General features: G+C 42.0%; 4 protein-coding genes and 1 non-coding gene across 7 annotated transcripts in view; 1 reads left to right on the top strand and 4 right to left on the bottom strand.

Moving 5' to 3' along the window:
- Positions 1-10,971, bottom strand: part of LOC133561609 (forkhead box protein O6-like) — a 129,961-nt gene extending 118,990 nt beyond the window's left edge. Inside the window, exons 1-2 of one of the 2 annotated variants that reach the window (XM_061915009.1) lie at positions 10,414-10,971; positions 9,811-10,313 (exon numbers count right to left, since the gene is read on the bottom strand). In XM_061915009.1, coding sequence (XP_061770993.1) covers positions 9,811-10,290 — 480 coding nt within the window. In that variant the 5' untranslated portion in view covers positions 10,291-10,313; positions 10,414-10,971. Of the gene's footprint in view, positions 1-9,810 lie in introns of both variants that reach the window. The other variant, XM_061915008.1, reaches the window with a different exon arrangement.
- Positions 10,972-34,423: 23,452 nt separating this feature from the next.
- med18 (mediator of RNA polymerase II transcription, subunit 18 homolog (yeast)) lies at positions 34,424-38,439 on the bottom strand. 2 transcript variants are annotated; one of them, XM_061915006.1, is made up of 3 exons: positions 38,053-38,439; positions 37,801-37,908; positions 34,424-35,040 (listed from the first exon to the last, which is right to left on the bottom strand). In XM_061915006.1, the coding sequence occupies exons 2-3, from the start codon at positions 37,871-37,873 to the stop codon at positions 34,484-34,486; spliced, it is 630 nt and encodes a 209-aa protein (XP_061770990.1). In that variant the 5' UTR covers positions 37,874-37,908; positions 38,053-38,439; the 3' UTR covers positions 34,424-34,483. The 2 variants fall into 2 exon arrangements, with proteins under 2 accessions (XP_061770990.1, XP_061770991.1); XM_061915007.1 differs by having other exon boundaries at positions 37,801-37,905.
- A 1,653-nt stretch (positions 38,440-40,092) lies between these two features.
- On the top strand, positions 40,093-51,516 carry LOC133561607 (cytochrome P450 4B1). The gene is made up of 12 exons (XM_061915005.1): positions 40,093-40,350; positions 40,431-40,575; positions 42,549-42,593; positions 42,669-42,796; positions 45,097-45,221; positions 45,297-45,451; positions 45,520-45,626; positions 48,256-48,446; positions 48,518-48,651; positions 48,742-48,806; positions 50,910-50,992; positions 51,075-51,516. Exons 1-12 carry the CDS (start codon positions 40,162-40,164, stop codon positions 51,244-51,246), a joined length of 1,539 nt encoding a protein of 512 aa, XP_061770989.1. The 5' UTR covers positions 40,093-40,161; the 3' UTR covers positions 51,247-51,516.
- Positions 51,517-58,874: 7,358 nt separating this feature from the next.
- ppp1r8b (protein phosphatase 1, regulatory subunit 8b) lies at positions 58,875-71,788 on the bottom strand. Its single transcript, XM_061915004.1, has 7 exons — positions 71,669-71,788; positions 69,348-69,408; positions 68,898-69,051; positions 64,352-64,569; positions 64,130-64,274; positions 63,904-63,968; positions 58,875-59,678 (listed from the first exon to the last, which is right to left on the bottom strand). The coding sequence occupies exons 1-7, from the start codon at positions 71,719-71,721 to the stop codon at positions 59,325-59,327; spliced, it is 1,050 nt and encodes a 349-aa protein (XP_061770988.1). The 5' UTR covers positions 71,722-71,788; the 3' UTR covers positions 58,875-59,324.
- LOC133562444 (small Cajal body-specific RNA 1) lies at positions 69,126-69,303 on the bottom strand. Its single transcript, XR_009808906.1, has one exon. It is a non-coding gene; the product is annotated as a small Cajal body-specific RNA 1 (non-coding RNA).
- Positions 71,789-72,089: the final 301 nt, after the last annotated feature.

Genomic DNA, 72,089 nt, shown 5'->3' with positions numbered 1-72,089 from the left:
TTTCTTTTACATTACCGTATTTTTCGGACAATAAGGTGCACTTAAAATCCTTTAATTTTCTCTACTATCAAAACTGCACCTAAAAAGTACAGGGTTTTTTTAATAACCCAATTTATGAGTTGCTAGTGTTGGGTTACATTTTGGAGTTATTTTTATGAATAGCAATCCATTTTGGGGGTTATAAGGATATTTATTATTTTGAACTCAATTTCTGGGTTTTCAAAATGATGAACCATTTTTGTGTTGTAACGCATTTTGAGTCAAAAGGCATTTTTTAATGAAAAAATTACTATTTTCCACAAGGGAATTTATTATGGATTAATCCCATTAACATTATTTACAATCACCCAACTTTGAGTGAAATAATTCCATTCTATTCTGTAATAATTCTGGGTGTGCTTACCGACCTCGAAGCAATTTTATTTGGTTGAGCACTACTTGATTGTATGTCAATTTATTTTTCATCCGTTTATATGAGTCCTTTGTTTTGCATTACCGTAAATTTCGGACTATAAGGCGCACTTAAAATCCTTTCATTTTCTCAAAAATCGGCAGTGAACACACAAAAAAATACTGGGTTGTTTGATAACCCAATTTATGAGTTGCTAGTGTTGGGTCAAATTCTGGAGTTATTTTTATGACGAGCAATCCTTTTTTTGGGTTATAAGGGTATGATTTTAACTCAATTTCTGTGTTTTCCAAAATATGAAGGATTTTTGGGTTGTTTTTCAACAAATAACGCATTTTTAGGTGAAAGTCTTTTTTGTTCTTTAAAAAGTTACTTTTTTATTTGAAGGGAATTTTATTATGGCTTAAGCTCATTAACATTATTTACAATCACCTGACATTGAGTTAAATAATTCAACATTTGGGTTAAACGACTCAACCCAATAGTTTGGTTGGGAATAACCCAACATTAAGTTATCATAACTCAACTTTTTTGGTTAAATAATTCAACGCAAAAGTTGGATTAAAAATATTTACCTAAATTGTTGAGTTAAAATAACACAAATAAAGAGTTTGTCCTTTTCTGAACCAGCAGTTGGGTTCAAATTGGGTTATTTTTTAACCCAACATTTTTTAGTGTGTACGGAATAATTCCGGTCGTGCTTACTGACCTCGAAGCAATTTTATTTGGTTCATGGTGTAATGAAGAGTGTGACCAGTAGATGGCAGTAACACATAAGAGATACGTATAGGCTGCAATATAACGCTATGACGGATTTAAGTTAAAGTACCACTGATAGTCACACACACACTAGGTGTGGCGAAATGTGTCCTCTGCATTTGACTCATTCCCTTGTTCCACCCCCCTGGAAGGTGAGGGGAGCAGTGAGCAGCAGCGGTGGCCGCGCCCGGGAATCTTTTTGGTGATTTAACCCCCAATTTCAACCCTTGATGCTGACGTGGTAGGTTTCATTTTTATAGTCTTTGGTAGGACTCGGCCGGGGTTTGAACTCACGACCTACCGATCTCAGGGCGGACACTCTAACCACAAAGCCACTGAGCATGTAATCATTTGAAAAAAATACAAAGTAAAAAAATAAGGGGTTTGTCCTTTTTAGTTGGGTTAAAATTGGGTTACTTTTTAACCCAACATTTTTTAGTGTGTATGGAATAATTCTGGTTGTGCTTACCGGCCTCGAAGCAACTTTTTTTGGTACATGGTGTAATGAAAAGTGTGACCAGTAGATGGCAGTCACACATAAGAGATACGTACAGGCTGCAATATGACGCCAGTAAACAACACCAAAATTTTAAATGTTCCATTGAGAGTATAGAACATTACACACGGCCTAAAAAATCCGTCAAAATGTTTTAGTACGACTCTGGTAAGCCGCACCGCTTGATGGATTGTCGGAGCAATACGACTACCACAGTCAGACGTACTGCGCTTCAAAATATGAGTATTGAAATGGTGTGTGTATCAGGACCGCAAAATGACACAAATTAGCAGACGTATTATCTGGTGTTTTGTTTTGCAATATTATGCAAAACCAACTTTTCTTACCTTCTGGTACCTGCTGATCTGTATTTGGGATCTGCATAAGTCCTTAAAAACTAGTGCGCCCGCCATTGTAGACTCCCGTCCTTGCATGGATTTTACCTTGCATGTTTTTATTTGATATTCAAAGTCATTATAAAATGGGTTCGGTTCTTAGTTGCATCACAAGCTGGATGCCCGCAGAGCACCAAAGTGAAAATATGCCTGCTTCCTGTGGTCAGCGTCCCCGTGTGACCGCGAGCTCGCATATTACGGCTAAACCTTCCCTGCTAATCTGCCGTCATCACCTGCTCGCTAATGCCGCGTGGCCTGAAATAGCCGGCGACTGCCACCTTCCAAGCCCGGTCATTGACGCTGGCCAAAATAGATGCAGACATACTGTAGATGTTCTTTAAGCTAAAGTGGCAATCCGGCTACCTGCTCGCCGGGTCAGTTGGGAGTGCAGGACTAATCAGGTCTACCTGGAGACATGCCTCAGCCCCGTTCACTTTAATGGGACGGGATTAAGGTGTCAGTCGAGTTCTTTGGCGTTTAAATTGTCTCGACTAAGTGAATGTTATGCAAGGGCGTGACGCTACATCCATCCATCTTCTACCGCTTATCCGAGGTCAGGGAACCCAGACTTCCCTCTCCCCAGCCACTTGGTCCAGCTCCTCCCGGGGGATCCCGAGGCGTTCCCAGGCCAGCCGGGAGACATAGTCTTCCCAACGTGTCCTGGGTCTTCCCCGTGGCCTCCTACCGGTTGGATGTGCCCTAAAACACCTCCCTAGGGAGGCGTTCGGGTGGCATCCTGACCAGATGCCCGAACCACCTCATCTGGCTCCTCTCCATGTGGAGGAGCAGCGGCTTTACTTTGAGTTCCTCCCGGATGGCAGAGCTTCTCACCCTATCTCTAAGGGAGAGACCCAAACTCATTTGGGCCGCTCGTACCCGTGATCTTGTCCTTTCGGTCATGACCCAAAGCTCATGACCATAGGTGAGGATGGGAACGTAGATCGACCGGTAAATTGAGAGCTTTGCCTTCCGGCTCAGCTCCTTCTTCACCAAAACGGATCGATACAGCGTCCGCATTACTGAAGACGCCGAACCGATCCACTCTGAGATCATTATCCATGCATTCATTACGTCTCGTCTCCATTACTGTAACGTATTATTTTCGGGTCTCCCCATGTCTAGCATTAAAAGATTACAGTTGGTACAAAATGTGGCTGCTAGACTTTTGACAAGAACAAGAAAGTTTGATCATATTACGCCTGTACTGTATATACCTTTATATACATATATACATACATATATACCTATACTGTATATACCTTTATATACATATATACCTACATATATACCTGTACTGTATATACCTTAATATACATATATACATACATATATACCTATACTGTATATACCTTATATACATATATACATACATATATACCTATACTGTATATACCTTAATATACATACATATATACCTATACTGTATATACCTTTATATACATATATACATACCTATACTGTATATACCTTAATATACATATATACATACATATATACCTATACTGTATATACCTTTATATACATATATACATACCTATACTGTATATACCTTTATATACATATATACATACATATATACCTATACTGTATATACCTTAATATACATATATACATACCTATACTGTATATACCTTTATATACATATATACATACCTATACTGTATATACCTTTATATACATATATACATACATATATACCTATACTGTATATACCTTTATATACATATATACATACATATATACCTATACTGTTGTATATACCTTAATATACATATATACATACATATATACCTATACTGTATATACCTTTATATACATATATACATACCTATACTGTATATACCTTAATATACATATATACATACATATATACCTATACTGTATATACCTTTATATACATATATACATACCTATACTGTATATACCTTTATATACATATATACATACATATATACCTATACTGTATATACCTTTATATACATATATACATACCTATACTGTATATACCTTTATATACATATATACATACCTATACTGTATATACCTTTATATACATATATACATACATATATACCTATACTGTATATACCTTTATATACATATATACATACCTATACTGTATATACCTTTATATACATATATACATACATATATACCTGTACTGGCTCACCTGCACTGGCTTCCTGTGCACTTAAGATGTGACTTTAAGGTTTTACTACTTACATATAAAATACTACACGGTCTAGCTCCAGCCTATCTTGCCGATTGTATTGTACCATATGTCCCGGCAAGAAATCTGCGTTCATAGAACTCCGGCTTATTAGTGATTCCCAGAGCCCAAAAAAAGTCTGCGGGCTATAGAGCGTTTTCCGTTCGGGCTCCAGTACTCTGGAATGCCCTCCCGGTAACAGTTGGAGATGCCACCTGAGTAGAAGCATTTGAGTCCCATCTTAAAACTAATTTGTATACTCTAGCCTTTAAATAGACCCCCTTTTTAGACCAGTTGATCTGCCGTTTTTTTTTTTTCCTCCCCTGCCCCCCTCTCCCTTGTGGAGGGCAGGGACACAGGTCCGGTGGCCATGGATGAAGTGCTGGCTGTCCAGAGTCACCTGGGGGTGGACCACTCGCCTGTGTATCGGTTGAGGACATCTCTGCGCTGCTGACCTGTCTCTGCTCGGGATGGTCTCCTGCTGGCCCCACTATGGACTGGACTTTGGCAATATTTTCTCAGACCCACTCCACGTCCATTGCATCCGGTCTCCCCTAGACGACCCACATTTGCAATCCTCTCCAAGGTTTCTCATAGTCATTCTTATCGACGTCCCACTAGGTTGTGAGTTTTTCCTTGCCCTTATGTGGGCGCTGAACCGTGGATGTTGGTGTGTCTTGTGCAGCCCTTTGAGACACTTGTGATGTTGGGCTATATAAATAAACATTGATTGATGGATTGACTCCGCCAAGGCTGTCCTTTGTCACCGATTCTGTTCAGAACTTTTATGGACAGAATTTCTAGGCGCAGTCAAGGCATTGAGGGGTTCCGGTTTGGTGGCCGCGGGATTAGGTCTCCGCTTTTTGCAGATGATGTGGTCCTGATGGCTTCATCTGACCGGGATCTTCAGCTCTCACTGGATCGGTTCGCAGCCGAGTGTGAAGCGACCGGAATGAGAATCAGCACCTCCAAGTCCGAGTCCATGGTTCTCTCCCGGAAAAGGGTGGAGTGCCATCTCCAGGTTGGGGAGGAGACCCTGCCCCAAGTGGAGGAGTTCAAGTACCTAGGAGTCTTGTTCACGAGTGAGGGAAGAGTGGATCGTGAGATCGACAGGCGGATCGGTGCGGCGTCTTCAGTAATGCGGACGCTGTATCGATCCGTTGTGGTGAAGAAGGAGCTGAGCCGGAAGGCAAAGCTCTCAATTTACCGGTCGATCTACGTTCCCATCCTCACCTATGGTCATGAGCTTTGGGTCATGACCGAAAGGATAAGATCACGGGTACAAGCGGCCCAAATGAGTTTGGGTCTCTCCCTTAGAGATAGGGTGAGAAGCTCTGCCATCCGGGAGGAACTCAAAGTAAAGCCGCTGCTCCTCCACATGGAGAGGAGCCAGATGAGGTGGTTCGGGCATCTGGTCAGGATGCCACCCGAACGCCTCCCTAGGGAGGTGTTTAGGGCACGTCCAACCGGTAGGAGGCCACGGGGAAGACCCAGGACACGTTGGGAAGACTATGTCTCCCGGCTGGCCTGGGAACGCCTCGGGATCCCCCGGGAAGAGCTGGACCAAGTGGCTGGGGAGAGGGAAGTCTGGGCTCCCCTGCTTAGGCTGCTGCCCCCGCGACCCGACCTCGGATAAGTGGAAGATGATGGATGGATGGATGGATGGATTGACTCTTCCATCACTTGTGAACAAGACTCTGAGGTACTTGAACTCCTCAACCATGGGGCAGGGTCTCCTCCCCAACCCGGAGATGGCCCTCCACCCTTTTCCAGGCGAGAGCCATGGACTCGGACGCAACAAGTTTAGAGACAAAAGAACGTCACGTTCCTGAGAGAGAAAGATGAATGGACACGCGACACGCCGACACGGTGGAGCAATGGAAGAATTTGACAGTTCCACGGGATAAATTTAGCGATGTGAATACATGTTCAATAATGAGATTAGCGGGGGGGGGGGCTACTGCTAAATCCCGCTTTTGTGGCGAAGGATATCCTCCAAACCCAGATCTCATGTCATGTACTTGACAGGAATCCCGGCAGCTCCACAATGCGCCCGTTCTGGATGTACGTTCTCGCCACAGAAATACGCTCCATTCAAATGCAAATGTGACACGGAGGCTTGAGATGTGCACTGGAGAAGGTGAGCCATCCTCCTTCCGCCTCCAAATGTCCACGGCCAGGAGAGGCTGATAACGCGGGGAGATGTCCACGGCAGAGGGTGCAGGGCTTTCTACTTCAGGCTCTCAGCCGGCGGTTGTGGTGCGCTGGATTCTCATCATCGTCCTTCAGAATATCAACGCGTCGCCGGCAGCTGACCTGTGATCTGCCACAGGTGTGGACTCCTATTTGCAACAGAATGAGAGGTGTACTCCAATGGAAGACTGCCTTTACCCTGATGTGTGCATGACTGTCAGAAACAGAAGGTACAGTAGCAGGGCCTCAGGGGCCGGCTGCACGGATGCACCCATGGGGCTAATTACTGGACGCCAAGGTAACTGTCGATCAAGGCCAAAGAGGTACTGACATTTCTCCCGAGTACGGAAAGCAGTATTTGAGGCCCCGAAGCAAAGTACTGCTTTCGTAGCTTTAACAATTTTTAGTAAATCCTTCCACGAATGTGAATAACGTCTTAGATGTTGTTCCCATGGAGTAGAATGCACATGTGATGATAGTAAGGACTATTTTACTTGCTGGTTGGGGATCCTCAAGACTTCAGTTTTTAAGATTCGAAAACCCCCGGCGAAGCAGAACAGAACAAGCGGTAGAAAATGGATGGATGGAAGATTTGAGGTATATATATATATATATACATACATATATATATATATACACATACATATATATATATATATATATATATACATACATATATATATGTATATAAACATACATATATATATATACACATACATATATATATATACATACACATATATGTACATATATACATATATACACATGTATATACATACATACATGCATACATACATACATACTTACATGCATACATGTCTACATACATACATACAGGTTACTGTGGTTTATCCATTATACAGTGTTCAATACCGGGGTAGAGTGGAATATACGTTAGGTCAGGAAAAAACACAGAGGCTATTTTATCCCTACAAGCCTGTTTTGCATGTTTCCCTGCTCTTCAGGGGATTATTTTTGAAATATAAAATTTTACATAAAATCCCCTGAAGAGCAGGGGAACCTGCGAACAGGCTTGTCGGGATGAATAGCCTCTGTTTTTTTCATATATATATATATATATATACATATATATTCATTCTTGAAATATGTGTCCATTACTGTCAATCCCAGCACAGTCTGCTACATTGTTGTTTTGTGTTGTTGATACAGCAGAAGATTACGTAGGCCATAATCATATTTATATTTGAGTCCCTAATATCAAATGTTTCGGGGTGTTGTCACCGAAGTAAAGTTTTTCTTTTGTACCCTCAAACTTTTGCTTATTTACGGTCCTGGAAGAGGTAAAGGACGTAGCTTCTAGGTACAATATTTTTGAGATAAAGATTATTTTTGTATTTAATATTTGTTTACTTACTATGGTCTATTATTTATTTATTCACTGTAATATTACAGAAAACAAGGTATGGTCTGAAAAGAGGTCAGAATAAATAAGATCAGCCTCTTCCTACTCCTTTACAGATGTGCTGTCATGAAATACCTGGAAATATGCTTTACATCATATTGTATGGTATGCATGTTTGAAATAAACTGGACTGGACTGTAGGGACCGTAGTGGAGCCCCTAATGACACCTGAACATCTATTTTGGGACAACATTAAGAGTTGTAGAAAAGTAGTCCCATTAAAGTCTATTGTAGCACAAAAAGAACAATACCACCAACATCCTATTGTTTTGGGAGCAGGAAGAAGTGCAGACAGCATGTTTGAAGTGACATAGAATGTACCTGCACGGACAATCAGGGACACTGAATGCAGCTTTTTTTCGGACTTTTCAATCAAAGGAGTCGGTGGCATCGCTGCCAACACAACAATTGTTTGTTCCAAAAGCCATGCATTTGCGGCAGGTAATTAATTAGTATGAACAGACTCCTCCAATGAGGATTGAAGGTCCAATAGTCTGAAAAGTGTCATTGATGCCCCGCTGGCACATCCCTGAACACCCCCCAAGGTGCACTAATGGACTTTCTCCCTTTAAGAATGATAGTAGGCATTAAAAGTGTGTGCACGACTACGGGCTGCCAGACATGTCACACACTTTGCATGAGGCGCCACTCCGGCTCATCGAATATTGATGAGCTATTATTAGCACACGGGTGACAAACGCATGCTTTAATGCGGCCCCTAGGAGGAGTTTGCTAAGTTTGAAAATGAGCCGAAATTTTTGAATGAAAGAAACTGCTGTTCTAAATGTGTCCACTAGATGTCACAATAGCAATTCTTTGTATCTTTGTAGACCAGGGGTGTCCAAACTTTTTCCACTGAGGGCAGCATACTGAAAAATCAAAGCAAGCGGGGGCTATTTTCCTCATTTTTATTTTAAAAACCAATACAATATATGTATAAAAAGTGTACATTTAGGCCTCCACTCAGTTATAATCCCGGGGACCCCAAAGGGTTTTGGTCAAAAAAATATTTAAAAAATTTTTGGGACCATTTATTTATTATTTATTTATCTTAAATGGGTTGTACTTGCATAGCGCTTTTCTACCTTCAAGGTACTCAAAGCGCTTTGACACTACTTCCACATTCACACACACATTCACACACTGATGGAGGGAGCTGCCATGCAAGGCGCCAACCTTGCAAGGGTGAAGTGTCTTGCTCAAGGACACAACGGACGTGACGAGGTTGGTACTAGGTGGGATTTGAACCAGGGACCCTCGGGTTGCGCACGGCCACTCTCCCACTGCACCACACCATCCCTACTCTTGATAGATCGAAAAATTAAAACCTGATGAACATTTTTACATAATTTATTCTGAAAATATAAATAGCGACAAATAAGGATAGAATACTATTAACCGCAAGATGTAAGTGTAAAAAAAACCCAACAACATTCTGATTTGTACATTTTCATAGTTCTATTGATGAGGGGGCGACTTGTCCAGGGTGTACCTCGCCTTCTGCCCGAATGCAGCTGAGATAGGCTCCAGCGACCCCCGTTGACCAAGCAGTAGGAAATGGATGAATATTTTTAAACTAGAAAACAATAGGAAGTTGTCTTTATTTAGAAGTTATCTTGCCGTGATTTTAGCAGTTTGGTCCACTCGGGAGTAGATTTCTCTCCACGTGGCCCCGATCTAGAAATGAGGTAGACACGTCTGTCTTATGGTGTGAAAAGTGTCATTGACCCCCCCCTGGTGGACTTGTGTCCCCCTTGAAGAAGCCAGCAGGACACACAAATTGCTGCAAGTGACCATCCAGCGTGGACGATGTCTGAGAATGATTGGCGGCCACGCGCATCTCTCACACCTCGCCGCGCGTGACACGCGTGACAGGAGCGGGACTAACAAAGGCGTGTGCGCGTGTGCGCGTGTGCGCGCTCTTACCTTCCAGCCCGCCGAGCTGTTGCTGTCGCCTTTATCCTTGAAGTACGGCACGTAGCGGACCATCCAGTCGTAGATCTGCGACAGCGTCAGCCGCTTCTCCGGAGTGCTGTCGATGGCGCGGGTGATGAGGTCGGCGTAGGACTGGTTCCCCCACGCGTTCCGCCGCGACGACTTGGCTTTGCGCAGCGGCGCGCTGACGTCGAGGCAGGCGTGCGGGGCGGGTGCCGGGGCGCCGGCCGGGTGTTTGTGCTCGCCGCTGAGCGCGCCTCCGCCGAGGAGCGCGGCGCGGCACGCCGGCACGTCTTCCGGCTCCACCTTGATGCCGGCGAGCGGCAGACCTCCGCCGCCGCTGGCCTCATGCGCGGCGGCGGCGGCGGCGGAGGGGAAGTCCGGCCAGGTGCAGGAGCGAGGCCGGCTTTGCGGCTCGAAATCCGGATCAACCTGATGAGCGTCCAGCTCGTCGTCCTCCATCATCAACATCTGAGCGGCAAGTGAGATCACAGCTGGGGCGGGAAATACATCCACGGCGGGGGGAGATTATTCAAGTTGGGCTGCGAGCATCGCGGCGTGTAAAGACAGCAGCAGCAATAAAAGTAAAAGCACCTTTTTTTTGTCCATATTTATCCTCTCCTTATCCGCGTCTTCATCGCCGGATTCCGGGTTTCTCCTCCTCTTCCTCCCGGTGAGCAACAGATGATATTGGAGATGCGTGCGCAGCTTCTTCAAAAAAAAAAGAAAGAAAAAAAAAAAAAAAAAAAAGCTCGATAAATCCACCGGGAAGGTGTGTGGAGGGAAAAATTCCAAATTAAATTAAAAACATAAAAATCAGCGGAGCATCCCGACGAGGTGTGATTGTGCCGTGAATTATTCAATCGTCTTGGCGGCTGATGGAGCAAGTGTCTGCGATTGTTGATGAAGAGGCGTGACGCTCCCGCCGAGCAGAGAGAGAGAGAGAGAGAGACTGAAAATGTCGCTCAGCCTAGATAATAATTTGAGAAAAAAAAAAAAAAGATTTCCACGGGAACAATATCAGGTGACACTCGTCAGTGCGGAGGAGACGCCGCCGATACTAGAGTGTGCTCGCCGAGACGATACACATCGTCATCGCGCCTCTCTCTCTCTCTTTTTCTCTCTCCTCCTTAAATCCCTCAATCAAAAAGCCGCCTTGTGGACGCTCTGGCGCAGCGTGGCTTTGTGTGTGTGTGTGTGTGTGTGTGTGTGTGTGTGTGTGTGTGTGTGTGTGTGTGTGTGTGTGTGTGTGTGTGTGTGTGTGTGTGTGTGTGTGTGTGTGTGTGAATGTATATATATATATATATATATATATATATATATATATATATATATATATATATATATATATATATATGCGTGCGTGTGTGTGTGTATACATATATGTGTGTGTGTGTGTGTGTGTGTGTTTGTCACTTTCCACGCCCAGCAGCCCTGACATGTGCAAAAAGAGGGAGTGAGCAACAACAATATGTGACAACTACATTTGTGCTTGATACTGATCCAGTTGTGCACAAAGACATCAATCAAGGTGTCAAACTCATTTTTAGCTCAGGGGCAAAAAAAAAAAAAAAGAAAAAAAAAATTTTCTACTCCCAAGTGCTAAAATCACGGCGCGATAACTTCAAAATAAAGACAACTTTAGATGGTTTTCTTTGTTTAAAAAAATAAAAGAACAAGAACATTCTGAAAATGTACAAATCTTACATTAAGTTAAAATACCACTGAGTACTCAGGGAGGTGAAGAGAGCAGTGAGCAGCAGTGGTGGCCACGCCCAGGAATCATTTTTGGTGATTTAACCCCCAATTCCAAGCCTTGATGCTGATGCCAAACAAAGTTTATGAGTTTGAACATCAAATATGTTGTCTTTGTAGCATATTCAACTGAATATGGCTTGAAAAGGATTTGCAAATCATTGTATTCTGTTTATATTTACATCTAACACAATTTCCCAACTCATATGGAAACGGGGTTTGTAATATTGTTCATTATCATTGGTGTTAATTTTCAATCTATCAAGATAAAACAATTATATCAATTATTATGATAGGATATTTATATAGTTTGCTTATTTTCCCCGACATGTGGGTTATCTATTTTTTGTACATATGTAGAATCACTATTTAGATTATGAGAGATTAGGTAACCCTAGATCAGGGGTGTCAAACTCCTTTCACAATGGGGGGTTGGGGGGGGGGGGGGGGGGGCACATGGAGAAAAATCTACTCCCAAGTGGGCAGGACTGGTAAAATCCCGGCGTGATAACTTAGAAATAAAGACAACTTTAGATGGTGTTCTTTGTTTAAAAAAAATAAAGAACAAGGACATTTTGAAAAGGTACAAATCATAATGTTGATGGGTTCTTTTTTTTACACTTACATTAAATTAAATTACCCCTGAGTACTCTGGGAGGTGAGGGGAGCAGTGAGCAGCAGCTAGATTGATTGATTGAAACTTTTATTAGTAGATTGCACAGTACAGTACATATTTTGTACAATTGACCACTAAATGCTAACACTCCAAAAAGTTTTTCAATTGAATCCACGTTAATCAATTCATGGAATAGTCTCCACTGCGGTGTAAACTGACGGGGATCCCTAATAAACTAAACATCCCTAATAAACTAAACATCCTTAATAAACTAAACAGGACCTTCACCAGGACTGTGGGGGGAGCGTGGGTTTCACCCCCGGTGGAGTGTCGTTTTCTACGGCGATTAGACGGATTTAACTCAGATTACGAGAGATTAAGTAACCCTAGATTTTAATCCGGGAGAAGTGAGGTAAACTGGGGTCTTTTTGGAAGTGAGGATTTAGATATATTTGTAATAAATGGAATGTCCACGAGAGCACACAAGGAATTAAAAGGCATGATAAGTTCAGAATATGTGCCTGTCATGCACTGCAAAAAGTCAATGTTCAAAAACAAGAAAAAACTAAACAAAAATGAGGGGTATTTTATTAGAACGAAGCAAAATTATCTGGCAATAGAACAAGAACATTTGACTTTCCAAAACAAGTCAAATTAGCTAACCTCAATGAATGCAAAAATAGCTTAAAATAAGTATATTCTCACTAATAACAAGATCACTTTTCTTGGTAGAAAAAAAAGAGACCTTTTGCTCAATATGTTGAAAAATATTCCTAAATAAATAAATGTCAGTGTCATTATCTTGACATCATGATATGCACTCGGCAACTTGATGGTTTTTTCCATGCTTGAAATAAGAAATGATTACTTTAAAAAAGTAGTTTTCTACTTGTGTTGATGACACAGCTTTGCAACTCTTGATATTCTACTTTCAAGCATCTTTTACTCAATATAGGTCATCACATCTCAGCTACAAGATGGAATATCTTACTGACATCATTTAGGAGCATTAAAGTCCTACTGAAAGCCACTACTAGCAGTCTGATAGTTTATATATCAATGATGAAATATTAACATTGCAACACATGCCAATACGCCCGCTTTAGTTTACTAAATTGCAGTTTTAAATTTCCCGGGAGTTTCTTGTTGAAAACGTTGCGGAATGATGACGTGTACGCATGACGTCACGGACTGTCAGGAAATATTAGCAGCTACACCAAACACGGCTAAAAGTCGTCTCTGTTCATGGCATAATTACACAGTATTTTGGACATCTGTGTTGTTGAATTGTTGCAACTTGTCCATTTAATAATGGAGACGTCAAAGAAGAATGCTGTTGGTGGAAAGCGGTGGATTGCAGCTGTCTTTAGCACCGAGACACAGCCGGTGTTTCTTTGTTTGTTGTGAAGCGGAGCGGTCAAGCGAACATGTTTTGTCTACATCAACCAGCATGTTTTTGGATGGGGAAATTGTGATAAATATCTTACCGGAGACATCAATGGATTATTCGTCGTCCTGCAGCAGCTGTCATGTCAAAAAAGGGCAGCTGTGAGCTTGGCTCCTCGGCTTCTCTCTGAGACACTTCGAGGTATGTCTTTACAATCTTTAAAATCTCACTAAAACACTATTAATACAATAAGCAGATAAGGGGTCTTCCAGAATTATCCTAGTAAATGTGTCTAAAAACATCTGAATCGCTCACAATGCAATCGCCTTTTTTTAAAAAAACTTTTTAAATTTTTTTTTCTAGTCCTTCGGTATCAATATCATCAGCCACGAATCTTTCATCCTCGCTCAAATTAATGGGGAAATTGTCGTTTTCCTGGTCCGAATAGCTCTTTTTGTTGGAGGCTCCCATTATAAACAATGTGAGGATGTGAGGAACCCTCCCCCTTGTGACATCATCGTCTGCTACTTCCTGTACAGGCAAGGCTTTTTTATTAGCGACCAAAAGTTGCAAACTTTATTGTCTATGTTCTCTACTAAATCTTTTCAGCAAAAATATGGCAATATCGCGAAATGATGAAGTATGACACATAGAATGGAGCTGCTATCCCCGTTTAAATAAGAACATCTCATTTCAGTAGGCCTTTAAAACAAGTAAAACACTTACATTAAATTTGCTTAGTGAGAAGAATTATGTTATCAGACAGAAAATAAGCTAACATCAACTTTATTTGAGATATTTCATCTTACTTAGATTTCAGTTTTTGCAGTGCAGACTTTCACTCACTCACACACACACACACACACACACACACACACATACACACACACACACACACACACACACACACACACACACACACACACACACACACACACACACACACACACACACACACACACACACACACACACACACACACACACACACCTGTTATGTTGGGGGCTGGCTTGCAGGGGAGCGGGCTATTACTTATTCATGAACTTTACAGCCAGACTCACTTCCACACACATTAAATTGTGACCGCAGAGGCCACAACTTCAGGTATTGATAGAACAATCATGTATATATTATCACACAACTTTAGTCTGCTTAAAGTCTGTTGCTATAGTTATTAGCTATTGTGCTGCATATTTTCTATCTGTGCAAGGACAAAAACGTATTGTCTGAGGGGTAGCCTCAGCTGCCAATGTTATCTTTCTTTTAGCCCGCTAACAGCCAGGGACTTCAAGGACCTCAACGAAGATAAGACGATAGCACGCAGACGAAGCAGAAACAAGGAAATCACAAGGCTCCCAGCACATTTCGTCACCTATTGTGCGCACTGGACCTACTTTGCATGATATATCTGACCACTCCTTTTAGAGGCGGCCTCAGTGATGTTGACTGGGTAACTCCTGAATAAATAGAGGGACGCGGGAGCTGAACCTTGGAGCATAGGGCGAGACTGTGACTAAGTGTGCATTTCCCTGCGTTCTCCTCATGAGCGAAATTGAAATCTGTCTGTGCATGATTCCTTGCTTCTTGTCTGTTTAATAGATGTCATCAGTGTTTGAACCTGACAGGTATACATGACACCTTTGCAGAGATATGCAGGCTTCCCGTCTGATTGACAGTGACAGGGAGGCATTCTTTGAACGCACCATAATCAGGGCGTGGTGTGTACTTTGATTGTAAGGTCACGATTCAGTTCTTTCTCAGTTCAGTACGAGAACCAAACTCAACTGTTTAGCTTTTGTGTAAAGCCGACATTATTTTTAAAGTAGATGCAAGGACATTTAAAAAAACAGTTAATGTTTCTATTTAAGAAAGTGCAGCGATGCGGACAAGGGCAGCAGCAAGAGTGTGAGTTATTATGTTTTTATAGGGAATTAAAGTTTTATTTCCTGGAAAAGCAATAATAATAGTTTGATGGAAGCCCAGCGCTTCACTTCCGGTTTATGTGGCGTCACGGATCTTCACGTCGACTATTTTGTTCAAAGAGAGCACAGCCTGTTCATTTAGGGCAAAAGAGGACTTTCAGGGAGAAAAATGATTTCAAAGAGCATTCTTTTGTTTTAGTTCAATTATTGCTAAACAATTGTATTTACTAAATGAGAATAGAGAAGTAGTGTAAATATTGGGCTGATAGTACAAAACCTCTGAAGTTGGCAACTTGTGTAATTCGTAAATAAAAACAATTATTTGCAAATCCTTTTCAATTTATATTCAATTGAATAGACTGTTGGAACTGAGAAACTATTATTTATTTTTTTTTTGCAATTAATCATTAACTTAGTATTTATGGCAACAACACATGGCAATAAAGTTGTCACTGGGGCATTTTTACCAGTGTGTTACATGGCCTTTCCTTTTAACAACACTCTGTAAACGTTTGGGAACTGAGGAGACACATTTTTGAAGCTTTTAAAGGTGCAAATCTTTCCTATTCTTGCTTGATGTACAGTTTAAGTTGTTCAACAGTCTCCGTTGTGGTATTTTAGGCTTCATAATGCTCCACACCTTTTCAAAGGGAGACAGGTCTGGACTACAGGCAGGCCAGTCTAGTACCCGCACTCTTTTACGAAGAAGCTTGTTGTAACATGTGGCTTGGCATCGTCTTGCTGAAATAAGCAGGGGCGTCCATGATAACATTGCTTGGATGACAACGTATGTTGTTCCAAAACCTGTATGTACCTTTCAGCATTAATGGTGCCTTCACAGATGTGTACGTTACCCATGCCTTGGCCACTAATGCACCCCTATACCATCGCAGATGCTGGCCTTTGAACTTTGCGCCTATAGCAATCCGGATGGTTATTTTCCTCTTTGTTCCAGAGGAAACGACGTCCCTAGGTTCCAAAATAAATTTGAAATGTCGTCTTGTCAGACCACAGAACACTTTTAAACTTTGCATCAGTCCATCTTAGAGGAGTTCAGGCCCAACGGTGTTTCTGGGTGTTGTTGATAAAAGACTTTGGCTTTGCATGGTAGAGTTTTAACTTGCACTTACAGATGTAACGACAAACTGTAGTTACTGACAGTGGTTTTCTGAAGTGTTCATGAGCCCATGTGGTGATATCCTTTACACACTGATGTCGTTTTCTGATGCAGTACCACCTGAGGGGTCAAAGTGTCACAGGCATTCATTGTTTGTTTTCAGCCTTGCAGTGATTTCTCCAGATTCTCTGAACGTTTTGATGATTTTACAGACCGTAGATGGTAAAATCCCTAAAGTCCTTGCAATAACTGGTTGAGAAATGTTGTTCCTAAACAATTTGCTCAAACATTGGTTGACAAAGTGGTGACCCTCACCCCATCCTTGTTTGTGAACGACTGAGCATTTTTTGGGAAGCTGTTTTCACAGCCAATCATGGCACCCACCTGTTCCCAATTAGCCTGCACACCTGTGGGATGTTCCAAATAAGTGTTTGATGAGCATTCCTCAACATTTTCAGTCTTTTTTGCCATTGAAAAATGTTCCTAAAAATTGGGAATTCTCGAAAATCTGGGTATTTTTGGAAATTTTAAAATTGGTAGTAGGATGAGTGGAATGTGTTGATGTTGGAATGGTTTGAATCGGTTAAAAAATGTGGGATTTTTGGACCTTTGAAAAATGGATCATTCATTTTGAGAGGGGAAAATGTTTCTAAAAACTGAATTCTAGGAAATCTGGGAATTTTGGGATATTATTAGTAGGATGAGTGGAATGTGTTGATGTTGGAATGGTTGGAATAGGTTGAAAAATGTGAAAGGAGTCATTGCACTAAAAAAAAAAGTTGGGGGAAAAAACAGAAATTGTAGGAAATTTGTTGATCGTGGAAAAATGGTTGTTTAGTTTCCCAGGATGAATTGAATGTGTAAATGGTGTAAAACTTTGAATCGGTTGAAAAATGTGGGATTTGTGGACGTTTGAAGAATGGATCATTAATTTTGAGAGGGGAAAATGTTCCTAAAAACTGAAATCTAGGAAATCTGGGAATTTTTGGAAATTGGGAAATTGTTAGTAGGATGAGTGGAATGTGTTGATGTTGGAATGGTTTGAAACGGTTGAAAAACGTGGGATTTGTGGATGTTTTCAAAAATGATTAATTATTTTTGAGAGGGGAAAATATTCCTAAAAACTGGGAATTTTTGGAAATTGTTATTGGATGAGTGGAATGTGTTTTTGGAATGGTTTGAATCGGTTGAAAAATTTGGGATTTGTGGATGTTTGAAAATCGGATCATTCATTTTGAGAGGGGAAAATGTTCCTAAAAACTGAATTCTAGGAAATCTGGGTATTTTTGGAAATTGTTATTAGGATGAGTGGAATGTGTTGATGTTGGAATGGTTTAAATAGGTTGAAAAATGTGAAAGGAGTCATTGCACAAAAAAAAGTTGGGGGAAAAAACAGAAATTCCAGGAAATTTGTTGCCAGCGTTTTTGAAACATATTGCAGGCATCAAATTCCAAATGACCTAATATATTTGTAAAAAAAATAAAGTTTTACAGTGGGAACATGACATAATTTGTCTTTGCAGTCTATTCAACTGAATATAAGTTGAAAAGGATTTGCAAATATTGTGTTCTGTTTTTATTTACCATTTACACAACGTGCCAACTTCATTGGTTTTGTGTACAATAGCAACCACGAACATGTTATCAGGACTTGAACCTTTAAGGAGAGGTCAGAGGGTTGAGCGGGTGTGCGACGGCCTCGGCTTCTGAGGTAGTAGCGCCAAGGAGGCCTCTTGCAAATTGGAGTTGAACTGCAGCGTTTTCTGAGAGCCGGACCAGCCACATGAGAACAGGCGTTTTGTCTGCGACTGTGCCCTCCGCATGCAAAGTGTGCACATGAAAGTGACATAAGGCAGTGTGCACACACCTAAACGTCTGGCAGCCCGTGCTCAGGATGTCTCCAGCTCCAACTTCCAGCAAGACCTCGTTGCCGTTTGCAAACCAGGACGACTTTAAAAAACCGCCTGACGGATCCATCCGGTTAGCCTGCAACGTCGTCCCCATACCAGACATTCCACACCCGCGGTGGCTGCCTGAGTGCGGCTGATCTTGGACGAGCGCGTTTCCCCCCTGGCAGCGGTAATCACCTCGCACGGCCACAAGCGAGGCTGCAGCATCGAGCAGGCGCAGCTTTGAGCCTGTCAATTAGCACCCTGGAAAAGTGCTCTGGAATGTATTCTGCATAAGGCGCTGGAGGGTGAGGAAGAACAGCTTTTTACTCCAAAACAAACAAAAAACAGAAGCCAACCGTGGCTTCCTTCAATTTCAGCATCCTAAAAACGGGTAATATCTAGAGATGTCCGATAAATGCTTTAAAATGCAATATCGGAAATAATCGGTATCGGTTTCAAAAACTTTTATGGACAGAATTTCTAGGCACAGTCAAGGCTTTGAGGGGATCCGGTCTGGTGGCTGCAGGATTAGGTCTCTGCTTTTTGCAGATGATGTGGTCCTGATGGCTTCATCTGGCCAGGATCTTCAGCTCTCACTGGATCAGTTCGCAGCAGAGTGTGAAGCGACCGGAATGAGAATCAGCACCTCCAAGTCCGAGTCCATGGTTCTCACCCGGAAAAGGGTGGAGTGCCATCTCTGGGTTGGGGAGGAGACCCTGCCCCAAGTGGAGGAGTTCAAGTACCTCCGAGTCTTGTTCACAAGTGAGGGAAGAGTGGATGGTGAGATCGACAGGCGGATCGGTGCGGCGTCTTCAGTAATGCGGACATTGTACTGATCCGTTGTGGTGAAGAAGGAGCTGAGCCGGAAGGCAAAGCTCTCAATTTACCGGTCGATCTACGTTCCCATCCTCACCTATGGTCATGAGCTTTGGGTCATGACCGAAAGGATAAGATCACGGGTACAAGCGGCCCAAATGAGTTTCCTCCGCCATGTGGAGGGTCTCTCCCTTAGAGATAGGGTGAGAAGCTCTGTCATCCGGGAGGAACTCAAAGTAAAGCCGCTGCTCCTCCACATGGAGAGGAGCCAGATGAGGTGGTTCGGGCATCTGGTCAGGATGCCACCCGAACGCCTCCCTAGGGAGGTGTTTAGGGCACATCCAACCGGTAGGAGGCCACGGGGAAGACCCAGGACACGTTGGGAAGACTATGTCTCCCTGCTGGCCTGGGAACGCCTCGGGATCCCCCGGGAAGAGCTGGACCAAGTGGCTGGGGAGAGGGAAGTCTGGGCTTCCCTGCTTAGGCTGCTGCCCCCACGACCCGACCTTGGATAAGCGGAAAATGATGGATGGATGAATGGATGGTTTCAAAAAGTTAAATTAATGACTTTTTAAAAACGCAGCTTTACGGAGCGGTACATATCTGTTAAATTGGTAAATGGTTGCACTTTTATAGCGTTTTTCTACCCCTTTTTAAAAGTAGTGTCAAAGCGCTTTGACACTACTTCCACATTCACCCACACATTCACACACTGATGGCGGGAGCTGCCATGCAAGGCACTAACCAGGACCCATCAGGAGCAAGGGTGAAGTGTCTTGCCCAAGGACACAACGGACGTGACTAGGATGGTAGGTGGGGATTGAACCAGTAACCCTCAGCTTGCAGTGAAAGGAGGTGACCTGTCTCAATACAGCATTTCAGAAGCTCTGGCTAACTGCTAGGCCACTTCAAGCACTCAACACCAGCTTGCAGAACATTTGTGTTACTCATACAAATACGTTAGAGCAGGGCAGATTGAGCCTGGTTTATAATCTCCTGTTATACAGTATGCCAGGCAGTCTTGCACTAAAGGAGGACTATGTTATTGTTTACTTTATGACTCTAGTATACTCTGGACTGAAGCTGTGTGCCTTCATTGTTTTTGTAGCTGTTGTTTTCAGGCATGTTTAAAAAAAAAATAATACTGCACTTAGTGAAAGTCAAAGTATAGCATTTCCCAAAGTTGTAGTGGCTATCAGGATGATCTCAGGGAGAGCACGTCCCAAATTCCAAGCTGCAGTTTTGAGGCATGTTAACAAAATAAATAATGCACTTTGTGATTTCAATAATAAATATGGCAGTGCCATTTTGGCACTTTTTTCATAACTTGACTTGATATATTTTGTAAAACCTTGTTACATCGTTTAATGCATCCAGCGGGGCATCACAACAAAATTAGGCTTAATAATGTGTTCATTCCACAACTATATATATTGTTATCAGTTGATATCGGAATCGGTAATTAGGAGTTGGAGAATATCGGATATTGGCAAAAAAGCCATTAACGGACTACTCTAGAAAAAATATTTATAATATAAAAGCCACACCAGACTGTAAGCCGCAGAAATATATGATGTGAAATGAGATATTTATTTTGTGAATGTTTAGTTCCATACTTTGTTTCCAAACGGTGCTTGTAACAAGGCAGTAAAACGGGATATCAAACAAAACAGAAGCCAAATTCCAAGTTGCTGTTTTGAGGCATGTTAAAAAAAATAATGCACTTTGTGACTTTAATAATAAAAAATATGGCAGTGCCATGTTGGCATTTTTTTTTCATAACTTGAGTTGATTTATTTTGTAAAACCTTGTTACATTGTTTAATGCATCCAGCGGGGCATCACAACAAAATTAGGCATAATAATGTGTTCATTCCACCACTGTATATATTGTTATCAGTTGATATCGGAATCGGTAATTAAGAGTAGAACAATATCGGAATATTGGATATTGGCAAAAAAAGCCATTATCGGACTTATCTAGAAAAAATATTCACCATATAATAGCCACACCAGACTATAAGCCGCAGATATATACGGTGTGAAATAAGATATTTATTTTGTGAATGTTTATTATCATACCTTAATTGTTTCCAAACGGTGCTTGTAACATGGCAGTAAAACGGATTATCAAACAAAACAGAAGTCACCATCATGGACCCATGAGAGTATGTCTCAAAATCCAAGCTGCTGTTTTGAGGCATGTTAAAAAAAATAATGCACTTTGTGACTTCAATAATAAATATGGCAGTGCCATGTTGGCATTTTTTTTCCCATAACTTGAGTTGATTTATTTTGGAAAACCTTGTTACATTGTTTAATGCATCTTAGGGGCGTCACAACTAAATTAGGCATAATAATGTGTTCATTCCACGACTGTATGTATCGGTATCGGTTGATATCGGAATCGGTAATTAAGAGTTGGACAGTATCGGATATCGGCAAAAAAGCCCTTATCGGACTACTCTGGAAAAAATATTTATAATATAAAAGCCACACCAGACTATAAGCCGCAGAAATATACGATGTAAAAATCAGATATTTATTTTGTGAATGTTTAGTTCCATACTTTAATTGTTTCCAAACGGTGCTTGTAACAAGGCAGTAAAACAGCTTATCAAACAAAACAGAAGCCAAATTCCAAGCTGCTGTTTTGAGGCATGTTAAAAAAAAAATTAATGCACTTTGTGACTTCAATAATAAATATGGCAGTGCCATGTTGGCATTTTTATTTTCAATAAATTTAGTTGATTTATTTTGGGAAAACTTTGTTACATTGTTTAATGCATCCAGCGGGGCATCACAACAAAATTAGGCATAATAATGTGTTCATTCCACCACTGTATATATTGTTATCAGTTGATATCAGAATTGGTCATTAAGAGTTGGACAATATCGGAATATCGGCAAAAAAAGCCATTATCGGACATCTCTAGTAATACCCATGAACCTGCCCACTGGGAATGCAATAAAAAGGAAGCCATGACATCACTCATTGGTGTTTGATGCATGTCTGGAAGACCCCAATGCACACGAGCCACAATGTCTAACAAGTCCACGGGTGAGACAGGGAGGGGACGGCTCCGGTCCAAAACAGTTGGAGACATTCCCGAGAGGAGGACGACGCTGGATCTCACCTCCCCCCCGTGTGGCCCCCAGCCCAAAAACTCCGTCCGACTTAAAAGACTTCCTGCTCCGAGTGCAATCCGGCATTAGGATGTGGCATCTTGTCATCCGGTGCTGCCAACTTGGCATATTCAGGCTGGGAGACAAACAGACAGCGGCTGCCAAGAGTTTTAATTAAGACCGGGATGGAATGGAAGAAAGCAAAAGGCATGTTGCAGGTAATGACTACCCCCCCCCCACCACCATTTCTTCAGTTTTAAAACATGTGAATAATTATCCCTATCTTTGCCAATTAATCACATTTATGAAGTAAATGCCCGGATAAGAATTGATAACGGTCCAGAGAGGTGAATCCAAATCTTCTCATTAGCATGAGTGCATGTTAGGTAGCATAATTGGATTAAGATACAATAGTCGCAGATGAAACCGACACTGGATAGTACATCAAATGGTTATTAAATTACCATGTTTTAAGCCTCAATTCAATTGATTTCACATCATTATCATTAAGATATCCGATAATATCAGACTGGAGATATCGGCTGATAAATAATTTAAAATTTGATATCGGAAATTATCGGTATCGGTTTCAAAAAAGTAAAAATTACGACTTTTTAAAACGCCACTGTACATGGACGTAGGGAAAAGTACAGAACACCAATAAACCTTAAAGGCACTGCCTTTGCGTGCAGGCCCAGTCACGTAATATCTAAGGCTTTTCACACACACACACAAGTGAATGCAAGGCTTGGTCAACAGCCATACAGGTCACACTGAGGGTGGCCGTAAATACAACTTTAACACTGTTACAAATATGCGCCACACTGTGAACCCACACCAAACAAGAATGACAAACACATTTCGGGAGAACATCTACACTATAACACAACATAAACACAACAGAAAAAATACCAAGAACCCCTTGCAGCACAAACTCTTCTGGGACGCTACAATATACACCCCCCGCTACCCCTTACCTCAACCTCCTCCTGCTCTCTCAGGGAGAGCATGTCCCGAATTCCAAGGTGCTGTTTTGAGGCATGTTAAAAAAAATAATGCACTTTGTGACTTCAATAATAAATATGGTAGTGCCATGTTGGCATTTTTTTTTCCATAACTTCAGTTGATTTATTTTGGAAAACCTTGTTATATTGTTTAATGCATCCAAGAAAATTAAGCATAACAATGTGTTATTTCCACCACTGTATATATCTGTTGATTTCGGAATCGTTAATTAAGAGTTGGACAATATCGGAATATCGGCCAAAAAGCCATTATTGGACATCTCTAATTAAGACAACCTCATTTAGAAGTGTGATTGTACGCCACAACATACATGCCAACCCTTACGATTTTTCCAGGAGACTACAGAATTTAAGGACCCCTCCCGAAAATCTCCCGAGGCAACCATTCTCCCGAATTTCTCCCGATTTCCACCCGAACAACTAAATTGGGGGCGTGCCTTAAAGGTACTGCCTTTAGCGTCCTCTACAACCTGCCGTCACATACGCTTTTCCTCCGAAAATGCAGCGTGACGGCCCAGTCACATAATTCATGCGCACGTAAGTGAATGCAAGCCATACTTGGTCAACAGCAATATGGACCGTATAGACAACATTAATAGTGTTACAAATATGCGCCACACTGTGAACCCACACCAAACAAGAATGACAAACACATTTCAGGAGAACATCCGCACCGTAACACAACAGAACAAATACCCAGAAACCCTAGCAGCACTAAATCTTCTCTGCCTGGCTCTCAGTTTCTGTTCTAATTCATCCCAAAGGTCTACTATCGGGTTCAGGTCAGGACTCTGTGCAGGCCAGTCAAGTTCATCCACACCAGACCCTGTCATCCATGTCTTCATGGACCTTGCTTTGTGCACTGGTGCACAGTCAAGTTGGAAGGCCCGTTCCAAACTGTTCCCACAAGGTTGGGAGATTGGTATTGTCCAAAATGTTTTTGTATCCTGGAACATTCAAAAGTTAATTTCACTGGAACTAAGGGAGCAAGCCCAACTCCTGAAAAACAACCCCACACCATAATTCATTCTCCACCAAATTCCACACTCGGCACAATGCAGTCCGAAATGTACCATTCTCCGGGCAACCTCCAAACCCGTACTCGTCCATCAGATTGCCAGATGGTAAAGCGTGATTCATCACTCCAGGTAGCGTCCTGTGACAGTTCCATGCTGGAAATCTCTGAGTTCCTGAGAGCGGCTCATTTTTTCACAAATGTGTGTAGAATCAATCAATCGATCATTGTTTATTTATATAGCCCTAAATCACAAGTGTCTCAAAGGGCTGCACAAGCCACAACGACATCCTCGGTTCAGAGCCCACATAAGGGCAAGGAAAAACCCACAACCCAGTGGGATGTCAATGTGAATGACTATGAGAAACCTTGGAGAGGACCGCAGATGTGGGAGACCGGATGCAATGGATGTCAAGTGGGTCAAACATGATATTGTGAAAGTCAAGTCCATAGTGGGTCAAACATAATAGTGTGAAACTCAAGTCCATAGAAGATCTAACATAATAGTGAGAGTCCAGTCCATAGTGGGGCTAGCAGTAGACCATCCCGAGCGGAGAAACAGTCCCTATGCCTAAGTACTTGATTGTATACACTTGTGGCTGGGTCAGGTGATTAGGACACTTTTGGTAATATAGTGTATGGAACAGAAAGTCAGAAGTATCCTCCAGATCCATAGTCCAGAAGTCATCGGAAACAATGACCTATGGCTGAAAATTCTGGACAGCAAACATCCCAAGAATAAAAAAAAAAAGAAGAAAATGGAGATGGATCGGACACAGCTGACAAAAGCCAGCCAGCAATCGGGCTTCCAGAGAGTCCACAGGGCAGACGGAAGAGGGGGTGAGCAAGAAACACCCGGCGGCACAACCCAGAGGCTGACAGTAAAAGGATGGGACATACCTGGTTTGTGCTGGAACGACAGGAAACGCTGGAGGACCGATGTTGATGGCCTGTGGCCCCCAGGAGGGTTGAAAGCAGAAATGAATGAGAAATAAAATACTTGTCGGACAGTGAAAATCGCTTCCAACACAAAAGGGCGGGAGTATAGTGATACAGCACTGCTCTGTCTGCTACGGCTCAGATATGAGCTTCAATACCGGGAACATTTCCAGGTAGACTTTGTCTTCCCCCAGTCTCTGTTCAACTTAGACTTAGACAAACTTTAATGATCCACAAGGGAAATTGTTCCACACAGTATCTCAGTTACAATGATGGAAAGTGTAAGGATGGAAAGGACAATGCAGATATAAATAGACTAGATATACAGTATTAGAGTATATGTGACAACTGCAGCATGAAATAGAGAGTAAATCCAGCAGAAAATAGAAAGTAGACATTAAAAACAAAGAAGTTGCTAACATAGAAGATATAGACAGATATCACCCATTAGTGTATGGGGAGTGATTTTACCGCAGGATGGAGTGCGGAATGAAGGAGTTCTTGAATGGAACACTGTGGGAAGGAAGCTGAAGGAGCCTGTTGGAGTATGAACTCGGCGGTCCCTCAATTGTCTGCTGGAGTGGGTGGGCAGGATTATCCGTGTCCTGTGTCCTCCTGTCCCTCACTGACACAAACGCCTCCAACTGCGTGCCAAAAGTTTGGCCGTCTTTCAGGATCAGTTTTTCAATCAGGTTTGAGTGCCTTCTGCTGGTGCTGCTGCCCCAACAAACCACTGCAAAGTACAGGGCACTGGCCACAATAGACTGATAGAAGATGTCCGACAGCTTGCTGCGCACATTAAAAGGACCTAAACTTACTCGGGAAAAAGACTGTTCATGCCGTTCTTGTAAACAGCTTTGCAGTTGTCCTTCCAGTCCGTTCTGCTGTTCAAGCGGACTCCCAGGTACTTGTACCGCCCCACTACTGCCACCTCCCGGCCCTGGCTTGATGGGCTCCACCGGAGTCCTTCTCTTCTTGAAGTGGAGGACCAGCTCCTTGATCTTGTCCACATTAAGGACCAGATGGTTCGCCTTAGACCACTCCAAAAAGTCAGCGATCAGTGTCCTGTACTCTAATTCCTGTCCCTCTCTGATACACTCGACCACAGCAGAGTCGACAAGAGTATTTCTGCAGGTGGCAGGACCTGGAACTATACTGGAAGTCTGAGGTGTATAGGGTAAATTGATGCTGTCTTTTACAAAAACAATGCTAAAAATGTATAGACTATAACCTTTTTCTTTCTTTATTTTACTAAAAATGCGATACCGTGTGAAGCGACTGGGATGAGATTCAGCACCTCCATGGTCCATGGTTCTCACCTGTAAAAGGGTGGAGTGCCATCTCCGGGTTGGCGAGATCTTGTCCCAAGTGGAGGAGTTCAAGTACCTCAGAGTCTTGTTCACGAGTGAGGGAAGAGTGGATTGCGAGGTCAACAGGTGGATCGGTGCGGCGTCTTCAGTAATGCGGACCCTGTATCGATACGTTGTGGTGAAGAAGGAGCCGAGCCGGAAGGCAAAGCTCTCAATTTACCGATCGATCTACGTTCCCATCCTCACCTATGGTCATGAGCTTTGGGTTACGACCGAAAGGACAAGATCCCAGGTACAAGCGGCCCAAATGAGTTTCCTCCGCCGGGTGGCAGGGCTCTCCCTTAGAGATAGGGTGAGAAACTCTGTTATCCGGGAGGAACTCAAAGTAAAGCCGCTCCACATCGAGAGAAGTCAGATGAGTTGGTTCTGGCATCTGGTCCAGAATGCCACCCAAACGCCTCCCTAGGGAGGTATTTCGGGCACGTCCCACCAGTATGAGGCCACGGGGAAGACCCAGAACATGTTGGGACGACTATGTCTATCGGCTGGCCTGGGAACGCCTCGGGATTCCCCGGGAGGAGGTGGACGACGTGGCTGGGGAGAGGGAAGTCTGGGCTTCCCTGCTTAGGCTGCTGCCCCCGCGACCTGACCTTGGATAACCGGAAGAAGATGGATGATGGAAAATGCAATACCACTTAAAAATAACGACAGCAGCTGTGTCAACACCAAGACAACGTAAAGTATTCAACCTAAACTCTGTGCCTGCGCTCCGTGTCAACGCACTGCATGCCCGTGTTGACATTGGGTGTCACTCCAGCATGCAGAGTTGCATCAAATAAAAGCAAGCAGCTCACATTGCCTCTGGCGGGGTGTTGAAGGCCGCACTTGTGCCCCGTCAGTGGTTGGCTGCATCCGCAGTAGCCGAGTCGGCCCGATGCCAAGACACTGATTAGCCAGGCTGGGCCCTCGTTCTCCAGGCGATGTGGAGTTGAGGAGCGGCGGGAGCGAGGCTCATCACCAAAGAGCACTGTGCTAAACACAAGTTTAAGTGGAAGAAAGCCAGCAAGCTGTAGAGTATCCATGCTGGACACAGAAAGCCTTCGGCAAGGAGGCATCTGCCTCTTTAATGCATAATTCAGAGCGAGCTGAAACCTTGCGCTTCGGTCCCTACGGTTGCTGGAAAACATCCATCCAGATGATCGAGCATAACCATAGCCATCATCTTGACGTACCATGTATAGTCTTCTGATTAAAAACTGGTATAAAAGCATTTAGGGGATAATGCTGATTGTTTTTATCATCACTGTGAGCGAGAAAGTGACTTACACTAGAGGTGGAACGGTTCTCACAATCAAGTTTTTGTACGGAGTACTCGGTACAGTACAGGTGTTCCCACATTGAGAGGGACAGGAAGTGAAATAGTTAGATGTCTACTCCGTAAACAGATGTGAAGCCAGGTCTTTGAAAGTCATGGCTACTGAAGGACAATCTTAACTTTAAAAAGGTCTCCTGTAAATACAGTACATTCCAAAAGTTTGGACACACCTTCTCCTCATTCAATGCGTTTTCTTTCATTTCATGACTATTTACATTGTAGATTGTCACTGAAGGCATCACAAGTATGAATGAACACATGTGGAGTTATGTACTTAAATAAAAAAGGTGAAATAACTGAAAACATATTTTGTATTTTAGTTCCTTCAAAATAACCACCCTTTGCGCTGACATGAATCAATTGTGGACCCCGACTTAAACAAGTTGGAAAACTTAATCGGGTGTTACCATTTAGTGGTCAATTGTACGTAATATGAACTGTACTGTGCAATCTACTGATAAAAGTTTCAATCAATCAAAAATAGGTAAAAATATGTTTTATATTATTTTTTTTCCCTTCCTGTCCTTGTGGAGGAGCAGCAGCTTTACTTTGAGTTCCTCCCGGATGGCAGAGCTTCTCACCCTATCTCTAAGGGAAAGACCCGCCACCCGGCAGAGGAAACTCATTTGGGGCCGCTTGTACCCGTGAGCTTATCCTTTCGGTCATAACCCAAGAAAGGTTTTTGTGTTATCATTCATATTCTCTGAAGAATGGCGAAGAAATCATAAATCGGGAGGGTTGGCAAGTATGGTATATACATCCTTGCCAACCTTGAGATCTTTGAATTCGGGATATAGAATAGAATAGAAAGTACTTTATTGATCCCTGGGGGGGCTGGGTTCAGGTGGGCGGGGTTTTGGTGGTAGCGGGGGTGTATATTGTAGCGTCCCGGAAAAATTTGTACTGCAAGGGGTTCTGGGTATTTGTTCTGTTGTGTATATGTTGTGTTACGGTGCAGATGTTCTCCCAAAATGTGTTTGTCATTCTTGTTTAGTGTGGGTTCAGTGTGGCGCATATTTATAAGTGTTAAACTTGTTCATACGGCCACCCTCAGTGTTGACACACTTATGAGTGTCTGTGATAAAAGAGGACGCTAAATGCAGTACCTTTAAAGGCACGCCCCCAATATTGTCCCAATATTGTTGACCGGGTGGAAATCAGGAGAAATTCGGGAGAATGGAAGACCCGGGAGAATTTTGGGAGAGGCACTGAAATTCGGGAGTATTCCGGGAAAATCGGGAGGGTTGGCAAATGGTATATAACCATGAACAAAGGTCGCTACGGCTCTATCCGAACCTTCCCACCCTCAGCCCTCATCACCTGTGATTTGCGGGTAGGTCAACTCCCACAGACCCCCACCCCAACGCCCACCAGCGCTCCACACCTTCTGACATGCAAACGCAGTCCCCGAGCCTGGCTAATGCATCTTCCTGGACGGATATCATAGGAGGCACTCATGTGCTATTGCCGGCATTAAAGCGTAATGGCGACGTGCATTAGTTACTTCAGTCGGCACTGCAGATTGGCCATAATGTTGACACACTGGCGTCCGGGCCAATTTAGAGCGCAGCGTGAAGTGGGAAGAACCTGGGGGCAGCTGCGGTGCTTTTCATGCGTAATAGTCCCAAGCTCAAGTTCCCATGAAAGAGGCTCTAATGGGTTAACAGTAGAAATGAGCGGGAGAATGGGAAGGGTGGTGGGGGGGAGGAAAAAAAAATAATCAATGCTTTTGTTGAAGGGGAAGAAAGAGAGCCTTTCACAGGTCTATGTATCATTAAGCAATTGAGAAAGCTAATTAGAGTGGGGTTGCGGGGGACGGGGGGGGGTGGATGTGCAGATCTCGCAGCTAATTATTACCATGGCAACCAGAGCTCTTGGAGATGATCTGTTATGGGGAGTCAAGCAGAGCAATTAGGACAACCGCATGAGGAGCAACAGTGACCCCTAGTGGATGCAGAGGTGCATGTTCCTTTGAGGCAATATTGACTGTACTTGGGCTGGGGATGAAAGTTAAAGTGCCAAAGATAGTCTCTCACACACACACACACACACACACACACACACACACACACACACACACACACACAAACACACACACACACACACACAAACACACACACACACACACAGTGTGGCGAAATTATTCTCTGCATTTGACCCATCACCCTTGCTTACCCCCCTGGGAAGTGAGGGGAGCAGTGTGCAGCGGCGGCGGGCGCGCCCTGGAATCACTTTGTGAATGAACCCCCCAATTCCAACCCTTGATGCTGAGTGACCCCCTCTCGGGGAGACAGGATGTAATGTCCATTGTGGATCTAAAATAATATTGTGAGAGTCCAGTCCATAGTGGATCTAACATAATAGTGTGAGAGTCCAGTCCATAGTGGATCTAACATAATAGTGTGAGAGTCCAGTCCATAGTGGATCTAACATAATACTGAGAGTCCAGTCCATAGTGGATCTAACATAATAGTGTGAGAGTCCAGTCCATAGTGGATCTAACATAATAGTGTGAGAGTCCAGTCCATAGTGGATCTAACATAATACTGAGAGTCCAGTCCATAGTGGATCTAACATAATAGAGAGAGTCCAGTCCATAGTGGATCTAACATAATAGAGAGAGTCCAGTCCATAGTGGATCTAACATAATAGTGAGAGTCCAGTCCATAGTGGATCTAACATAATAGTGAGAGTCCAGTCCATAGTGGATCTAACATAATAGTGAGAGTCCAGTCCATAGTGGATCTAACATAATAGTGAGAGTCCAGTCCATAGTGGATCTAACATAATAGTGAGAGTCCAGTCCATAGTGGATCTAACATAATAGTGAGAGTCCAGTCCATAGTGGATCTAACATAATAGTGAGAGTCCAGTCCATGGTGGATCTAACATAATAGTGTGTGAGTCCAGTCCATAGTGGATCTAACATAATAGTGTGAGAGTCCAGTCCATAGTGGATCTATCATAATAGTGAGAGTCCAGTCCATAGTGCATCCAACATAATAGTGAGAGTCCAGTCCATAGTGAATCTAACATAATATTGTGAAAATCCAGTCCATAGGGGATCTAACATAATAGTGAGAGTCCAGTCCATAGTGGATCCAACATAATATTGTGAAAGTCCAGTCCATAGTGGTTCTAACATAATAGTGAGAGTCCAGTCCATAGTGGATCTAACATAATATTGTGAGAGTCCAGTCCGTAGTGGCTCTAACAATAATAGTGTGAGAGTCCATAGTGGATCTAACATAATATTGTGACAATCCAGTCTATAGTGGATCTAACATAATAGTGAGAGTCCAGTCCATAGTGAATCTAACATAATATTGTGAAAATCCAGTCCATAGGGGATCTAACATAATAGTGAGAGTCCAGTCCATAGTGGATCTAACATAATATTGTGAAAGTCCAGTCCATAGTGGTTCTAACATAATAGTGAGAGTCCAGTCCATAGTGGATCTAACATAATATTGTGAGAGTCCAGTCCGTAGTGGCTCTAACAATAATAGTGTGAGAGTCCATAGTGGATCTAACATAATATTGTGACAATCCAGTCTATAGTGGATCTAACATAATAGTGAGAGTCCAGTCCATAGTGAATCTAACATAATATTGTGAAAATCCAGTCCATAGGGGATCTAACGTAATAGTGAGAGTCCAGTCCATAGTGGATCTAACATAATATTGTGAAAGTCCAGTCCATAGTGGTTCTAACATAATAGTGAGAGTCCAGTCCATAGTGGATCTAACATAATATTGTGAGAGTCCAGTCCGTAGTGGCTCTAACAATAATAGTGTGAGAGTCTATAGTGGATCTAACATAATATTGTGACAATCCAGTCTATAGTGGATCTAACATAATAGTGAGAGTCCAGTCCATAGTAGATCTAACATAATAGTGAGAGTCCCGTCCATAGTGGATTTAACCTAATAGTGAAAGTCCAGTCCATAGTGGATCTAACATTATAGTGAGAGTCCAGTCCATAGTGGATCTAACATAATAGTCAGAGTCCAGTCCATAGTGGATCTAACATATTAGTCAGAGTCCAGTCCATAGTGGATCCAACATAATATTGTGAAGTCCAGTCCGTAGTGGATCTAACATAATAGTGAGAGTCCAGTCCATAGTGGGGCTAACATAATAGTGAGAGTCCAGTCCATTGTGGATCTAACATAATAGTGTGAGAGTCCAGTCCATAGTGGATCTAACATAATAGTGAGAGTCAAGTCCATAGTGGATCCAACATAATAGTGTGAGAGTCCAGTCCATAGTGGATCTAACATAATAGTGAGAGTCCAGTCCATAGTGGATCTAACATAATAGTGTGAGAGTTCAGTTCATAGTGGATCTAACATAATAGTGAGAGTCCAGTCCATAGTGGATCTAACATAATAGTGAGAGTCCAGTCCATAGTGGGGCTAACATAATAGTGAGAGTCCAGTCCATTGTGGATCTAACATAATAGTGTGAGTCCAGTCCCTAGTGGATCTAACATAATAGTGAGAGTCCAGTCCATAGTGGATCTAACATAATAGTGTGAGAGTTCAGTCCATAGTGGATCTAACATAATAGTGAGAGTCCAGTCCATAGTGGATCTAACATAATAGTGAGAGTCCGACTCCAGTCCATAGTGGATCCAACATAATAGTGAGAGTCCGACTCCAGTCCATAGTGGATCTAACATAATAGTGATAGTCCGACTCCAGTCCATAGTGGATCTAACATAATAGTGAGAGTCCAGTCCATACTGGATCTAACATAATAGTGAGAGTCCAGTCCATAGTGGGGCCAGTAGGAGATCTTCCTGAGCAGAGACGGGTCAGCAGTGCAGATGTCCCCCCCTTGAAGTGCATCGAGAGAATGCCAAGGGTGTGCAAAAATTATGAAAATATGTCAATAATGTACTTTGTCCTTTCTTACTTAATGTATTCCTTCTTTTCGATTTTGACAGGAAAAATAAACAAGTGTACTGCATGCCTTTTCAACTTTAGTATCATCCAATATTGCAACACATTTTATCTTATCATACAGTACAGGACCAAAGTTTGGACACACCTCATTTCAGTGGGTTTTCTTTATTTTCATGACTATTTACATTGTTGACTGTCACTGAAGGCATCACAACTATGACACATGTGAAGTGAAAACCCCTTCAGGTGACTACCTCTTGAAGCTCATGGAGAGAATGCCAAGAGTGTGCAGAACAGTAATCAGCTATTTTGAAGGAACTAGAATATAAAACATGTTTTCAAATATTTCACCTTTTCTTGTTAAGTACATACTGTAACTGCACATGTGTTCATTCATAGGTTTGAGGCCTTCAGTGACAATCTACAATGTAAATAGTCATGAAAATAAAGAAAATGCATTGAATGAGAAGGTGGGTCCAAACTTTTGGCCTGTACTGTACATTCCAAGCATTTTTGGGGACAAAATTAAAAATACTTAAAAATGTGCTTGCCTTGTGATTTCAAAGCATCCATCAAATGCACTGTAAAAGTGTCAAGATATTACAGTAAAACTTCAGTTTTTTACAGCATGTTGTAAATTGAAAACATTTTTTTACAGCAAAATTCTGTCTACCGAGCTGCCAGTTTACAGTAAAATCCAGTTATTACAGTGTATTGCTGTAAACGGAAAAACGGGTCCGTATTTCTTTTGGTTAAAAAAAACTGGCAGATTAGTTACTAGAATAGAAAAACAAACAGCAGTACATTTATGGTAATGTGTTGCAATAATCACTGTACATTTTACAGTAAAATTCTGTCGACTGAGCTGCTTGTTTACAGTACAATCTAGTTATTACAGTGTATTACTGTAAATGGAAAAACCGTACCATATTTCATACGGTAAAAAAAAATGGCAGATTAGTTACTAGAAAAGAAAATAAACAGCAGTACTTTTTTCCATTTACAGTAATATGTTGCTATAGTCACCGTCAATTTTACAGTGAAATTCTGGCCATTAAGCTGCAAATTGTTTGTGAAAATTTACAGATTTGCTTTTTAGTGTATGTTAAAAATACATGAAATAATCAAACTCTTGGGCAAATGTATATGTTATTTGCGGTTCCAAGTGGCGATAAGTGCAATGGGGCCCTCAATGTAAAAGAAGTTTTGACACAGGTGTAGGAGCAGCACTCTTTCATGCAGAAGCACTGTAGTGCGAGCTTGCAGCAATAACATGGAGATAAATCTGTTTGACCAAAGAGAGCACAGTCTACCAGGTCAACTTCCTTGTGTGTTAAACATACTTGGCCAATAAATGAGATTCCATTTAAAATAGCTGTGTGACAAAAAACAATACGTGTGTATGTCAAAGCTGGGTTGCATTTAATGTTATGTAAAATGAATCAACAAATATATATCTTCAATGTCTCTGTTTGCTGGGGTCAATCTTCTCCAGGTGCACCAAAGGTTTGAGCTGCTCTGCAAAACTGCGCATGTCCTCTGACACGGTGTCTTGCCCGGCGGGAGCCAACACACTCAGCTCCACCAGGTACGACAGTGACAGGCGTTCCGTGTTGTCCGTGTTCCCCGGTACCAGGATGCGCGACAGCTTGCTGACCACGACTTTCATGGCGCCTTTACGGAAGATGTGTCCGTTGGCTACAAACTCGTGGTCCATACGGAAGCCCATTTCATTGAGGAACTCGGGTAAACTGTGAGAGGCCGCCACGTCAACGCAGTTGCGCACCAGAGCGTGCCGGCTCTTGTCCCCCACCTCGGGCTGTCCCAGGTAGCGCAGGTGCCACGGCGCTGTGGGGTGGGCGAGGGAGCGGCGAGCACGGAGGATAAACGGGTTGCCTTGTTGGCCTTTCAGGAGGTAAACCAGCTCGTGGTCTGTAAAGGCCTCCGGTTCAATGTTGTCGCACAAGCCTCGCAGGCGATGCAAGAGACTTTCCAGGGCCTGGTCCAACACACTTCCTACAATGACCAATATACAGAATGTGGTGCGATGAGTTTATCCTTGAAACCGGCATTTCTGTTTTGTTGGGTATAAAAATATCTCCAAAACATTGGGACAGGTCCTAAAATTTATGTGATTGCTGAATTCCTGTAAGATGTTGAGCTATTCCAAAAGGGATGACTGGAGGTAGTATTTACGGAACAGAAAGAGCAAAAAAAGCATTGAAATTGAGTTATTTAATACCCCTTTTGTTTGATCGTAACCAGAAAGTTTTATTAGAAATGTTGTTTTACAAAGTGTTGAAAATCTTCATAGTTATTGTGTATGCACACAACACATATAATTACTACCATTATGTTTTTAAACAAACCGTATTTTCCGGACGACAGGGTGCACTGGATCACAAGGCACACTGCACTGCTAGTCACGTCTATTTTCATACAAAAGGTACAGCGGATTAAAAGGCGCAATAAAGGGGTTATTTTATTATAATTGTTTTTCTAAATGTAAAAAGCTTCCCTGTGGTCTACATAACATGTAATGGTGGTTCTTTTGTCAAAATGTTGCATGGATGATGTTTTAAAGATCATCTTCGAGTCACTTTCTGACAGTCGCTTCAGGATGCGCCGTTTTGTGGGCGTTCCTATTTACTCACCTTCGGGAGCATCTTTTCCCAATAATCTTTGTTGTAGCGGGGTAGCGTGCAAAGACGGGAGGGGAAAAAATGTCAAACGATGGCGCTAACTGTTTTAATGACATTCAGACTTTACTTCAATCAATGACGGAGCAGCATCTTCTCATCCGTGGCTCACTAGAGCAACAACAACACCAGAAGGAAATGTATCCCATAAAAAACCGTCCGACCGGAACTCTCTACTAACTAAAGTTCCTTGGGTGAATAATGTAACCTCTCTACACCGGTTTGTTTTAGCGCTTTCATGGCGAGTTTACTGACAGATTTAAGTAAGAACTTTACGCTACTTTATATTAGAAATGGCAACAGCAGAGGATGAATGTCCCACAACAAGAAGATAGCGGAAAAGAAGAAGCTTATTGACTATGGTGTCTCCACAGACTACAATGGCGGACACACGCAAATTTTCAGTACTTATGCAGATCCCAAATACACATCAGCAGGTACCAGAAGGTGAGAAAAGTTGATTTTATGCATAATATTGTGAAGCCAAACACCAGGTAATATGTCTTACCTTATACAGACACACCATAAAACTTGTATGTTGAAGCAGAGTACAATCCATCAAGCGGTGCGGCTTCATAGCTTTCCAGAATCGTACTAAAACCTTGAATAGATTTTTGAGCGCCGTGTGTAATGTTCTATATTTTCAATGGGACATGTAACATTTTGGTGTTTACTTGAGTCATATTGCAGTCTACACGTTTTTCTTATGTGTGACTGCCATCATATTGCAATCAACACGAATCTCTGATGTGTGACTGCCATTTACGGGTCACACTTATTTCACCACGTACCAAATAAAATAGCTTTGAGGTCGTGAAGCGCAAGCAAAAATGATTCCGTACATTAGGTTATAAGGCACACTTAGGGCTGGGCGATATACCGATATACTCGATATATATTGTGGGTTTGTCTCTGTGCGTTATAGAAATTGACTATATCGTTGATATTGGAGTATACATTCTCACGCAGTTGCTTTTAGCTGCGGGCATTACACTACATGCGTTTCCCACTCTTTCTTGTCTCTCCTTCTCACAGAGAATTAAACAAGCGCACCTTCTTACATATGTCACGTGTGCAACGTCACACGCTCCCCCGGAGCAGAGCGGTAGCGACAAGGTAACGTCAGCTGTGATGCTAACAGTGCGGTGCGGGTGGTAATACGAGAGAGAGAAAGTGCGAATCTGGTAACAAATGGTGGAAGAATTAATTCTCAAGAAAAACAGCACAGGATCCATCGTCTGGCGGTGGTTTGGCTTCAAATGGGAATATGTTCAACATTTATGCGGCAAAAGCGTTGCTACAAAAAGTAGCAGCACTGCTAATGTAGCATCATTTGAAAAGTCACCCGCTTGAGGATAAGAGTGCTTGAAACTCGGCATGTCAACATCTCCGGCCGGTGCCAAACCAACAAAATGCCGAAGCAACTATTTCCAGATCAACACCGTATGAAAAAAAAAAAGTCAACAACAAAAAGTGCACTTTAATTTAGTGTTGTTTTGGTATGTCATCTTAGTGACATCATGCACAAAAGTGCACTAATAGCTTGTTTTAAAATGTCTCTGACAATCTTGCACTTTCTGCTTTGGAAATGACATGAATGTTTGTGCCACTGCTTAATAACTGTTTCATAAATACAGTTTTGGTTAATTGACTTAGCTGTGATTTTCTCTCTGCATGACAGTTTAAAATGAGCATATATTAATGCAGTATGAACAAGAATGTTTTAATGTATACACATAAAATCATCATACTACTGTGATTATATGCATCATATGTTAATTCAAGGCTATGGCAAAATATTGAGCTATATATGGTGTATCGTGACATGGCCTAAAAATAATGAAATATTAATAAAAGGCCGTATCGCCCAGCCCTAGGCGCACTGTCGAGTTTTGAGAGAATGAAAAGATTTTAAGTGCGCCTTACAGTCCGAAAAATACAGTACTTTGACACAGCAAATTTTGTGTTTGCTTTCATTAAAGCGCTTGTTCTGTGGTTGAGAAATTAGGTTTCCACTTTTATTTGATTATTACCCGTAGACTTTGTTTTCCAGTTGATGACATTAGATGGGTCTCACCTTGCAACAGGTACTCCATCATGTTGATGGTGCCCCCGGTGACAGGCATCACGGTGACAGGAGGAGCCTCCATCTCTCTTCAGGAGCCTGTTCTTTATTGCGTTACTGCTGAATAATGACAATTGGATCAGCCTGCGCGTCTAAAATGGGCTTTGCATTTTTTTTTAAAAAGCCACAGTATAAAAAAAGCTATAAATTAGGCAAATTATGTAACAGTTTGTGAACTATACATAGTCGTAGAAGATATGTTACCTTTGATATCGGGGTAGATCCAGTTTCAGGACAGAACCCTGCAACGCAAAAGACAAGCCCGTTCTAAGCTGATGTGGCTCGGCTGGGCCTTCGCAGGAATTACCGGGGATCCAGTAAGGCCTCCGGCGTCAACTCATGCGTGTAGCATTGTTAGCCACTGAGCTAACTAGCACAAAGCTAACCCGCTCTCAATACATTTATGAAATAAGTCAAACAGTGTCTATGAGTAAAATTCCACAATTTAACGGCTTGTTGGTTGAGCTATATAGAGGTGAGGACGTATTAAGGCGAAAAAAGATGAGCCGGCTGGAAGTTAATACACTAGACAAGCAGCCTTGTTAGCCAACATGAAGTCGCCCGGCAGTTACATATAAAGTATTGAAGCGGCCGGCTGCGGGGTGTTAGCCAATGGCATTGGCTGGGGGGCGGGACTTCCGGAAGAGATAGGGAAGTGACGTTGTTGATAGGCGGGAGAGGGTTGAGTATTTAATATGGATTGATTTAAACTTTTATTGGTAGATTGCACAGTACAGTACATATTCCGTACAATTGACCACTAAATGGTAACACCCCAAAAAGTTTTTCAACTTGTTTAAGTCGGGGTCCACGTAAATCAATTCCTGGTATATCTTATAAGTAGATGCAGCATTGGCTGCTGTGACGCGAGAAATTCGGCCGCCATCTTGAAGTGGTGATGAGGAGCCGGGCGAGCAGTCTGAACCAGTGGTTCGCAAATGGGGGTACGCGTACCCCTGGGGGTACTTGAAGGTATGCCAAGGGTCACGGGAGATTTTTTTTAAATATCATAAAAATAGCAACAATTCAAAAATCCTTTGTAAATATATTTATTGAATAGTACTTCCAAGAAAATATGAATGTAAGTTCATAAACTGTGAAAAAATACAACAATGCAATATTCAGTGTTGACAGCTAGATTTGTTCATGTTCCATAAATATTGATGTTAAAGATGTATTTTTTGCAAGTGTTGATGACTTAAGTACTGATATCAACCAAAGCTCATCATCCCGCCCCCCAGATTGTAAATAATGTAAACAATTCAATGTATATACTATGATGATTAACTTGTGTGACTACTGTATTATGCTGATAGTATATATTTGTACCATGAATGGATGAAGGTGGACCCCGACTTAAACAAGTTGGAAAACTTAATCGGGTGATACCATTTAGTGGTCAATTGTATGGAATTTATGCTGAACTGTGCAATATACTAATAAAAGTATCAATCAATCAATCTTGTATTTAACATTGTTTATAGGGTTAGGCGCAATAAGTGTTCAATTTCAGCCTGAACCGTTTCACTCTGCCAAATGTTCAATATATGAGGATACAACTGTTTGTTTATGTAAAACTCTTTGTTTATTTTGTTGGCCACTGACCGAAGAAAAATAATAAAACTAAACTAAACTGACCATGGGCTTCACGGTGGCAGAGGGGTTAGTGCGTCTGCCTCACAATACGAAGTTCCTGCAGTCCTGGGTTCAAATCCAGGCTCTGGATCTTTCTGTGTGGAGTTTGCATGTTCTCCCCGTGAATGCGTGGGTTCCCTCCGGGTACTCCGGCTTCCTCCCACCTCCAAAGACATGCACCTGGGGACAGGTTGATTGGCAACACTAAAAATGGTCCCTAGTGTGTGAATGTGAGTGTGAATGTTGTCTGTCTATCTGTGTTGGCCCTGCGATGAGGTGGCGACTTGTCCAGGGTGTACCCTGCCTTCCGCCCGATTGTAGCTGAGATAGGCGCCAGCGACCCCGAAAGGGAATAAGCGGTAGAAAATGGATGGATGGATGGATAAACTGACCATTGTTGGACATTGACGACGCATTACTGACACCTAGCGGAGGAAGTGAAATAAACCGGCGGAAGTCAGCGATGAGAACGTGTTTGGATTTTATATTTTTTGTCACACTTGGATACAACGCAATAAAAATGGAAAAAAATAGGTGTTGGCAATATATTCTCAATTTTAACGATATAATCAATGCATCTTTTTAGCTCAGTCCCGCCCACCCCGACAATGACGTCACGGCTGTTGAACACGTGGCCTGGCGTGCGCGCCCCCGTCGCCGCCACTTTTCATAACAACAATGTCCGCCGCGGAGGTTTTGTTGGGGCTTCCGTCGTCCTGCTTCGTGCAGACCTCGGTCGCGCTGCTCTGCCTCCTGGTGCTGGTCCACAAAGTCATCGTCCTGCTGCAACGCAGACTACAAGCCAACAGGATCGGGCAGGTGTTCCCGGGACCACCGCGGCATTGGTTGTTCGGACACGCCCTCCAGGTAACAACCTTCCCCGGCCACGATCGTCACCAAATAACCAAGACACAAGCGTGCATGAAGACATTTGTTGTGTGTTTCAGTTCAAACATGACGGGACTGACTTTGACACGGTGGTGAAGTGGGGGGTGCAGTACCCCTATGGCTTCCCTGTGTGGTTCGGGCCCCTTGTTTGTTACTTCAACATCCACCATCCACATTACGTCAAAACCATTCTGACCACAACAGGTGGCTTTTTTTTTTGTCCCTCTTGACCTTTGCATGAAGACATTTGTGTTACAAACCCTGTTTCCATAGGAGTTGGGAAATTGTGTTAGATGTAAATATAAACAGAATACAATGATTTGCAAATCCTTTTCAAGCCATATTCAGTTGAATATGCTACAAAGACAACATATTTGACGTTCAAACTGATACACTTTTTTTTTCTTTTTTTTTTTTGAAATAATCATTAACTTTAAAATTTGATGCCAGCAACACGTGACAAAGAAGTTGGGAAAGGTGGCAATAAATATAGTTGAACGTTAAAGTAGCAATGATTGTCACACACACACTAAGTGCGGCGAAATTATTCTCTGCATTTGACTAATCACCCTTGTTCACCCCCTGGGAGGTGAGGGGAGCAGTGGGCAGCAGCAGTGGCCACGCCCGGGAATCATTTATGGTGATTTAACCCCCAATTCCAAGCCTTGATGCTGAGTGCCAAGCAGGGAGGTAATGGCTCCCATTTTTATAGTTTTTGGTATGACTCACAACCTACCCATCTCAGGGCGGACACTCTAACCACTAGGCCACTGAAGCAGTACTGATAAAGTTGAGGAATGCTCATCAAACACTTATTTGGAACATCCCACAGATGTGCAGGCTAATTTGGAACAGGTGGGTGCCATGATTGGATATAAAAACAGCTTCCCCAAAAATGCTCAGTCTTTCACAAGAAAGGATGGGGCGAGGTACACCCCTTTGTCCACAACTGCGTGAGCAAATAGTCAAACAGTTTAAGAACAACCTTTCTCAAAGTGCAATTGCAAAGAATTTAGGGATTTCAACATCTACGCTCCATAATATCATCAAAAGGTTCAGAGAAGCTGGAGAAGTCACTCCACGTAAGCAGCATGGCCGAAAACCAACATTAAATGACCGTGACCTTCCATCCCACGGACGGCGCTGTATCAAAAACCGACATCAATCTCGAAAGGATATCACCACATGGGCTCAGGAACACTTCAGAAAACCACTGTCACTAAATACAGTTGGTCGCTACATCTGTAAGTGCAAGTTAAAGCTATACTATGCAAAGCGAAAGCCATTTATCAACAACACCCAGAAACGCCGCCGGCTTCTCTGGGCCCGAGATCACCTAAGATGGACTGATGCAAAGTGGAAAAGTGTTCTGTGGTCTGACGAGTCCACATTTCAAATTGTTTTTGGAAATATTTGACATTGTGTCATCCGGACCAAAGGGGAAGTGAACCATCCAGACTGTTATCGACGCAAAGTTGAAAAGCCAGCATGTGTGATGGTATGGGGTTGCATTAGTGCCCAAGGCATGGGTAACTTACACATCTGTGAAGGCACCATTAATGCTGAAAGGTACATACAGGTTTTGGAGCAACATATGCTGCCGTCTTTTTCATGGACGCCCCTGCTTATTTCAGCAAAACAATGCCAAGCCACATTCAGCACGTGTCACAACAGCGTGGCTTCGTAAAAAAAAGAGTGCGGGTACTTTCCTGGCCCGCCTGCAGTCCAGACCTGTCTCCCATGGAAAATGTGTGGCACATTATGAAGCGTAAAATAGGAGAGCGGAGACCCCGGACTGTTGAAGGACTGAAGCTCTACATAAAACAAGAATGGGAAAGAATTCCACTTTCAAAGCTTCAACAATTAGTTTCCTCAGTTCCCAAACGTTTATTGAGTGTTGTTAAAAGAAAAGGTGATGTAACACAGTGGTGAACATGCCCTTTCCCAACTACTTTGGCACGAAATTCTAAGTTAATTATTTGCAAAAAAAAAATAAAGTTTGAGTTTGAACATCAAATATGTTGTCTTTGTAGCATATTCAACTGAATATGGCTTGAAAAGGATTTGCAAATCATTGTATTCTGTTTATATTTACATCTAACACAATTTCCCAACTCATATGGAAACGGGATTTGTATATATTTTTTTCTAATCCTAATCCTCTATTTGAATTACAGAGCCAAAGGATGATTTTTTGTATATCTTCCTAAAGACCTGGATTGGTAAGACATACTTTTTCTTGGAGTTAATATGTAGTCGCTCAAACTAACACAAACAATGCTTGCGTCCTTTCTCAGGCGACGGCTTACTGGTGTCTAAAGGTCAGAAGTGGTTCCGCCACAGGCGGCTCCTGACGCCGGGCTTCCATTACGATGTGCTGAAATCGTACACAAGTCTGATGTCGGATTCGGCCAAAACGATGTTGGTTTGTACGGCGCAGTTTGCTCACAAACAGATATTCTAATAATTGGAACAAAATGTTTACCCTTTTTGTTTTGGTCATTTTAATGACACTCAGAGGGTTAGTTAGAAAAAAACGACTATGAAAGGTAATATACAATTGACCACTATACCAATGGAGTTTAAAATACCGTATTTTTCGGATTATAAGTCGCTCCGAAGTATAAATCGCACCTGCCGAAAATGCATAATAAAGAAGGAAAAAAACATATATAAGTCGCATTTTTTGGGGAAATGTATTTGATAAAACCCAACAGCAAGAATAGACATTTGAAAAGCAATTTAAAATAAATAAAGAATAGTGAAGAACAGGCTGAATAAGTGTAGGTTAAATGAGGCATAAATAAGCAACCTAACATATTATGGTAAGAGTCATTCAAATAACTAGAACATATAGAACATGCTATACTTTTACCAAACCATCTCTCACTCCTAATCCATAAATCCCATGAAATCTTCTTCCTGGATGTGGCTTCTAAACAACTCTGCCATCTCCAAAGGTATGCGCCGCTTCCTCTTGTCCTTTTCTGCTGCATATTTCACTACATCCAGCTTGTAATCTGCACTATATGATTTCCTTTTCAACGCCATTTTTGTTCAGCCCTTCTCACTTTTTATGAATTATCACAAACGTTGAAATGATCCACTTTAATAGCTACGGCAGTAGCATATAGCAGTTAGCATTCCATGACCCACAATGCACTTCTGCCATGACCCTCCCCCGCCAAATTCTTATTGGTTGACGTGTGTGTGACGATTGCTGACATTTTCTTCGTCTCTTCCGCGAATGATATAAATAATATTCTTTGATATTTTACGGTAATGTGTTAATAATTTCACACATAAGTCGCTCCGGAGTATAAGTCGCACCCCCGGCCAAACTATGAAAAAAAACTGCAATTTATAGTCCAAAATAATACGATACACCTTCAAGATACATGTTTAATTGGTTCCGTGACTTAGCTGGTACTTTGAAAAACTTTTATTTTGAGAATCAGTGTCACTCATTCAAATAATTTAATTAGAACTTGCACCCCAAAACAACACAAATTCATTATTGAACAAAGACAAAGAAAAACAAACTTAAAGATAATAAATATTGTATGAAAAACAATAAATCAGAATGTACTACAAACAACTAGGCTTCTATTAAATAAACGATATAAACCATATGATTGATGTAAATTTGGTGGATGACATGGTTGGAAAAACAAAGTTATGTCTTGCTGACTATTAGCTAGCAAACTCTTGAATGAGACGCCACATGTTTTGGTTGGGTCTTATGGGGTTCCCAGTGAGATTCGCTACGCCAACTAGCGGTGAGGAAGCTTGTAACCCTAATTTTTGCTCGCAACCTAAAGCATGACAAATAGCTCAGAGACAGCTCATGTCTTGTAAAAACTCAATAAGGCACTCCCAAGGTACCGCTGTGTATCAAATCAATATTGATAATCCATCTATTCATCCAACTTCTTCGCTTATCCGAGGACGGGTCACAGAGGCAGCAGCCTAAGCAGGGAAGCCCAGACTTCTCTGCCCCCAGCCACTTCGTCCAGATCCTCCCGGGGGATCCTGAAGCGTTCCCAGGCCAGCCGGGAGACATAGTCTTCCCAACGTGTCCTGGGTCTTCCCCGTGGCCTCGTACTGGTCGGACGTGCACGAAACACCTCCCTAGGGAGGCGTTCGTGTGGCATCCTGACCAGATGCCCGAACCACCTCATCTGGCTCCTCTCCATGTGGAGGAGCAGCAGCTTTACTTTGAGTTCCTCCCGGATGACAGAGCTTCTCACCCTATCTCTAGGGGAGAGACCCACCACCCGGCGGAGGAAACTCATCTCGGACGCTTGAACCCGTGATCTTGTCCTTTCGGTCATAACCCAAAGCTCATGACCATATGTGAGGATGGGAACGTAGATCGACCGGTAAATTGAGAGCTTTGCCTTCCGGCTCAGCTCCTTCTTCACCACAACGGATCGATACAGCGTTCGCATTACTGAAGACTCACCCCCCCTCGTGAACAAGACTCCGAGGTACTTGAACTCCTCCACTTGGGGCAGGGTATCATCCCCAACCTGCAGATGGCCCTCCAGCCTTTTCCAATATTGATTAGTATTGTGTTTATAGCTCTGCGATGACAACATAACTTTTTGCTCGGCAGAATTTGTAGGGCACAATCACACTTACTCCACAAAATTAATTTCTCTGTCACCTTTGGTGTTGAGGGACCAACGGCTGCAAAGTCTATAACCTACTGGCTGTCTTCAGGACAAATGGGAGCTTTATTCAAGCAACGGCGAGTCCTTCGAGCTGTTCAAACATGTGAGCCTCATGGCGCTGGACAGCATTCTGAAGTGCGCGTTCAGCTACGACAGCAACTGTCAGACCGAGAGGTCAGCCTCGACTTTCTGTACATCACTCGCCGTGTTCTGGACAGTTTTTTAACACGTACTGTATTCTGTTTTCAGCGGAACAAACATCTACATCAAATCCGTGTATGAGCTCGCTGATTTGATCAACTTACGCCTGCGGATCTTTCCTTACCACAACAACCTCGTTTTCTACCTCAGCCCGCATGGCTTCAGGTACAGGAGAGCTTGCAAGGTGGCTCACAGTCATACAGGTAAGCCCATTTCTGGAAACGTCAACATGTCCCACGCGTCAGTAAAACCTTATCTTTGTATTTGAAAGAGGACGTGATAAAAAAGCGCAAAGAAGCATTGAAGGAAGAGGCGAAGCCTGAGAACATCAAAAAGAAGAGGAACTTGGACTTTTTGGACATACTTCTCTTGGCAAGAGTACGTTTTAGGAGAAAAGTTGTTCTTTAATAGATCATTATCAATACAATGACTGTCACAGAAGCTCAAAGCCAAAGTTCTTAGTTTATTAAAAGCATCTTCATACTGACTTTGGCACGGATCCCAAACAAACCGTAGTAAGTGGAAGTAGAAACTAAATGGTAAATGGGTTATACTTTTATAGCGCTTTTCTACCTTCAAGGTACTTAAAGCGCTTTGACACTACTTCCACATTCACACACTGATGGCGGGAGCTGCCATGCAAGGCCCTAACCACCACCTATCAAGAGCAAGGGTGAAGTGTTTAGCTCAAGGACACCACGGACTTGACAAAGTCGGTAAAAGGTGGGGATGGAACCAGGAATCCTCAGGTTGCTGGCACAGCCACTCTCCCAACTGTGCCACGCCGTCCCCAAACCAAACCCGAAATCTCTACAGGTCGCTTTGAATGTCATCAGGACTAATCTACATCCTAGTCACAGAAAAACCAAGCCAAAGTCTTTAGATCACTAAAAGCTGCTTCATACAGAATTTGGCACATAGTCTGAAGAAGTAACAGTAAGAGGAAGTAGAACGAACTAAAATAAAATCTGTACACATCGCTTCGAATGCCATGAGGACGAATGTACATTTTAGTCATCAAAAACCAAACCGAAATCCTTAGTCCACTAAAAGCTGCTTCATACCGACTTTAACACGCTGTCCGATCTATTCAACAATAATGGGAACAAAAACAGAAAGTAGAAACCTATCAAAATAAAACCTGTTCCATAACTTTGAAAGTGATGACACAGATGATAGCTTAACTCGAGACGGCACCAGTCGCAGAAGATCCAGTCTTAAAATTGTTAAAAGCAGTCTGTCCAATGTTGTGGTTCCTGTTTGCTTTAAACATGATATGGTTCTATCCTTTTGGAAGAAACATAGTCTGGACAATTCCATTTTAGCTCATTTTAGGCCTATTTCAAATCTGCGCTTCCTCTCAAAGATCTTGGAAAAGATTGTTTTACATAGTAAATACTTTTTTGAAAAGACCATGATATTCTAGAAATCTTTCAGTGGGGTTTAACCCCCCCCCCCCCCCCCCCCCCCCCTCCACCGATAGTGGTAAATCCGTATTATGAAGTGGTTTTGAGGTCATCCTTCTTGGAAATGATTCAGTAGATTGTGAAATTCTGGTCTTGCCTAATCTAACTAGCCGGACCATCAAATCTTAGTTGGCCACCAACACTACCAAGTGGCCATCTTTGGCAAAGGCTGTACATTGATTCAAGTCCTATCCAGCAAAAATAACTGTTGCTGGTGCGAAATCCTCTGTTGCTCCTCTGTCATATGGTGTCCCACAGGGCTCAATTTTAGGACCACTGCTTTTGTTCTCTCCATACTCGTACGGGGTCCAATTCTAAGAAGGCACCGTGATGCCGGGACAGCCAAAAGTACCTTCCTTTAAAGAGAAAACATACTCCCTCAGTTGTCAACATTAGAGCTTTGATGGTCGTACATTTTTTAAACTTCAATAAGGAAAAAAATCAATCAATACTTATATAGCCCTAAATCACTAGTGTCTCAAAGGGCTGCACAAACCACTGGAAATGAAGTGATGGTATTTGGACCCTGTAGTTTTTTGTGAATCATTCCTGCTAACCTATGCTCTTTGGCATTGAATGTGAAGCCCATAGTCATTAACCTGGGTGTTTTGTCCAGATAGGGATTTTAAATGGAACCGTCAGATTGTTCACTGCGGTTGTTGTTAAAGAGTTTTATAAAGTTGATATGGTATGTTATAGCATAAGTCCATCCATCCATCCATCTATCCATCCATCTTCAACCGCTTATCTGGAATCGGGTGGCGGGAACAACAGTTCCAGCAGAGACCCTCAGCCTTAGCAACTTCCTCCTGGGGGATCCCAAAGCGTTTCCAGGCCAGAGAGGAGATGTGATCCCCCAATCTGGTCCTTGGCCTGCCGCGGGGTCTCCTCCCAGTGGGATGTGCGACGAGGACCTCCTTAGGGAGACGCTCGTGAGGCATCCGCACGAGATGCCCGAACCACCTAAGCTGGTTCCTTTCCAAGGGAAGTAGCAGGCGGGTCTACTCCGAGTCTCTCTCGGGTGACTGACCTTCTCACCCTATCTCTAAGGGAGAGATGCCAGTCACCCTTCTGAGAAAACTAATTTCGGCCACTTGTAGCTGCTATCTTACTCTTTCGGTCATGACCCACATTTCATGACCATAGGTGAGAGTAGGAATGTAGATAGCTCGGTAGACTGAGAGCCTTGCCTTCTGGCTCAGTCCTTAGTTCCCAAAAAAATGCTCCACGCCACTGCTGGTAAGAGTTTGACCAAAACAACGAGAATGTGAGCAACAGAAACTAGAAACCTACCAAAATAAAAACAGTGCTAAACAATTTCTGTGTCAAGTATTCCTTCATGCAACTTCTATGAATTGATGAACGTGGACCCCGACTTAAACAAGTTGAAAAACGTATTGGGGCGTCACCATTTAGTGGTCAATTGTACAGAATATGTACTGAAATAAAAGTTTCAATCAATCAATGGAACCATGAACCAACCAGTACCCCATAAAACTAATCAATTTATGTTTTTTGTGGACGTCCGAAAACCTTTCAAGGATGAGAACCAGCAGGGGCTATCGGATGAAGACATACGAGCCGAAGTGGACACCTTCATGTTCGAGGGCCACGACACCACCGCCAGTGGCATCTCCTTCATCCTCTACACCCTTGCCTGCCACCCGCTACACCAGCAGAAGTGCAGGGACGAGGTCACTCAGGTCCTGGACGGCAAGGACAACATTGAGTGGTAACCTAGATCCATGGACGACACCTCAGCATTTGAAATGTTGCTCATCCACAAGGTGCTGTCTTCACTAGGGAGGACCTCAGCAAGTTGCCCTACACCACCATGTGCATCAAAGAATCCCTCAGGCTGTACCCGCCTGTGCCGGGAATGGGCAGAAAAACGACCAAACCCATTACTTTTTTTGATGGCCGGACTTTGCCAGCAGGTTAGTTTAGTTTTTTTGGCAGTCCTTCCAGGCGTATAATCTGAGGAATTGAGATGAATGATTAACTTCTGCCCCTATTTCTGTTTGTAGGGTCATTAGTTGGGACAAGTGTGTTTGCCCTTCACAGGAATTCAACAGTTTGGGAGAACCCTCATGTGAGTTAAGCTTGATTATTTGGCAGCCTCAAACTGTTGGAAGACACTTTGAATTCTGGGTGTCCGAAAACATTTGACATGCTTTCCTAGTCAATAACTAAGTGGTTTCTCACCCCAGTGAGCACAAAGTTTAATGGGATGTGTACAAAAACCAGGTTTAATGTTTGACTAACATTCATGAGCAATGTAAAGAAATATTTGCACGTCTCTCATTTATTTCTGGTTCCAAGCTTGTCCACGGTGAATACATTTCCATAAAGTAGGAATTATTTATGCTAAATCAAATATGTTTAATAGTTACAGCATAAAAATCATGTTTACTACCTTCTAAATATGTCTTTAACAACATGAGAACCATCCAGCCAGTCTATCCAGATACAAACCCTGTTTCCATATGAGTTGGGAGATTGTGTTAGATGTAAATATAAACAGAATACAATGATTTGCAAATCCTTTTCAAGCCATATTCAGTTGAATATGCTACAAAGGCAACATATTTCATGTTCAAACTCATAAACATTTTTTTCTTTGCAAATAATCATTAACTTTAGAATTTGATGCCAGCAACACGTGACAAAGAAGTTGGGAAAGGTGGCAATAAATACTGATAAAGTTGAGGAATGCTCATCAAACACTTATTTGGAACATCCCACAGGTGTGCAGGCTAATTGGGAACAGGTGGGTGCCATGATTGGCTATAAAAACAGCTTCCCAAAAAATGCTCAGTCTTTCACAAGAAAGGATGGGGCGAGGTACACCCCTTTGTCCACAACTGCGTGAGCAAATAGTCAAACAGTTTAAGAACAACCTTTCTCAAAGTGCAATTGCAAAGAATTTAGGGATTTCAACATCTATGCTCCATAATATCATCAAAAGGTTCAGAGAATCTGGAGAAATCACTCCACGTAAGCAGCATGGCCGGAAACCAACATTGAATGACCGTGACCTTCCATCCCTCAGACGGCACTGTATCAAAAACCGACATCAATCTCTAAAGGATATCACCACTTGGGCTCAGGAACACTTCAGAAAACCACTGTCACTAAATACAGTTCGTCGCCACATCTGTAAGTGCAGGTTAAAGCTCTACTATGTAAAGTGAAAGCCATTTATCAACAACATCCAGAAACGCCGGTGGCTTCTCTGGGCCTGAGATCATCTAAGATGGACTGATGCAAAGTGGAAAAGTGTTCTGTGGTCTGACAGGTCCACATTTCAAATTGTTTTTGGAAGTATTCAACGTGGTGTCATCCAGACCAAAAGGGAAGCGAACCATCCAGACTGTTATCGACGCAAAGTTGAAAAGCCAGCATGTGTGATGGTATGGGGGTGCATTAGTGGCCAAGGCATGGGTAACTTACACATCTGTGAAGGCACCATTAATGCTGAAAGGTACATACAGGTTTTGGAACAGCATATGCTGCCATCTAAGCGCCGTCTTTTTCATGGACGCCCCTGCTTATTTCAGCAAGACAATGCCAAGCCTCATTCAGCACGTGTTACAACAGCATGGCTTCGTAAAAAAAGAGTGCGGGTACTTTCCTGGCCCCCCTGCAGTCCAGACCTGTCTCCCATGGAAAATGTGTGGCGCATTATGAAGCGTAAAATAGGACAGCGGAGACCCCGGACTATTGAAGGACTGAAGCTCTACATAAAACAAGAATGGGAAAGAATTCCACTTTCAAAGCTTCAACAATTAGTTTCCTCAGTTCCCAAACGTTTATTGAGTGTTGTTAAAAGAAAAGGTGATGTAACACAGTGGTGAACATGCCCTTTCCCAACTACTTTGGCACGTGTTGCAGCCATGAAATTCTAAGTTAATTATTTGCAAAAAAAAAAATAAAGTTTGAGTTTGAACATCAAATATGTTGTCTTTGTAGCATATTCAACTGAATATGGCTTGAAAAGGATTTGCAAATCATTGTATTCTGTTTATATTTACATCTAACACAATTTCCCAACTCTTATGGAAACGGGGTTTGTAAGTTGGTAAATCTTCAGAGGTTTCCTGTGACTTTCCTGTGAGCCCAACATCTCCACAAGTGTCCTACTTGTTTGTGTGACCAGATGTTACGTTTATTGTTCCACATGGTGTGAGCCCAGGTGTTTGACCCACTTCGGTTCCTGCCAGAGAACACTTCCCAGAGGTCTCCACACGCATTCGTGCCGTTCTCCGCTGGGCCCAGGTTTGTTTTGTCCGCTTGTGCGGTTGTTTCCTGTCCGCTTCTCCACTTAAAAACACCAATGGACCTCTGTTCCGTTGTCCAGGAACTGCATCGGTCAGAACTTCGCCATGAACGAGATGAAAGTGGTGGTGGCTTTGACGCTGAGGAGGTTCCACCTGATCGAGGACCCCACCATGAAGCCCAAGCTCATCCCCCGACTGGTGCTTCGCTCCATCAACGGCATCCACATCAGCATCAAAGCCGTGGATACTTGAGACCTCCATGACTGATTAACTCAATTTCTTAAGAAAATATTCCACACCAGAGTATATGTACATTGCAAAAAAAAGTCTACACTACAATTAAAAAAAAGGTTTTGCAGTATAAATAAATTGAAATAGAGTTGTATTGTTATTTTTACGACAAAACTCCAGCGACTGAGCTGCCTATTTTTTTTTTTTAAGCATAAAATCTACGGTCCTTTTACGGTGCATTACTGTAAAATGTATCACTTTTTATTTTAAATTAAAATCCTGGGGACTGTGCGTCTGGTTTTCTTACCATAAAACTCTACAGTTGTTTTTACAGTGCTTTACTGTAAATGCAAAAACAGTAAAACTGTTATTTTTCCAATCAACTGCCAGTTGGGTTTTTTTACCGTAAAAACTGGGGGGATTTTGTTTCACTGTTAATTGTGTGGGGACTGTTTGCTTAACATAATATTTCCAGTCATGTTTACTGTAGTAGTACTGTAAATATAAAAACTACCAACATTCTGGCGACTGAGCTGATCGATTTATCACAAAATCTAAAGTACTTTTTTTTATAGTGCATTACTGTAAATGGAAAAATGGTGCCATTGTTATTTTTACGATAACATTTCGGCGACTGAGCTGCCAGCTTTTTTTGCCGTCTTTTTTTTTAAAAGTAAGTTTTAAAAAAAAAAACTGCATTCACATGTAGGGTCGTTTTTACAGCTAGTTACAGTAAATAAAAAACCGGTACCATGTTATTACTCTTATATTTACTGTGAAATTCAATATTTTTACGGTATTTTTTTTTTTTTACAGAAAATCTATGTTCAATTTTCTACAGTGGCATTACTGTAAATGTAAAACATAACAACTGTTGTTTTTAAAATAGAATTTGGGCGACTGAGCTGCCAGTTGTTTTTTTCCCATAAAATCTACAGTTTTTCATATCCAGTGAATGACTGTGAATGAAAAACAGTACCATACTACCACTGTTTTATTTACAGTAAAATTCTGGCGGCTGAGCTGCCTAAAAATGCCCAAAAATCTATGGCCGATTATTTTACAGTGCCATTACTGTAAATGGAAAAACAGTACCACTGTTATTTTTACGTAAAAATTCTGGCAACTGAAAAGCCTGATTTTTTTTTTTTTTTTACTGTAAAATCTTCGTTTGCTGTTTTTACAATGTATTACTGTAAATGGAGAAAACAGTACCACTTTTTATAATTTTACAGTAAAATTATTGCAACTGAGATGCCTTTTTTTTTTTTTTTTTTTACAAGACAATCTGGTAAATTTCCCACAGTGGCATTACTGTAAATATTAAATCATTACCACTGTTATTTTTGCTGTAACGATATTTCCGACTGTGCTGCCAGTTTTTTTTTTTTACAGTAAAATCTACAATCTTTTTGTTTTACAGTGAGTTACTGTAAATGAAAAACAGTACCATGCTATTACTGTTGTATTTACGGTAGAATTCTGGCAACTGAGCTGCCTTTTTTTTTTCCTACCAGAAAATCTATGGTCAATTTTCTACAGTGGCATTACTGTAAATGTAAAAACGGTACAACTGTTATTTTACAATAGAATTTTGGCGACTGAGCTGCCAGTTGTGTTTTTTTTTTACAGTAAAATATACAGTCTTTGATTTACAGTGAATTACTGTGAATGAAAATCAGTACCATATTTACCGTATTTACGGTAAATTTCTGGCGGCTGAGCTGCCTAAAAATGCCAAAAGAATCTATTGCCGAATTTTTACAGTGCCATTACAGTAAATGAAAAAACGGTACCACTGTTATTTTTACGTAAAGATTCTGGCAACTGAAAAGCCAGATTTTTTTTTTAACTGTAAAATCTTCGGTTGCTGTTTTTACAATGTATTACTGTAAAAGGAGAAAACAGTACCACTCTTTATATTTTTACAGTAAAATTCTTGCCTTTTTTCTTATAAGACAAGCTATGGTCAATTTTCTACAGTGGCATTACTGTAAAAGTAAAAAATGGTAACACTCTTATTTTTACAAAATAATTTTGGCAATTAAATTTTCGATTGTTTGGGTTTTTTTAAAAAATCTACAGTTTTGATTTACAGTGAATTGCTGTAAATAAAAAATGGTCCCCTGCGATGAGGTGGCGACTTGTCCAGGGTGTACCCTGCCTTCCGCCCGATTGTAGCTGAGATAGGCGCCAGCGCCCCCCGCCACCCCAAAAGGGAATAAGCGGTAGGAAATGGATGGATGTATGGATGGAAAAATGGTCCCTTCCAAGATTTCTCGTAATTCTTTCCTGCCATGAGTTGATGAAGGTGGACCCCGACTTAAAGAAGTTGAAAAACTTATCTGGGTGTTAGCATTTAGTGCTCAATTGTAGGGAATATGTACTGTACTGTGCTATCTACTAATACAAGTTTCAATCAATCAATAATCTGAGCCAAGGATGTTGTTGTGGCTTGTTTAGCCCTTTGAGACACTTAAGATTAGGGGTTAATAAATTAACTTTGATTGATTGATGTCCAGCCGGTAGGAGCCCACAAGGAAGACCCAGGACCCGTTGGGAAGACCAAGTCTCACAGCTGGCCTGGGACCAAGTGGCTGGGGAGAGGGAAGTCTGGGCTTCCCTGCTTAGGCTGCTGTCCCCGCAACCTGACCCCAGATAAGTGGAAGAAGATGGATGGATCTCTGAATATAAATAAAAGTGAATGGAGAAGTCTGGCCTCCTTGTAGCTTTCTTGAACTGTGGCCCCTAGAACAATTTAGTTGAAGAGCCGCGCTGTAAATGTTGTATCAGTCAAGGATCTCACAAAACATCATAAAGGTAGATTATTTATTCTAAGATAAGGAATGGTGGAGTCAGGTCATTGCAGAGGGAGTCTTAATGATACAAGATCCAAAGGACTACAACAGGGGTCCCCAAACTACGGCTGGCGGGCCAGATACAGCACGCCAGTGTCCAAAATCCGGCCCCAGTTTAAAAAAATATGTATATATATATTTTCAATGTGTTATTTTTCATCAATCCATTTTTTTCCGCTTGTTACTGAGTCTCCGAGGCAGATACAGCATGCCAGCGTCCAAAATCCGGCCTACGAGTAGTCCTGGCTAAAAAGTACATAAACATTTTTACTGGGTAACAAGCGAGGTAGAGATAAGGTCGAAAGGCTTTATCTGCCTTACTCGGCACATAAGGCATGCCGGCATCCAAAATCCAGGCCACGGGTAATACCAAGTAAAAAATGAAAAATAAATGTTATATATATATATATATATATATATATATATTTAAATCTTTCCTTTTTCGCTCATCCATCAATTATTTTCCTACCGCTTGTTACTGGGTCTCCGAGGCAGACAAGGCATGCATGCCAGTGTCAGAGTTAGTTGTTGACAAACCACAAGACGCAGAGACAGAGGCAAACATTGAACAGGAAAACATGATTTCATTAAAACATTAGAACAAGAACAAACCAAAAGTGTGCAGGAGGCGGATAACAAACTAAGGGAGCTAGCATGGGAGCTAGAGAAATAACAAAGGACCATAACATGGAAGCTAGCAAAAACAAAAAGGGTCTAGCATGGAAGCTAGCGGGTGGCGAGCAGGAAAACAGAAGTCGTAACGTGTAGTACAAAACAAACTGGAAGCAGGGAATAAAAAACAGTAAGCTACAAACATTTTGGACACCCCTGGACTACAAGGTCGAACCTGGGACGACCAAAAGAAAACCGTCGACTTTCTAAGTGTGTCAAGGACGTGAGAAGTCAGACCTTGTGCAGAAAAATGATGTTGTCAGGGTCTGTCGTGTATGGATTGTATTTTCCCTCCTTCGTTTCAATTAATCGGTTAAATAAACCTTTTGACATGTTTCCATTTAGTGTATGTAGGAAAGGGGCAGCATTATAATTGCTGAAGTAAAGTTTAAAGCCTAGAAACTTCCCTGACCCCAAGTAGCACAATGTCAACTCCTAAAACTTGGAAACTACGTACAGAAAAAAATGTATCGCCGATATTACCAAACAAATCACCATCTAAGCTACAGATGGACTTAGATTGCATTGGACAGTTTTCATTGCAGAGACAAGTCCGAGTCCGAGTTTGATGGTCCTTCTCTGCTCGACTGTGGCTTGTCCACTTGCTATTGTGCAATAATAGTACTGGATTATAGTACTAGATTATGTTCCCAGACCTGTTAAGCAACATCACACCACGAGGGAGGTGCTGGACATTGAGTCCAAGTGGACCATGTTCCGAACCTCTACTGTCGAGGCGGCTGATTGGAGCTGTGGCCGCAAGGTAGTTGGTGCTTGTCGTGGCGGTAATCCTAAAACCCGCTGGTGGACACCAGCTGTGAGGGATGCCGTCAAGCTGAAGAAGGAGTCCTATTGAGTTCTTTTGGCTCATAGGACTCCGGAGGCAGTGGACGGGTACAGACGGGCAGATGGTGTTCTGCTGACTTCGACTGCGGATGTTGTGGATCGGTGGAGGGAATACTTTGAAGACCTCCTCAATCCCACCAACACGTCTTCCTATGAGGAAGCGGTGCCTGTGGAATCTGTGGTGGACTCTCCTATTTCTGGGGCTGAGGTTGCTAAGGTAGTTAAAAAGCTCCTTGGCGGCAAGGCCCCTGGGTTGGCTGAGACCCACCCGGAGTTCCTTAAGGCTCTGGGTGCTGTGGGGCTGTCTTGGTTGACAAGACTCTGCAGTATCACGTGGACGTGGGGGCGGTACCTCTGGATTGGCAGACTGGGGTGGTGATCCCTCTCTTTAAGAAGGGGGACCAGAGGCTGTGTTCCAACTATCGTGGGATCACACTCCTTAGCCTTCCTGGTAAGGTTTTTTCAGGTGTACTGGAGAGGAGGCTACACCGGATAGTCCAACCTCGGATTCAGGAGGAACAGTGTGTTTTTTGTCCTGGTCGTGGAACTGTGGACCAGCTCTATACTCTCAGCAGGGTTCTTGAGGGTGCATGGGAGTTTGCCCTACCAGTCTACATGTGCTTTGTGGACTTGGAGAAGGCATTCGAACGTGAAACCTCTGGAAGTCCTGTGAGGAGTGCTCAGAGAGTATGGGGTATGGGACTGTCTTATTGTGGCGGTCCGCTCCCTTTATGATCAGTGTCAGAGCTTGGTCCGCATTGCCGGCAGTAAGTCAGGACACGTTTCCAGTGAGGGTTGGACTCCACCAAGGCTGTCCTTTGTCACCGATTCTGTTCAGAACTTTTATGGACAGAATTTCTAGGCGCAGTCAAGGCGTTGAGGGGATCTGGTTTGGTGGCTGCAGGATTAGGTCTCTGCTTTTTGCAGAGGATGTGGTCCTGATGGCTTCATCTGGCCAGGATCTTCAGCTCTCACTGGATCGGTTCGCAGCCGAGTGTGAAGTGACTGGGATGAGAATCAGAACCTCCAAGTCCGAGTCCAGGGTTCTCGCCCGGAGAAGGGTGGAGTGCCATCTCCGGGTTGGGGAGGAGACCCTGCCCCAAGTGAAGGAGTTCAAGTACCTAGGAGTCTTGTTCACGAGTGAGGGAAGAGTGGATCGTGAGATCAACAGGCGGATCGGTGCGGCGTCTTCAGTAATACTGACGTTGTATCGATCCGTTGTGGTGAAGAAGGAGCTGAGCTGGAAGGCAAAGCTCTCAATTTACCGGTCGATCTACGTTCCCATCCTCACCTATGGTCATGAGCTTTGGGTTATGACCGAAAGGACAAGATCACGGGTACAAGCGGCCTTAATGAGTTTCCTCTGCTGGGTGGCGGGGCTCTCCCTTAGAGATAGGGTGAGAAGCTCTGCCATCCGGGAGGAACTCAAAGTAAAGCCGCTGCTCCTCCACATGGAGAGGAGCCAGATGAGGTGGTTCGGGCATCTGGTCAGGATGCCACCCGAACGCCTCCCTAGGGAGGTGTTTAGGGCACATCCAGCCGGTAGGAGGCCACGGGGAAGACCCAGGACACGTTGGGAAGACTATGTCTCCCGGCTGGCCTGGGAACACCTCGGGATCCCCCGGGAAGAGCTGGACCAAGTGGCTGGGGAGATGGAAGTCTGGGCTTCCCTACTTAGGCTGCTGCCCCCGCGATCCAACCTTGGATAAGCGGAAGAAGATGGATGATGGATGGATATAAAAATAACTAAAAACTTGTTGAAAAATAAACAAGTGATTCAATTCTAAATAAAGATTTCTACACATAGAAGTAATCATCAAGTTAAAGTGCCCTCTTTGGGGATTGTAATAGAGATCCATCTGGATTCATCAACTTCATTCTAAACATTTCTTCACAAAAATATAAATCTTTAACATCAATATTTATGGAACATGTCCACAAAAAACCTGTCAACACTGAATATTGCATTGTTGCATTTTTTTCCACACTTTATGAACTTACATTCATATTCTGTTGAAGTATTATTCAATAAATATATTTATAAAGGATTTTTGAATTGTTGCTATTTTTAGAATATTTTTAAAAAATTTCACGTACCCCTTGGCATACCTTCAAGTACCCCCCATTTGAGAACTAACCAATAAGAGCCTTGAGCTCTTATTTTGAAGGCGCTAAGAGCGGAAGTGGGGACACATTGTGGTAGAGTTTTTGAAAACAAACAAAATATAGTTGTCCTTTTGTAAAACAAAAGCCTCTGTGTTTGTTATTTTGTAGTTTTATACAGAATAGGAGACAAATATAAACCCTCGGTTACATTCTGTGTAACAGCTTATAACATCACAAAGAGGCAAGTGGATCAAACATAATCTCAGCATAAAAGCTTTAGGAGTCTTTGCTTCTCAACACTGTAAGATGCAGACATAAAGTATGTTAATATAACTTCCATGAGATACAAAATAACTTCTCTTGACATTCCAACGTAACAGAAATGCGACATCTTGATGCTAATTAGCATTGGAAATGCCCTAAACATGCTAATTAGCAATAGCGATTTTACAGGGAAATAATTATTAATTTGGAAATGAAAACAACAACTAAGCCTTCAAAACCAAACAGCTGATGTGTATTAAGTACAATACTCACATTTACACTTTGTTGCCGCAACAAAATACAAGACTGGCATTTTCAGTTTGATGGCAATTAAGACTACTTCCTGACTACGGCAACTCAACTCGGACATTAAAGTGAATTGAGACTCATGAGTGTAAGAAACAAATATACATACTAAGTAGTTTAGTCTATTATATACTAAGTAGTTTAGTCTATTCCACTCTGCTCAAGCACTTTAATTCAGTATAATTAATCATGTTTTATAACACATCACACTATAAAATGAAGAAAAAGTATACTTGGTTGTGATATCCTAGTAGAGGTAAATCAGTCAATAGTCAAGGCTACAATATCGGTATTGAATCAGAAATGGAGAAAGTTTTATTGGAAGACTTCTGCTTATAATTAGTCAATTCATATCTGTTAGGAGCTCCATTGTTCATAATTTTTGCCATAAAGGAGATGAAAGTGGTTGTGGCCTCGGTGCTGAGGTATTGGTCGATCTATTCAGTAACCAGAAATGAAAACGTTTTCAAACAAAAAGTCTTCGTTTTAGATGTTTGAATACACCTTTGGTTTGGTTGGTACAAACTATTTTATCTGTAAAGTGAGGAAGGCAAAAATATTGGCCTGACTGTAAAACAAAATTGAGGCATCAAGTGCTTAGGTCGCCATCTAGCGGCTGTCAAAACAACTGCAATATATTTATTAAAAAGTTGGTCAGATCCATTAGGCTGTAAGACAAGTTCATCATCACATAATTGTAACGCTTGAAAACAAGGACCAGATCACTTTTGTCCTGACAGTCCTGACCCGTCACAGTAAAATTGTGTGTATAAAAATACTCTTCGGCCATTTATTCATAACGTTTCCAAAAGCACGGAAAAGAGTTGAAAACAAAATAATAAGAAACTAAAGTTACATTAATCTGTTATGACACACAAGCATCTAACTGCGGCTGGAAAACATGGGGTTTGATATTTTATACAACTCCAACGGAACCAGAGAACCACCAACAACACGGAGTAAAAAGTGAGGTGATGGCTGAGCCCCGCCACCTTGTCCCTGACACGCCCCGCCGGTACCTGAGAGTCAACATGCAGGGCAAAGCGCTCATATCAGTAGCGAGGGCGTGGGCTTCTTTCCCGGCCACGCCTCTTTGGCATACTTCTTTTTGCGTGGCTCGTTGAGGGTCTCTGGTAGATAGGGGGCCGTGACCGGAGTGGGGTTGAGCATGATGGGGGGCTGCTGAGCCTCGGGTGCCAGGTCCACCTCTGGTGCTGGGTTGGGGAAAGGCAAGGGGAGCCCGCCCTGCATGGAAGCAGCGCCCGGAGCGCCCGTGGGCTGGTTCTCGTGGCTGGTGGGAGGCAGGTCGCCATAGAGACCGCTACTCAGGCTGTAACCGTGCATACGCTTTGAAGCAAAGTTGTCCAGACCCAACGTGTTTTGGCCCTCTGACCGCCGTTTCTAAAGCAGGGCGAGCACACAGACATCATCAGGCGGACATCACATGTACATCCTATTTATATTCACAATTCTTTTACTTTTTCTCATTTTCTTGTAATCGCACCATATTTTCGGTTGATTACATTTTTTATGTATGAAGTGAAGTGCAGTGTATTATATTTACATAGTTCTTTTCTCTAATGACTCAAAGCGCTTTTTTACATAGTGAAAGCCAATATGTAAGTTCCCTTTAAAGCAGTGTGTGGCACTGGGAGCAGGTGGGTCAAGTGTCTTGCCCAAGGACACAGCGGCAGTCACTAGGATGGCGGAAGCGGGGATCGAACTTGGAACCCTGAAGTTGCTGGCACGGCCACTGTACCAACCGAGCTATACCGCCACATCTAATACATATATACAGAATATATTCCATCTAATGTACCGAAAATATGGTCTTGTTAAAAGAAAAGTTGAAGAATGAATAAAGATATAATGAACCTTTTAGAGCAGGACCAATTGTGTCAAGTTTTCTTGTGCAGGCAAACCCTTCTGCTTACACAACGTACAGCCCTCAAATTTCAGCAAGTTTTTCTTTTCCTCATGAAAGTACATTTTCAAGCAACAACACTATAGAATGTCAACTTGGATATATTGAAGAGTGGTCAGTGTACGGCTTGTAAATACAGTGCTGCTGCAGTCTTCCAAAAGGATAGATGGAAAACAAAGCAAGTTTACCCATAAAAAATCAAGTAAATCTCTCTATGGATGTTTTCATGTAACCAGGTCAGTCAAATCGATCGCAACTGGACTGTTAGGTTTGTCTTAGAAGATGTTTCCCCTCTCATCCAAGTAGGTTTCTTGCACTTCTCAAAGATCGTAAAACATATAAAATACTCAAAAGCAGAATTATATTGTACTTACAAACAGGACAAAAGTCAGCAACTATCAACCGGGCATTGTTTTACCGATTGTACCCACAAGAAACCAGCCCTGGCATTTACAGCCTTGTAAAAGTACATAAAGATGGGGCTCGCCTCAGACCCATGTCAGCAGTACATACAATATTGCTATGTGGACAACATCTTAATAAAACTCCACATCACGTCCAAACCTCCATGGACTTGGTGGCAAAAATCAGAGACCTAAAGCTGGACAACAATAAAACTTTGGTTTAATTGGACGTCACCTCTCTGTTCATCTATATTCTAACCCAGGATGCAGAAGAGACAACGTCAACAGGATAGAACCCAGAACATTGCTGGAACTTTGCCTTAAAGGGGAACTGCACTTTATTTATTTTTTTAATATTGTTTATCATTCACAATCATGAGAAACAAAAACACGCGTCTTTTTTTTTAGGATTTTAAAGATGATAAAAAAAGTTTGAAAGATGCGGTTAATTGGAGTCACATTTGTAATCTTTAAAGCCCTCAAAAAAAACGTAAAACCTCCATCAACATACATACATACATTTTTTAAATACACACACACACACACACATATATATATATATATGTATACATACATGTATATATGTATACATATATATATATATATATATATATATATATATATATATATATATATATATATATACACATACATATATATATATATATATATACACATACATACATACATATATATATATATATATATATATATATATATATATATATACACATACATACATACATATATATATATATATATATATATATATATATATACATACACACATACTTACACATATACATATTTATATATATATATATATATATATATATATATATATATATACACATACATACATACATACATACATACATATATATATATATATATATATATATATATACATACATATATATATATATATATATATATATACATACACACATACATACATATTATATATATATATATATATATATATATATATATATATATATATATACATACACACATATACATTATACATATATATATATATATATACACACATATACATTATACATACACATATATATATACACAGTATATACTGTAGTAACAGACACTTTCATAACAATAAGTAATATGTTAAATATTTACTGTATTTTGATCTGATTTCTTCAGCGCATTAATTTCTGTTTCCCTAGCAGAGTATGTCCAGACATAAGGTTCCTGGCCTGCTCGACCAAACACCCAACTGTCCATCGACTGAGTCCCACTTTAGTACTGATTATGATACACGCAGCACATCATGCGTGTTATTACAACTACAGTACATATATACACTGTCGAGCTAGCTGTGTACAAATAAAACATGAAATGTGGGCTAATACTTTACAGATACCGTAATATGATTGTTCATGTTTTATTACAGTCAGTGTCGATTGGTGCACTTTTGCATTGTGTATTACAAACTCAATCAGCGTTTTGTGCGGATGCAAAAGATACCTTATTTCTTGCCGTAGTTAGCTCTTACGGCGAATACCGAAAAATGCCGATGTGTTGGTACGCTAAAAAACAAGCTCCTTAGTGTTCGCTCTTACAATGACAATGTTGCTCCAGCTTGGTTATTGTACAGGTTACAGAACGTAAATTAAGTATTGTTGGCGGTTTTTGAATGCATTTCTAAAGTGACTTAGAGCTCCCTTTAGCTGCATTGCCTGCCACCAAGAACTAAACAATTTTTACATGTTCGAATTAGGGCTGTGCAATATATCGAATGACAATATCTCTGTGCGATGAAGAAAATGACTATATTGTGATATTGGAGTATACATTCTCACATAGTTGTTTTTAGCTGCGGGCATTACACTACAGGCTCTTCCCACTCTTTCTTGTATCTCCTTCTCAGAGAGACAAACAAGCGGACCTTCTTACATACGTCACATACTGTCGCGCGTGCAACGTCATACGCCCTCGCCGAGCAAAGAGGTAGCGGCAAGGGGGAAAGTTAGCTGTGGTGCTAGCGGAGTGGTGCGAGTGGTAATACGAGAGAAAGAAGGTGCGGATCTGGTAACGAATGAAGGAAGAATGACTTCCCAAGAAAAACAGCAGGGGGTTGAACAAACAACAGTAATATATCAAGTATACGGCAAAAGCGCTGCTACAAAAAGTAGCTGCACTGCTAATTTGTAGCTTTTTCAAAAGTTACCCGCTAGAGAATGAGGAGTGCGTGAAACTCCTCATGTCAACATCTTCATTTGGTGTCACACCCACAAAATGCCCAAGCAACCAATTCCAGATCAACACCCATCCATCCATCCATTTTCTACCGCTTATTCCCTTTCGGGGTCGCTGGCGCCTATCTCAGCTACAATCGGGCGGAAGGCGGGGTACACCCTGGACAAGTCGCCACCTTATGGAAAAAATAGTCAACAACAGAAGGAGATAACGTCCGGAATAACCTACCACATAGCGAAGGACATACACTATTTGATTTCCTATTATGCAGCTCATATTTATTTGAGTTATAGAAATATCTTGTGTGACATCATGCACAAAAGTGCACTTTATTTGTTTTAAACTAACTATTGTAGTGGTGTTCTGTACAAAAGGTGCACTTTAATTTAGTGTTGTTGTGATATGTCATCTTAGTGACATCATGCACAAAAGTGCCCTCATAGCTTGTTTTAAAATGTCTCTGACAATCTTGCACTTTGTTTTGGAAATGACATGAATGTTTGTGCCACTGCTTAATAACTGTTTGATAAATACACGTTTGCTAATTTGACTTAGTTGTGATTTCGCTCTCTGCATGAAAGTTTAAAAGTAGCATATATGAATGCAGTATGAAGAAGAATGTTTGAATGTAGACACTTAGAATCATCATACTGCTGTGATTATATGCATCAAGTGTTCATTCAAGGCTAAGGCAAAACATTGCCTAAAAATAGAGATTAATAAAAGACCATATCGCCCAGCCCTAGTTCGAATGCAAAAAAAAAAATTTGTCTTCTTGTCTCTCATTAGGATTGTGAACGATATGCAAAATTCCAGAAAAAGAGTGCAGTTTCCCTTTAATACTACGTACTTTCGATTTATGGCAAAGTTTTACCTACAAACACACGATTGTGCCCTGGGATCACTTGTATACCCGAATGTCTACATAACGGATTGCTTGCTGAAATGTAAGAAGTGTTCACATTTTTATCATCTATATTCTAAATTTGTGTGACAATTTAAAACACTTATTTTGTCTATCTTGCAGGATGAATAATGTTCTCAGTAAGATGGTAGCGACCAAGTCCAACCTTACCTTGATGGGGACGACCGCAGTCTGCACCATGTTCCTAAAACGTCCCACCGAGGGGTCGATATCCTCTGCGGGCAACAGAAAAATACAATTGACACGGCGTATACTTTCCTCTTGTTCTCATCAAAAACTTGATGACGATGCTTGTTATAGTTTATCGTGTTGGTTTTTATTGCAGGATGGCGTGCAGCGTTAGAGTAATGAGTGACAGACTGCGCTACTCTGGCACCTGGATTGATGATGCAGTCCTCCTCGTTGAAAGTAACTCTTGAGTTCCTCCTCTTCCTCTTCGGCCTCTGGATGTCCAGGTTGCCCTCCTCGATGGTCAGAAGGGAGATGCGCTTGTTGTGGGCCGTGTTAAACTCTGTCAAATTCTGTCCGGTAAAGGGGTCCAACGTTATCACAAGGTCATACGACACCTTAGTGTCTTCAAGCGAGAACGCCATTGTACCTCCAGCTCCGTCTCCTCCTCCGGTAACCCGAGAAGTCCCTTCAGCTCGTCTTCGTCTCCTATCTTAATGTCTGCGTTGCCACCTCCACCCTGGCTTTGGGGCTTCTCTCGGATGGTGTACGTCCGCGTGGAAGCACCAAAGGATAACGTGGAGTCGATGGGAACCTGCTGGGGCTTGTGTGGCTCCAGACGGATGTGTCCGAGGAAAGTACCGTGTGCTAAAAAAAAACAACAATTAATTCTTAACCTTAAAATAGGGATGGATCATATTGCAATATATAGTGCAGCCTCCTGCGATGCTATATATTATAATATATCATTTGGTATATGTAAATGAAAAAAGAAGAATTTCAAAAATAATTACAAAGGGTTCGAATCTGCAGACATTTGCAGTAAAATACATAATTTCAACATGTCCAGTTGTATTATTTTGTCAAAACTATTAAGTTACTGGTTATGTTATATTGTAACATGGTCTACACTTCTGTTCAAATGAAATATGCATGTATTATTCTGTTGTTTGACTAGTTTACATTGCTTTGGGGCAATACTACAATAATGGGTATCAGAAGTAGTTACAAGGGCAGTATTATTCATACCGATACCTAAACCTTACAAGATCATTAAATGATACCATTTTGATCCCAATAGTAATCAGACTGAAACACAGGTTGGCGGTGAAACAATATCAATGAACATTTTAAAATTATGTCGTACTTCTGGCTGTAATTTTTAACGTATATATATTGTATAATATTGTAAACATGTCAACAGACTGTACCGCAAAAACAACTTTTGTACCGTTTTTACATGTACAATAGTACACTATTAAAACAACGTGTAGCTTTTAGGGTAAAAAAAACAACTGCATCTCAGTTGCATGAATGTCCCCAAAAAAAAAAACATGGTACAATTTTTCCATTTCAATTACAGTAGAATGATGTTTACCAAAACCCAGCAAACTTTACACACAACTTCTCATTTAATGCATTTTCTTTATATTCACTGGATGCAGAAACTGGGTGAGGCTGGGCCGCAAGAAAAGATTTCTTAAAAAATGTAACATGCACTTTTTAATGAATTCACCTTCTATGAATGGCTTTCCCGCCCTACAAACATACTAGCCAACCCTCACGATTTTTCTGGGAGTCTCCTGAATGTCAGTGCACCTCCCGACAATCTACTGGTGCAACCATTCTCCCCAATTTTTCCCAACTTTCACCCGGCCGACATTATTAAGGGCTGCCGTGGCTGCACTGCCTTTAACGTCCTCTACAACAGTGGTTCTCAACAAAAAAAAAATTTAATTCAAGTACCCCCTAATCAGAGCAAAGCATTTTTGGTTGAAAAGAGATACAGAAGTAAAATACAGCACTATTTCATCAGTTTCTGATTTATTCAATTGTATAATAGTGCAAAATATTGCTCATTTGTAGTGGTCTTTCTTGAACTATTTGGAAAAAAAGATATAAAAATAACTAAAAAACTTGTTGAAAAATAAAAAAGTGATTCAATTCTAAATAACGATTTCTCCACATAGAAGTAATCATCAACTTAAAGTGCCCTCTTTGGGGATTGTAATAGAGATCCATCTGGATTCATCAACTTACTTATAAACATTTCTTCACAAAAAAAGAAATCTTTAACATCAATATTTATGGAACATGTACACAAAAAGTCTAGCTGTCAACACTGAATGTTGGATTGTAGTATTATTTTTCCACAGTTTATGAACTTACATTCATACTTGAAGTATTATTCAATAATATATTCATAAAAGATTTATGAATTGCTATTTTTTAGAATATTTTTAATAAATCTCACTTGTCCCTTGGCATACCTTCAAGCACCTCCAGGGGTCCGCGCACCCCCAAAAGAGGACTACTGCTCCACTACATGTCATCTCGCACACTTTTATATCACACAACCAATGTGCCGGCTCTGTATCATGTTGTATGAGACTTGTGCAGAACGTCAGTGGCTGCAAGACGTACTTGTTCAACAGCCATACAGGTCACACTGAGGGTGCCGTATAAACAACTTTAACACTGTTACAAATATGCGCCACACTGTGAACTCACACCAAACAAGAATGACAAACCCTTTTTGGGAGAATTTCCAAACCCTAAGAACTTAAACACAAGAGAACAAATACCCAGAAGACCTTGCAGGGCTACAATATACAACACCTCAACCAACGCAAGTAGGGAGGGTGGGGGCTTGTTGGTTTGTGGTAGCAGGGGTGTGTATATTGTAGCCCGGAAGAGTTAGGTCTGCATGGGATTCTGGGTAATTGTTCTGGTGTGTTTATGTTGTATTACGGTGCGGAGGTTCTCCCGAAATGTGTTTGTCATTCTTGTTTGGTGTGGGTTCACAGTCTTGCACGTATTTGTAAGTGTTAAAAGTTTTTTTACAGCCACTCTTAGTGTGACGTGTGTAGCTGTTGATCAAATATATCATGCAATAACACACGTGCATCTCACATGGCCAGATGCAACATACAACTGGGCTTGCACGCTGTCAGTTCAGCATGTAGGAGGCCTTAAAGGCAGTGCCATTATGTCACTCCCTGAATATTGTTGATCTGGTAAAAATTGACAGGGGTTTCGAGAGAATTGGTTCCCTGCAATTCAGGGGTCTGTCGGGAAAATTGGGGACGTTGGCAAGCATGACCTATCAAGCGCCGTTCATATTAAACTAACGGGCCGCACCAACATTAAATTGTCATATCAAAGCGCGGGCCGCATTATAACGTCTCGCGGGCCGCATGTTTGAGGCCCCTGCTGTATAGTATTTATTGTCTATTGTGAGCAAACTGTGGTGCTGAATTTCCCCGAGGGATTAATAAAGTACTTTCTATTCTATTCTATTAATGAACCACGGAAATCCTGTAAAAAAATACCTACAGTTGTGATGAAAATTATTCAACCCCCACACAATTTGGGTGTTTTAGCAAGTTGGACATTTATTCCGTATTTTGTTTATAGTCATACCAAATAAAGATGTGTCAAATAGACAAATGCAACTTAAATTGTAACACTGTATTTTACAAAATACCAAAAAAGGACATTTTTCTTAATATCGCATTGACAAAATGATTCAACCCCCTAGTTCCATGCATCTTTAGTACTTAGTAGAACACCCTTTGGCAGTAATGACATCCTTCAAAGGTGATACATAACCGGACACAAGCTTCTTGCAAGCATCTACAGGTATTTTAGCCCATTCCTCTTGGGCAAAGGCCTCCAGTTCATTCATATTCTTGGGCTTGCGTGCTGCAACTGCCTTCTTCAAGTCCCACCACAGCTTTTCTAGAGGATTTAGGTCTGGCGACTGTGAAGGCCACTCCTGAGTCTTCCAGCCCTTCTGCAAGCACTCTGATGTTGATTTGGAGGTATGCTTGGGATCGTTGTCCTGTTGGAAGGTCCAACGTCTCCCAAGCCTCAGCTTCCTCACTGACTTCATGACATTTGCAGCTAATATATCCTGCTAGGAAATAGAATTCATAATGCCTTGAATGCGCTGGAGATTCCCGGTATCTGAGGCAGAGAAACAGCCCCAGAGCATGATTGACCCCCCACCATGCTTAACAGTAGGCAAGGTGTTCTTCTCTTTGTAAGCTTCATTTTTTCTACTCCAGACATAACGTTGATTCATAGGCCCAAAGGGTTCCAGTTTTGTCTCATCACTCCATAGACGGTTTCCCAAAACCTTTGGGGTTTGCCCAGATGATTTTCGGCATACTGGAGTCTGTTTTCTTGTGCCTGGTAGTCAGAAGTGGGGTGCACCTGGGAATTCTGGCACGGAGGCCTTCATCTCGTAGTGCGCGCCTTATTGTCTGGGACGAAACCTGCGTTCCCCCCTCTGCAATGTCCTGTTGTAGTTCCTCAGCTGTTACCCGGGGGTTTTTCACCACTGTACGCTTCAAATACCGGACAGCAGTTGCACACAGCATCCTCTTTCTACCACGTCCAGGTAGTGTTTCCACTGTGCCTTTAGCTTTAAACTTGCAAATTATGCTCCCAACTGTGTCTCTTGGAATGTGTAATGTCTGTGCTATTTTCTTATATCCATATCCTTTCTTAGGAAGAGAAATTATCTCCTCTCTTGACTTCTTTGACCACTCCCTGGACTTCACCATGTTGCAAATACACCATTGACCATCTACAAGAAGCTGAGCGTCACAGTCTTTTTAAATCAGTTTAATTGTTGCTTGTTATGGTTCTAATCACATCTACAGGTGTTTTCAACACCTGATTGAAAAGACCTTATTCAAATTCTGTTCTTAAGAGTTATGATCTTCAAGGGGTTGAATAATTTTGTCAATGAGATATTAAGAGAAATGACACTGTTTGGTATGTTACAAAATATAATATTGTAATTCAAGTTGCATTTGTCTATTTAATGCATCTTTATTTGATATGACTATAAACAAAATACGGAATAAATCTCCAACTTGCTAAAACCACCAAAATTGTGTGGGGGTTGAATAATTTTGATCACAACAGCCAATAAAGCAGATTCTAAAAAGAAGATCATGGCTTACTGCTATTGAGGTCTATTAGGAAGAGCCTCTTCAGGTGTTTGTGGTAGACGAGGGCGGCATGGACGCGTGAGCACGACTGGTGGTCGATGGTGAAGTCGCACCAGTCCGGATTCCTCCCGAACAAGTAGAACTTCTTTTCGTCTATGATCAGTTTCTACAGGAGGAAGATAACGTGCAGCGTCAAATTGAAGGTTAGACGTATTCAACCAACGTGAAATATGCCTTAACGGCTGTGCCTCTGAGTCATAACTCCACGGTGTTCCTTCCCACCGAGAAGCCTAAAAATCATGGCTGGGTTCTGCTCTGGCACCGGTAAGAAGCCGTGCAGCCACGGAGAGGAAAAGTCCAGTTTGAGAAACCCAAGCTGGGACTTTTTCCTGGACTGCCCGGCTTGTAGTCGGTGCCCTCCAATAGGGGCTTGTATGGATGCATGCATTACATTCAGCTTACCTCCACCAGCTTGTCTCCCTTCATCACGTCCAGGTGGAGCCCGACCGGTGGCTTGCCTCCCCTGCAAGCAAACCCGTCTTGACTCAGAACAATAACATTCTCCATCCATCCATCCATTTTCTACCGCTTGTCCCTAGGGCTGGGCGAAATATCGATATATACGATATATCGCGGGTTTGTCTCTGTGCGATATAGAAAACAACTATATCGTGATATTGGAGTATACGTTCTCACGCAGTTGCTTTTAGCTGCGGGCATTACATTACAGGCTCATGTCTTTGTTGTCTCTCCTTCTCACGGACAGCAAGCGCACCTTCTAACACACGTCACATACCGACACGTCATACGTCACATACGTATATGCCCTCGCGGAGAAGAGGGGTAGCAGCATGGATAACGTTAGCTGTGATGCTAACGTAGCCGTACAAGAAAGAAGGTGCGGATCTGGTAACAAATGAAGGAAGACTTAATTCCGAATAAAAACAGCAGGGGGTCCATCGTCTGGCGGTGGTTCGGCTTAAAGTGGGAATATGTCGAAAAGAAGACCCTAATTTCTCAAGTTTGGGGCAAAAGCGTTGCTATAAAAAGTAGCATTACTGCTAATATGTAGCATCATTTGAAAAGTCACTCGCTGGAGAATGAAGATAATTTCATAACCTTAGTAACATACCACATAGTGAAGGACGACTACTATTTGATTTCCTATTATGCAGCTCATTTTTATTTGACACTTAAAATGTCTCTGACAATCTTGCACTTTCTGTTTTGGAAATGACTTGAATGTTTGTGCCACTGCTTAATAACTTTAATAAATACACATTTGGTCAATTGACTTAGTTGTGATTTCCCTCTCTGCATGAAAGTTTAAAAGTAGCATATATGAATGCAGCATGAAGAAGAAAGAAATAATGTAGACACATAGAATCATCATTCTGCTGTGATTATATGCATCAAGTGTTCATTCAAGGCCAAGGCAAAATATCGTGATATATATCGTATATTGCGATATGGCCTAAAATTATTGCGGTATTAAAAAAGGCAATATCGCCCAGCCCTAATTCAATGTATATACTTTGATGATTAACTTGTGTGATGACTGTATTATGCTGATAGTATATATTTGTACCATGAATTTCTTAACGCGGACTCCGACTTAGATTTGGCTGTTACCATTTAGTGGTCAATTGTATGTACTGTACTGTGCAATGAAGAATGTTTTAACGTGGGAAAGGGCCTAGTAGGATTAAATAAGCTCTGCTTCTTCCTACTCCTTTTTGGACATGATGTATTGTGAAATGATGTGAAATTGCCTGATGTATAATGTTGTAGGCATGTCATGTTCGAAATAAAATAAGAAAGAAAGAAAAAAAAAAAGGGCTTCACGGTGGCAGAGGGGTTAGCGCGTCTGCCTCACAATACGAAGGTCCTGAGTAGTCAGGGTTCAATCCCGGGCTCGGGATCTTTCTGTGTGGAGTTTGCATGTTCTCCCCGTGAATGCGTGGGTTCCCTCCGGGTACTCCGGCTTCCTCCCACTTCCAAAGACATGCACCTGGGGATAGGCCCCTCCCACCTCCAAAGACATGCACCTGGGGATAGGCCCCTCCCACCTCCAAAGACATGCACCTGGGGATAGGCCCCGCCCACCTCCAAAGACATGCACCTGGGGATAGGTTGATTGGCAACACTAAATGGGCCCTAAGAGTGTGAATGTGAGTGTGAATGTTGTCTGTCTATCTGTGTTGGCCCTGCAATGAGATGGTGACTTGTCCAGGGTGTACGCTGCCTTCCACCTGATTGTAGCTGAGATAGGCTCCAGCGCCCCCAAAGGGAATAAGCGGTAGGAAATGGATGGATGGAAGAAAGAAAGGAGGAATATAGACACCTAGAATCATCATACTGCTGTGATTATATGCATCAAGTGTTCATTCAAGGCCAAGGCAAAATATCCAGACATATAAATCATATATCGCGATATGGCCTAAAAATATCGCGATGTTAAAAAAGTCCGTATCGCCCATTCCCATTCAATACAATAGCGATATTTGCTTCTTTCTCGGTGACACATGCGGCTCTCAAAACATGCCAAAGTGTTTATGTCCTCTTTCACATATAAGTAGACCACCAGCAAATATAAAATAGACAAGTTTACAGCATCTCGACATTTTTTATCAGTGCTAACCTCGTTAGCATGTGCTCGCATTGCCGGCTACACGGCTACATGACGAACATGTAACGGCGGCACAAAGCTTGTTACAAACCCCGAGGGTGGAACGAGCAGGTGGCGGCCTCAGTCAACACAATAAAGGCGTGCAAAGACTCACCATGACGGACAATCAAAAGGAGGGGCGCCGTCACCACTTGGATTGGCCGCCATCTTGGCCTCATCATCCCGGAGCCGCGGTGCATGCCGGGCCAATTCAATATGGAGGCTGACGGGAATTGTAGTTCTTTAAAAAAAAAAAAAATCGTTTGTGTTTTTGATAGTTTTTGGATATCATTCTGTATAGGAAAAACCGTAGCAAGCGAATTTAATTTTCACTTCGAACAAGAGATTATTGTGCGATACACATTTTTTTAAAGACAACTTATTTTTATATATATTGTTACCATTCTAACCTATTTTTTATGGGCTTGCCTCTTTCTGATGTTAAGTTCCTGTTATAAGATGTTATACAGCAGTGGTTCTCAACCTTTTTTCAGTGAACATTTTTTTAATTCAAGTACCCCCTAATCACAGCAAAG

The sequence above is a fragment of the Nerophis ophidion genome, linkage group LG11 (genome assembly GCF_033978795.1).
Source record: "Nerophis ophidion isolate RoL-2023_Sa linkage group LG11, RoL_Noph_v1.0, whole genome shotgun sequence".
Lineage (NCBI taxonomy): Eukaryota > Metazoa > Chordata > Actinopteri > Syngnathiformes > Syngnathidae > Nerophis > Nerophis ophidion.
This window is presented reverse-complemented; position numbering and strand designations above follow the sequence as displayed.

Bases quoted from the DNA above. Each gene is read 5' to 3' on its own strand.
- LOC133561607 (XM_061915005.1), top strand. From the start codon at position 40,162: ATGTCCGCCGCGGAGGTTTTGTTGGGGCTTCCGTCGTCCTGCTTCGTG. The intron at 40,576-42,548 runs GTGGCTTTTTTT...TTTGAATTACAG, and splicing joins AACCATTCTGACCACAACAG to AGCCAAAGGATGATTTTTTG. The intron at 45,627-48,255 runs GTACGTTTTAGG...AAACCTTTCAAG, and splicing joins ACATACTTCTCTTGGCAAGA to GATGAGAACCAGCAGGGGCT.
- ppp1r8b (XM_061915004.1), bottom strand. From the start codon at position 71,721: ATGGCGGCCAATCCAAGTGGTGACGGCGCCCCTCCTTTTGATTGTCCG. The intron at 64,275-64,351 runs GTACAATGGCGT...TTTACCGGACAG, and splicing joins AGGAGGAGACGGAGCTGGAG to AATTTGACAGAGTTTAACAC. The intron at 59,679-63,903 runs GTAAGGTTGGAC...GCCCTGCTTTAG, and splicing joins CTGCGGTCGTCCCCATCAAG to AAACGGCGGTCAGAGGGCCA.
- med18 (XM_061915006.1), bottom strand. From the start codon at position 37,873: ATGGAGGCTCCTCCTGTCACCGTGATGCCTGTCACCGGGGGCACCATC. The intron at 35,041-37,800 runs GTGAGACCCATC...TGGTCATTGTAG, and splicing joins GATGGAGTACCTGTTGCAAG to GAAGTGTGTTGGACCAGGCC.